The sequence below is a fragment of the Salvelinus namaycush genome, chromosome 26 (assembly GCF_016432855.1).
Source record: "Salvelinus namaycush isolate Seneca chromosome 26, SaNama_1.0, whole genome shotgun sequence".
NCBI lineage: Eukaryota > Metazoa > Chordata > Actinopteri > Salmoniformes > Salmonidae > Salvelinus > Salvelinus namaycush.
The window spans coordinates 11661966-11722913 of record NC_052332.1 but is presented as its reverse complement, the minus strand read 5'-3'; the positions used below and the strand labels follow the sequence as shown (position 1 = coordinate 11722913).

The 60948-nt window shown below is 45.4% G+C and overlaps 1 protein-coding gene and 1 pseudogene across 1 annotated transcript; one reads left to right on the top strand and one right to left on the bottom strand.

The window, feature by feature from the left end:
• Positions 1 to 407: 407 nt before the first annotated feature.
• Positions 408 to 40758, bottom strand: LOC120021876 (annotated as a pseudogene).
• A 2954-nt stretch (positions 40759 to 43712) lies between these two features.
• Positions 43713 to 48973, top strand: LOC120021263 (betaine--homocysteine S-methyltransferase 1). The gene is made up of 8 exons (XM_038964936.1): positions 43713 to 43809; positions 44303 to 44435; positions 44637 to 44749; positions 45273 to 45464; positions 45643 to 45790; positions 47307 to 47489; positions 47632 to 47860; positions 48123 to 48973. Exons 1-8 carry the CDS (start codon positions 43780 to 43782, stop codon positions 48301 to 48303), a joined length of 1209 nt encoding a protein of 402 aa, XP_038820864.1. The 5' UTR covers positions 43713 to 43779; the 3' UTR covers positions 48304 to 48973.
• Positions 48974 to 60948: the final 11975 nt, after the last annotated feature.

Below are 60948 nucleotides of genomic sequence, written 5' to 3'. Positions count from 1 at the left end.
ATCAGGTAGCCTAGCGGTTAGAGGGCTGGGCCAGTAACCAAAAAGTTGCTGGTTCGGATATCCGAGCCGACAAGGTGAAAATCTGTCGATGTGCTCTTGAGGAAGGCACTTAACCTTAACTTGCTCTATGGGCACCGTACTACTATGGCTGACCATGTAAAACAGCACATTTCACTGCACCTATCCAATGTTTTATTTGATAATTTTTTTAACAAAGAGACACACCCCTCCCCCACTCGCCGTCCGATCTTAACAATGCATAGATAAAACCAGCGAGTTGTTTATCCATGTCCTTGTTCAGCCATGACTCCGATAAACATAGGATGTTACAGTTTTTCAGGTTCCGTTGATAGGATAGTCTCAGACAGAGCTCATCTGACTGCACATTTGCCAACAAAACAGGCGGTCTACTTGCTCGCCGAGGTTGTCTCGTCATGACGCCGCCTCGCTTTCCTCTTTCGCCGCCGCTTCCTCTGCCGAGTCCCAGGGATCAGGGCCTGGTCCGGCGTAAGCAGAATGCTCAGAGCTGCCGACTCATTGAAGTAGAAATGTTCATCCAAATGGAGATTAGTGATCGCTGCTCTGATGTCCAGAAGCTGTTTTCGATCATAGGAAATTATGGCGGAAACATTGTGTACAAAAACATTAAGATTGGCGTAAAAAAAAAAATACACTAAATAGGAGAATTGGTCTGGAGCCCTTAAGACGGCAGCTATCCACTGCAGCGCCCTCATTTTTAAACTCGTTCCACCAGAGGTATGGCTACCTCTTGGGCACTGTTCTAAGGCATCTCCTTACAGGAGATTTGCGTTATGGCATGTTAGGCCACCCCTAATACGCTTAAAAGGTATTTACCGGTTGGTGCATACTTCCTCAGTCTCTGCGCCTCTGAGGAGTGATGTTACTGGGACTACCCTGGCAAGGAGAGCATGTCTGCAATACAGGTGTTGGCCATATCCTAATGTGAGACATTGAAACAAGCATTTGAAATAGAACTCAGGGTTACACCTCGTTTACCTGCTCGCAAGAGAGCCATGCTTGAGAATGACCAGTGGGCCAGTCGCTGTGGGATTGGTTCTTCAAGCCCAGTGATCTGCCAAGCGAATCCCAATGTGAGACGTCTCACTCATATTATCATAGAACCAGGGTTACACAAGTAACTCTAAGTTATGTTATAGTGGAGAGACACTTGTAATACTCAGCCAAGTTAATGTAACCAATGTGCTTGATGTTGCTCCATACAGCGAGAGGGATGAATTATAGTGTTTGAAATATGCAGAATCATTATAAAACACATGACAGCACAGGACCAAGCTTACCATTGGCTTTAATTAACCAAAGTTAAAATGTACAGACAATTTGACAAAATAATGTAAACACATTTATCACAATTTATTTTACATAGTGTTCTTAAAATACTGTTCCTTTTGGTTATCACTGTCCGTTAGTAGTTAGCTTGTCCTACCTTGTGCTAAGGTTATTACGTCTGCCGTCTGCCATATGCATATGTCTCTTCTATATAATGTACAAAACGACTACAGTAGACAGCATTTATTTGGCCGGTTCTTGTTGTGATAGGACAGCTGCAATAACACTTCTACTAAGTCTCTGCTTTTCAACCCCATAACCATTAATACCTGTAATTTAAAAAAACATTTAATACCTTCATATAAAAACACATAACACCGCAATACTGAGAGATTAAAATGCCACCTATCGGTAATGATTGTCTCTGTTGCTAAGCAGTTATGGGTTGGATGGTTTCAAGACTCCAACCAAACAATCTGTCCATGCTAGTATGGACATTGGAACCTAGAGTTGAGCTCTTATGCACATTCTGGGTTACTTTAGTTGTTCCTGCTTCTTCCTAACCAGGTGACCAAATAGGAAAGAGGAAGTTATTTTTTATTTTATTTTTACATCACTGTCAAAGTCTCCATCTCAAATTATACCATATTCCCTGTATAGTGTGCACTACTTTGGGCCACACAGGGTATAGGGTGTCATTTGAGTATTGTTCATCACATGTCAGTCGTTTTCATCATAAGTCACCATAATCATAACAGTAACACTGTCAACCAGCATAGTTCACATCACAGTGTGAGTGGTTGGTGTCAGTTCTTCTGTTTGGAGATTCTAAACGGACCTGGGTCGCAATTAGCACCAGAAGGTAGCTAAATAAAGCACACCCTTCTGTAAATACTTGAAAGAAAACAGGATCCAGGATCCTATTTGGATCCAGGTCTGGTACTCTGGTTCTAAGCTGGGTTCTCCGTCTGTCCCCAGTGTGTAGGCCTTGCTCTAGCCTTCTGCTGCAGCCGGTTCCTGGTGGGTTAAGTGAGGACCAGTGGCTCCTAGACTACCATGGCAGGGTATTTCCTCCCCAACATCTCCACCCTCTGCCCCACAGAACACAGCTCCACTGGCAGATAGGCAAATGCCAGGCTCCTCTGGGTGGTGTAGCTGTAGGCCCCTGATGTAGTGTTGCCAACCACCTAGGAAAGAGAAGAGAGCAATAAGCTATATGCTTTTCTATAGGATGGTTGCAGGTACTGTAGGAAAATGCTGGGTGGTGTAGAGTTTAGAAACAATTATTAAAGTGTCACTCCACAATGATACAATTATTGACAATACATATTACGCATAAAAAACCCACATTGTGGCACATCTATAATGCATTACATCATCTACATTGTTGGTAACACTGTTGGTGTAAGTGTATGCCTCTTGTGTTGCCTCTTTATCACCGCGCGCACACACACAGCTCACCTTGCCGTTGAGATGGTCCCGTCGACAGCTTCCTCTTCAGACCTTTAGCTTTGATCTCCTGCAGTGCTGTCTTACCGATGAAGTCTGCAGGCTGGGGACAGGGAGAGAGATGTTTGTGTGTGTGTGTGTACTGTATTTAAACATAGCATTTATTAAAGAATACAGGTGTGTAGGAGACTTGGGATACTGGCTACATGGCCACAATTTCTTAACATCTAAACATAACCCACCTGGTTTGAATATGAACACCTCTACTTGAACACACAGACAGTGGCTGACTGGTGAGAGAGCAGTAGCTAGTAACAATGTCTACCTTGTTGAGATTGATGAAGTAGTCCAGACCAGCTTCCAGAGGGTTGGTGTCAAAGTTCATCTGATAAAAAAAAAAAGTCCATCTATACCGCATGAGAGTGCGTGTGTGTGTGTGTACCTCTGCGCCCCAGCCTCTGAACCCTTCTCCAGTCATAGTGATGACATGGCGTAGGTACCAAAGTTGTCGATGCCCTCATCCTGTCCTGCTTCCATGATAGCCTGGTACACCGCTGCCATGTCCTTCTAAGGTAGATACAGCTCCCAGCCCAACTCACCTGAAACACACGCAGTCAGTTACACTGTACATGCTTCACATGTACTCTTAAACAGTTGTAAGCTTACACACACACACACCTGTGTAGGAGATCCTGATAGCTCTGAGGTTGATGCCAGCCAGTTGAAGAGGTTTGCAGTGGAGTAACTTGAGGCCTGCATCGCTCATCAAAAATAAAATAGCAACATTTAATTTGACCTTTTATTTAACTAAGCAAGTCAGTTCAGAACAAATTCTTATTTACAATGACGGCCTACCCCGGCCAAAACAGGACGACTCTGGGCCAATTGTGCGCTGCCCTATGGGACTCCCAATCACGGCTGGATGTGATACAGCCTAGATTTGAACCAGGGACTGTAGTGACGCCTCTTGCACTGAGTTGCAGTGCCTTAAACCACTGCGCCACTCGGGAGCCGCTCATGTCCTCCTGAGGGACTTTCTGTAGAACGTCTCTCGTCTTTGGTCCAGCCACAGCCAACACCCCAATGTCCTCTGTCACGTTAGAGATGTCTACGTTATCCCTCCTTCTGTCTCATATCCACCTGGGGTTAGAGAGGGATCCATAGGGTTATATGGTTATACTTACAACTTCAAGGAATAGAAACGCCTGCACAATGTCGATTCAATTAATCCACCAATCAAAGTCTTCATTAAGGAATTGATCAGTTGAATCCGGTGTTCTACTGCAGGGCTGGAGCAAAACCCTGGACCCACATGGCCCTTGGTGGAGAAGATTGGCCACTTCTGCCTGCCCTGCCGTAAGGCTGCAGTGCAGATTTCCTGACTGTCAGTGTTCTCCTGATACCACTAGGGGGCGATATACAATACTAAGCTGTCTCGGGGGTGTGAGAGCTGAATGAATAGGACATTAATTTGTTTTTAATGTGCTGTTCCCTATTGGAGCAGAGAGAGGGGGTGTTACAGTAACAGCTGCTGTGAGGAGTTGGAGTACAGAGTTATACTACCAGTGTTTTCTATGTGGGTTAGAATAATGTTATATAATGGAATATTGAATAATGTTATATGGGATGGTTTGACTCTACACCTGGCCTGAGCTACTTAGAGTATGAGGTTTTCAAATCTGTCTGTGTCTGTGTCTGTCTGTGTGTGTGTGTGTGTGTGTGTGTGTTACCTGAGGTCGTGCAGTTCTGATCCGGTCCTGTGATGAGGAGGAACTCTCCAGGTGCGAGCTGGGTAATGGTGACCTCAGTGTAGACTCTCCGAGTGGGGGTCGACATATGGCTGATGTTAATTAGGCCCACCTGACAGGGGAGAGAGAGGAACATAAATATACTTCCTAAGCCCAACAACCTCAAACATACCAGCATGTTCAAACTCAACACTGCCACCTGTTGGCAATAGCGAGATTCATAGGGACTGGGAGTCATGCAGTGAGTTGTCTATGAGAGTGAATGAGTTTAGCCTGGTGTGTTGCAGTGGCACATTCAGTTTCTCTCACCTTGGGCATAGTGTTGGTGAGATACAGTAAGATGTGATATAAGAGCACAGTGAGTACTAATACAGTGAGTTGTATATAGTGTTTTCCTTACCTTGTGCATAGTGTTTTCCTTACCTTGGGCATAGTGTTTTCCTTACCTTGGGCATAGTGTTTTCCTTACCTTGGGCATAGTGTTTTCCTTACCTTGGGCATAGTGTTTTCCTTACCTTGGGCATAGTGTTTTCCTTACCTTGGGCAAAGTGTTTTCCTTACCTTGGGCATAGTGTTTTCCTTACCTTGGGCATAGTGTTTTCCTTACCTTGGGCATAGTGTTTTCCTTACCTTGGGCAAAGTGTTTTCCTTACCTTGGGCAAAGTGTTTTCCTTACCTTGGGCATAGTGTTTTCCTTACCTTGGGCATAGTGTTTTCCTTACCTTGGGCATAGTGTTTTCCTTACCTTGGGCATAGTGTTTTCCTTACCTTGGGCATAGTGTTTTCCTTACCTTGGGCATAGTGTTTTCCTTACCTTGGGCATAGTGTTTTCCTTACCTTGGGCAAAGTGTTTTCCTTACCTTGGACATAGTGTTTTCCTTACCTTGGGCATAGTGTTTTCCTTACCTTGGGCATAGTGTTTTCCTTACCTTGGGCATAGTGTTTTCCTTACCTTGGGCAAAGTGTTTTCCTTACCTTGGGCATAGTGTTTTCCTTACCTTGGGCATAGTGTTTTCCTTACCTTGGGCATAGTGTTTTCCTTACCTTGGGCATAGTGTTTTCCTTACCTTGGGCATAGTGTTTTCCTTACCTTGGGCATAGTGTTTTCCTTACCTTGGGCATAGTGTTTTCCTTACCTTGGGCATAGTGTTTTCCTTACCTTGGGCATAGTGTTTTCCTTACCTTGGGCATAGTGTTTTCCTTACCTTGGGCATAGTGTTTTCCTTACCTTGGGCAAAGTGTTTTCCTTACCTTGGGCAAAGTGTTTTCCTTACCTTGGGCATAGTGTTTTCCTTACCTTGGGCATAGTGTTTTCCTTACCTTGGGCATAGTGTTTTCCTTACCTTGGGCATAGTGTTTTCCTTACCTTGGGCAAAGTGTTTTCCTTACCTTGGGCAAAGTGTTTTCCTTACCTTGGGCATAGTGTTTTCCTTACCTTGGGCAAAGTGTTTTCCTTACCTTGGGCATAGTGTTTTCCTTACCTTGGGCATAGTGTTTTCCTTACCTTGGGCATAGTGTTTTCCTTACCTTGGGCAAAGTGTTTTCCTTACCTTGGGCATAGTGTTTTCCTTACCTTGGGCATAGTGTTTTACTTACCTTGGGCATAGTGTTTTCCTTACCTTGGGCATAGTGTTTTCCTTACCTTGGGCATAGTGTTAGCGAACAGTCTGTCCAGTTGTTTCTGGGAGTCCTTCCCTTTAACCATGAACTTGCTTTAGGGTGTAAGGTCCACGACCTCAACCTTCTCCATCACCAGGTTAGACTCCCTCCCCACTGGACCGAACCAGTTGGTACACCTGAAACTCGGCCTGGGGAGAACAGACAGACACTTGGGGGTTAGTTACTTGGTTTATTTCAAATGTAATGACTGAAAGTATTAACTGAGACAGCGCTTAGTTACTTCATATATTTAACAATTTATATTTGAATAAGTAAGTTGACTGAAAGTGAAAACACATTCACAGTAATGACTTGAGAGGAGGTGCAGGGGAGAGGAGATGCTTACGGACTAGCGTTTCTTGATAAACTTAACGTCGTGTTATAATAAAACAGTCATACAAAGATGGCTCTAGAAAGGAGACTATTCACTGCAAGTACGTACATAATGTTACGTCACTGGGCCCTTATACGGTAGGTTTCATAGTTTTACATATGGAAAAACTGTATTTTAATATACCATGGGCATCATTTCAGAAAGAAATCCCACAGATGGTGCTAAATTCTCAGAGGCAATTAAAAGCTTAGTCAGCCACCGGTAGATGGCCAACTGAAAGCTAACCGTGAGTTGGATTGGAAAACTAGATCCTAACCCGGAGTTTGAACATGTCAATTGGAACCTAACACTGAGTTTGATCTCTCAATCACCTCCAGCTCTTAATTAAAACAAGAGTGGTTTCAGACCAACACATGATGATGACGTGGGACTGATATTATCAGACTATATAGAGTATTGAACAGTAAGTACAGAGCAGTTATTTCCCCAGGCATTACATGTGAATAAAAACAGGAAGATGTCCAGCCTTTCCCCACCCTCCATCCCAAAAAGAAAGAACACAAAGTCCTCAAACAGTCTAACATACACACAGGAACACACAGCTGCACTGGGACAAAACACACACATACAACTTTGCTACAATGTGTGTGCGTGTAGTGTCTTCACACTCAAGGATGCAGAGAGTTCCAGGCACAACGGAGATAGTGATGTGCCAGACAGACAGCTTTGGAATGGAACATTCCTAAAGCCACACTATGCTTTCCATATGTGTACACGCCATAAAACACCTCACGGCCAACTTCCTTCACTACTGTCCACTGGCATGATGGTCCAGGAGTAGTAGTAGCAGTAGTAGTGTAACATGATGGTCCAGTAGTACTAGTAGTAGTGTAACATGATGGTCCAGTAGTAGCAGTAGTAGTGTAACATGATGGTCCAGTAGTAGCAGTAGTAGTGTAACATGATGGTCCAGCAGCAGTAGTAGTAGTGTAACATGATGGTCCAGTAGTAGTAGTAGTGTAACATGATGGTCCAGTAGTAGTGTAACATGATGGTCCAGCAGCAGTAGTAGTAGTGTAACATGATGGTCCAGTAGTAGTAGTAGTGTAACATGATGGTCCAGTAGTAGTGTAACATGATGGTCCAGCAGCAGTAGTAGTAGTGTAACATGATGGTCCAGTAGTAGTGTAACATGATGGTCCAGTAGTAGTAGTAGTGTAACATGATGGTCCAGTAGTAGTGTAACATGATGGTCCAGCAGTAGTGTAACATGATGGTCCAGTAGTAGTGTAACATGATGGTCCAGCAGTAGTAGTAGTGTAACATGATGGTCCTGTAGTAGTGTAACATGAGGGCCCAGTAGTAGTGTAACATGGTGGTCCAGCAGCAATAGTAGTAGTGTAACATGATGGTCCAGTAGTAGTAGTAGTAGTGTACCATGGTGGTCCAGCAGCAGTAGTAGTAGTGTAACATGGTGGTCCAGTAGTAGTGTAACATGATGGTCCAGTAGCAGTAGTAGTGTAACATGATGGTCCAGTAGTAGTAGTAGTGTAACATGATGGTCCAGTAGTAGTAGTAGTAGTGTAACATAGTGGTCCAGCAGCAGTAGTAGTAGTGTAACATGATGGTCCAGTAGTAGTGTAACATGATGGTCCAGTAGTAGTGTAACATGATGGTCCAGCAGTAGTAGTAGCATAACATGATGGTCCAGTAGTAGTGTAACATGATGGTCCAGTAGTAGTGTAACATGATGGTCCAGCAGCAACAGTAGTAGTGTAACATGATGGTCCAGTAGTAGTAGTAGTAGTGTAACATGGTGGTCCAGCAGTAGTAGTAGTAGCGTAACATGATGGTCCAGTAGTAGTGTAACATGATGGTCCAGCAGCAGTAGTAGTAGTGTAACATGATGGTCCAGTAGTAGTGTAACATGATGGTCCAGTAGTAGTGTAACATGATGGTCCAGTAGTAGTGTAACATGATGGTCCAGTAGTAGCAGTAGTAGTGTAACATGATGGTCCAGTAGTAGTGTAACATGATGGTCCAGTAGTAGTAGTAGTGTAACATGATGGTCCAGTAGTAGTGTAACATGATGTAGCAGTAGTAGTGTAACATGATGGTCCAGCAGTAGTAGTAGTAGTAGTGTAACATGATGGTCCAGTAGTAGTGTAACATGATGGTCCTGTAGTAGTAGTAGTAGTGTAACATGATGGTCCAGTAGTAGTAGTAGTAGTGTAACATGATGGTCCAGTAGTAGTGTAACATGATGGTCCAGTAGTAGTAGTAGTAGTGTAACATGATGATCCAGTAGTAGTGTAACATGATGGTCCAGTAGTAGTGTAACATGATGGTCCAGCAGCAATAGTAGTAGTGTAACATGATGGTCCAGTAGTAGTAGTAGTGTAACATGATGGTCCAGTAGTAGCAGTAGTGTAACATGATGGTCCAGTAGTAGTGTAACATGATGGTCCAGTAGTAGTAGTAGTAGTGTAACATGATGGTCCAGTAGTAGTGTAACATGATGGTCCAGTAGTAGTGTAACATGATGGTCCAGCAGTAGTAGTAGTGTAACATGATGGTCCAGTAGTAGTGTAACATGAGGGCCCAGTAGTAGTGTAACATGGTGGTCCAGCAGCAATAGTAGTAGTGTAACATGATGGTCCAGTAGTAGTAGTAGTAGTAGTGTAACATGGTGGTCCAGCAGCAGTAGTAGTAGCGTAACATGATGGTCCAGTAGTAGTGTAACATGATGGTCCAGCAGCAGTAGTAGTAGTGTAACATGATGGTCCAGTAGTAGCAGTAGTAGTGTAACATGATGGTCCAGTAGCAATAGTAGTAGTGTAACATGATGGTCCAGTAGCAGTAGTAGTAGTGTAACATGATGGTCCAGCAGCAGTAGTAGTAGTGTAACATGATGGTCCAGTAGTAGTGTAACATGATGGTCCAGTAGTAGTAGTGTAACATGATGGTCCAGTAGTAGTGTAACATGATGGTCCAGTAGTAGTAGTAGTGTAACATGATGGTCCAGCAGCAGTAGTAGTGTAACATGATGTAGCAGTAGTAGTGTAACATGATGGTCCAGCAGTAGTAGTAGTAGTAGTGTAACATGATGGTCCAGTAGTAGTGTAACATGATGGTCCAGCAGTAGTAGTAGTGTAACATGATGGTCCAGTAGTAGTGTAACATGATGGTCCAGCAGCAGTAGTAGTGTAACACGATGTAGCAGTAGTAGTGTAACATGATGGTCCAGCAGTAGTAGTAGTAGTGTAACATGATGGTCCAGTAGTAGTGTAACATGATGGTCCAGCAGCAATAGTAGTAGTGTAACATGATGGTCCAGTAGTAGCAGTAGTAGTGTAACATGATGGTCCAGCAGCAGCAGTAGTAGTGTAACATGATGGTCCAATAGTAGCGTAACATGATGGTCCAGTAGTAGCAGTAGTAGTAGTGTAACATGATGTAGCAGTAGTAGTAGTGTAACATGATGGTCCAGTGATAGTGTAACATGATGGTCCTGTAGTAGTGTAACATGATGGTCCAGTAGTAGTATAACATGATGGTCCAGTAGTAGTGTAACATGATGGTCCAGTAGTAGTAGTAGCGTAACATGATGGTCCAGTAGTAGTGTAACCTGGTGTAGTAATATAACATGATGGTCCAGTAGTAGTAGTAGTAGTGTAACATGATGGTCCAGCAGCAGTAGTAGTAGTGTAACATGATGGTCCAGTAGTAGAGTAACATGATGGTCCAGTAGTAGCAGTAGTAGTGTAACATGATGGTCCAGTAGTAGTAGTAGTGTAACATGATGGTCCAGTAGTAGTGTAACATGATGGTCCAGTAGTAGCAGTAGTAGTGTAACATGATGGTCCAGTAGTAGTGTAACATGGTGGTCCAGCAGCAGTAGTAGTAGCGTAACATGATGGTCCAGTAGTAGTGTAACATGATGGTCCAGCAGCAGTAGTAGTAGCGTAACATGATGGTCCAGTAGTAGTGTAACATGGTGGTCCAGCAGCAGTAGTAGTAGTGTAACATAATGGTCCAGTAGTAGTGTAACATGGTGGTCCAGCAGCAGTAGTAGTAGTGTAACATGATGGTCCAGTAGTAGTGTAACATGGTGGTCCAGCAGCAGTAGTAGTAGCGTAACATGATGGTCCAGTAGTAGTGTAACATGGTGGTCCAGCAGCAGTAGTAGTAGTGTAACATGATGGTCCAGTAGTAGTGTAACATGGTGGTCCAGCAGCAGTAGTAGTAGTGTAACATGATGGTCCAGTAGTAGTAGTGTAACATGATGGTCCAGTAGTAGTGTAACATGATGGTCCAGTAGTAGTGTAACATGATGGTCCAGTAGTAGTGTAACATGATGGTCCAGTAGTAGTAGTAGTAGCGTAACATGATGGTCCAGTAGTAGTGTAACATGATGGTCCAGCAGTAGTAGTAGCGTAACATGATGGTCCAGTAGTAGTGTAACATGGTGGTCCAGCAGCAGTAGTAGTAGTGTAACATGATGGTCCAGTAGTAGTAGTGTAACATGATGGTCCAGTAGTAGTGTAACATGATGGTCCAGTAGTAGTAGTAGTGTAACATGATGGTCCAGTAGTAGTGTAACATGATGGTCCAGCAGCAGTAGTAGCGTAACATGATTGTCCAGTAGTAGCAGTAGTAGTGTAACATGATGGTCCAGCAGCAGTAGTAGTGTAACATGATGGTCCAGTAGTAGTGTAACATGATGGTCCAGTAGTAGCAGTAGTAGTGTAACATGATGGTCCAGTAGAAGTGTAACATGATGGTCCAGCAGTAGTAGTAGTGTAACATGATGGTCCAGTAGTAGTGTAACATGATGGTCCAGTAGTAGCAGTAGTAGTGTAACATGATGGTCCAGTAGTAGTGTAACATGATGGTCCAGTAGTAGTGTAACATGATGGTCCAGTAGTAGCAGTAGTAGTAGTGTAACATGATGTAGTAATATAACATGATGGTCCAGTAGTAGTAGTAGTAGTGTAACATGATGGTCCAGTAGTAGTGTAACATGATGGTCCAGCAGCAGCAGTAGTAGTGTAACATGATGGTCCAGTAGTAGCAGTAGTGTAACATGATGGTCCAGTAGCAGCAGTAGTGTAACATGATGGTCCAGCAGTAGCAGTAGTGTAACATGATGGTCCAGTAGTAGTGTAACATGATGGTCCAGTAGCAGTAGTAGTGTAACATGATGGTCCAGTAGCAGTAGTAGTAGTGTAACATGATGGTCCAGTAGCAGTAGTAGTGTAACATGATGGTCCAGTAGCAGTAGTAGTAGTGTAACATGATGGTCCAGTAGTAGCAGTAGTAGTGTAACATGAGGGCCCAGTAGTAGTGTAACATGATGGTCCAGCAGCAGTAGTAGTAGTGTAACATGATGGTCCAGTAGCAGTAGTAGTGTAACATGATGGTCCAGTAGCAGTAGTAGTAGTGTAACATGATGGTCCAGTAGTAGCAGTAGTAGTGTAACATGAGGGCCCAGTAGTAGTGTAACATGATGGTCCAGCAGCAGTAGTAGTAGTGTAACATGATGGTCCAGTAGCAGTAGTAGTGTAACATGATGGTCCAGTAGCAGTAGTAGTAGTGTAACATGATGGTCCAGTAGTAGCAGTAGTAGTGTAACATGAGGGCCCAGTAGTAGTGAAACATGATGGTCCAGTAGTAGTAGTTGTGTAACATGATGGTTGAAATTAGGTAAACTAATTAGGCCACTAGAAGCGCTGCCTCTGGATGAGCGTTTTCCTGTTTGCTTATGACCATATACAGCTCATTGAGTGCCAGCATCGGTTTGTGGTGGTAATTAGACAGCTATGAAAAATATAGATAAACTCTCTTGGTAAATAGTGTGGTCTACAGCTTATCATGAGATACTGTACCTCAGGCGAGGTTTATGATTTTGGGGTGGAGTGAAAGGAGTCCGCAACCTGCACTAATAAATTGGGAAACGATGCTTAACACTCAGTGGTAGTGTCATACTTGTATTGATTGACTGATTGACCGGGTATCTTACTTGTATCCTGCAATGTATCCAGGCTTATAGAACCAGTGTGGTCTTTCCCAGCCAGCATGGAAGCCCATGGAAGCCTTCCCCTTTAGTAGCTCATACACACCACTGATCCTGTGGGTCGGACGGCCCTCAAAACGCTCCTCTTTAGAGTAGCCCGCTGAGGGAGGGAGATAGAAATTAAAACTTTAATTTTCAACATTCTTGAGTAAACATGCCTTTACTTCAACCAGTAAAGATATCCCATTCATTGAAAACCCACTCACCCATTGTACAAAATCCTTCTCTACTATAGGCCAGCCAGGGTAGTGAGTACTCACCTACGTTGTTGAATCCATAGGACTCTCTGGCCTTGGCACACATATAGGGTACCGTGGTCCATTTGCCGTAGCGGTTGGGGTCATCCCCTGTCACGATCCAATCACTGAGGAACTTCCCGATGCCACCGGCGTGGATCACCCCATACCTGGGACATCACACACAGTCCGACCATGCGGTAATGCCTTTGACCTTCAACCTCCCACTCCCAGTCAGCCAAACGTAACAAGGCTTACCTAGTTTTTACAGCAGGGAAGATAGTAAGACCTTCAGCATGAAGAACTTTCACACTACACCATCCAGTCACATCGATTTACTTCAGCATCCACCCCTGACCCCAACCCATTGCTCAGAGCTCCCCCCAAATAAACACTCGCACACAATCCCACTCCTATGTTTACCCGACGCCGATGGCGGTCCAGTGGTTGCGTGCGCCCTGGTGCTGTCCGACCATGGGCAGGAGGTCAGGGGTGGAGGTCATTGGTCCAGACACAATGTTGATGATGTCAGCATTCTTTTTTTCTTAAAAAAAAAAAAAAAAAAATTGACCCCCTTTTCTCCCCAATTTTCGTGGTATCCAATCGCTAGTAATTACTATCTTGTCTCATCGCTACAACTCCCGTACGGGCTCGGGAGAGACGAAGGTCGAAAGCCATGCGTCCTCCGAAGCACAACCCAACCAAGCCGCACTGCTTCTTAACACAGCGCGCCTCCAACCCGGAAGCCAGCCGCACCAATGTGTCGGAGGAAACACTGTGCACCCGGCCCCCTTGGTTAGCGCGCACTGCGCCCAGCCCGCCACAGGAGTCGCTGGAGCGCGATGAGACAAGGATATCCCTACCGGCCAAACCCTCCCTAACCCGGACGACGCTAGGCCAATTGTGCGTCGCCCCACGGACCTCCCGGTCGTGGCCGGCTGCGACAGAGCCTGGGCGCGAACCCAGAGACTCTGGTGGCACAGCTAGCGCTGCGATGCAGTGCCCTAGACCACTGCGCCACCCGGGAGGCCCGATGTCAGCATTCTTCAGCACAGCTACCATCTCCATGGCCATCTCAACATGGTCCATGATACGGTCCTGGTCTGACTCAAACAGCTCCTTACCAAAACATGTACCCCACACACACACAGGAGTACAACTGAGGTTAGGCATACAGAGAGGGAGAGTCTGTGGGACAGAGAGAGATCGAGAGCAAGATCAACAGACAGACAGACCTGGTGGTACTCCATTTGTAACCCAGGAGTCCTGCAGCACCATCTTCTCCTCTCTCTCGTAGGGTCCAAACAGCAGTCGGTCTCTCTCTCCTGTCTGAGGTAGTAGGAGCCCTCCAGGTCCCTGATCACTGGCAGCTCTGTCTTCAGGGCCTTCACCTAGGCACAACAAAACTCATCAAAATGTATTAAACATCTAATCAAACTTTAATAAACATCACAACACATGTTACTTTAAAATAGACACACATTCAACAATTGAATTAAATGAGTACCTCAGGCACTGTTGCTGGGACAGCACACTGGTGATGGACAGGGATAGTGGGGTGCTCAATGCCAATTAGCTGGCCAACTTCCCGGGCCCAGATTCCTGTAGACCAATCAAAGAACAGTAATTATTTCATCGTCTGAAAAGGTGCACCTTCAGTGGGGTCAATAGAAACCAGAAACATCCAGGTTTTTTTCAGGGGAAAGGAAGAGAGCCTGTGACGCGACTTCCGCTTTTGGACGTGGACCTTTCTGTTTACAGTCCCCACCCCAGTGAAACATATCAGATACCTAAAAATAGCGCCCGTCTTTCTTCGAGATGAAGACACTACATACCAATTTTGTTGTTGTCATTATTGCTAGATAAAGCTAGCTAGTATTTGGCTAGCAGCTAGCTACGGCACGTGTTTGCTTGCTCTCTGAAGTTGTTTCCATGCGGAATATAAACAAGGCAACATTCCATCTTAACTCCTCCTCCTTTCCCCCCCTCGTCATGACCAGAATGTGGGGTGTCCTGCTCAGGTGTTTATTTTACACCTTCTAGGTTAGGTTAGCATAGATGTTTTGAGGAGACCAGGAAGCAGACACCGGAGTAGGGAGAAAGACGCCAGTAGGGTGTAAACAGCCATCCCTGAACTGCCCCAGTCTCCACAACAAGGAAAGCAAAACATGTTTAAGAACAGAGCCTCACACACCGACTCTCTCTGCCTTCTACTAACCCAGCCTTCACATCCTCAGATCAAAATAGTGCAAAGCCAGCTCGGTCCCACAGATTGTGCAATGATAATGACAGAAATGGAGCAGAAAATGGCCGTGAAATTGTAGAGTAGTAGAATCTCAGATGCAGAGTATGAAAGCCGGTAGATAGGTAGAGTAAAAACATGACTGTTATTACAGCACTATGGTGTACTCTGACACTTAGACATGGTTGTGTCTGAAATGATACCATATTCCCTAGATAGTGCACTACTTTTGGCAAAAACCATGGGGCTCTGGCCAAAAGTAGTGCCCTATATAGAGAAGAGGATACCATTTCAGACTGTGGCATGGTGTTAAGGGCCCGTCACATTAACACTAACACAATTATCTGTCTGTCTGTGGCTCTAACACTATGACTCCACATCTTAAGACAAAGATAGGAGACCCCCTGTTCTACCAGCTGATTCACTTTAGAGTGAACGTCGAGTCCCACTGCATAGAAGGTTATTCTTGTTTTAAACTTCATCAAAGGCTTCATCTACAAAGGATTTCATTTTCTAGGAGCTATTTCAGGTGGTCAGCTGAGATTCCAACCCTGGCTGTTGGTGATCTGATCTGATCTGATGTTTGGTATAACGTCAGACGACTGGGTTTTATAACAGCTCTTTCTAAGGCCTTCTTCTTTTGGGGTTTAATGGCAAACCAACTTTTTTCGTTGCGTTGCTGCTTTTCTTGGGAGTATTTAACCGTCTCCCTGCTTGTTAGCTTCCCCACCAAAAGACTGGCACAAACACGAATGTTCCTACTCCGTAACATTCTGAAAGAGAAGGAAACAGACCAGCCAGAGCCACTAGATCCACAGGGACATGGATACACCCCTAAAACGGAACATTTACTCACTACAGTACCTGTGTAAGTCACAGAACTATTGCTTGACCATGACAAGCGCAAACCCAGTCAACACATAGTACTACATAAAATGTATATACTGTACATTTATTCATATACTATAACACAAAGATTTAAAAATAGACGCCTACACAATTTTACAAATGAAATAAAAGATTCAGTAAAATAATGTATGGCATAGCCTCTGTGTACAGTAGACTGAACCACTAACCAGTATAGGAAGCCTGTTGCTACGAGCCTCTTGCCAGATCAATATTCTGATTTCCGGGGAAAAAGTCAGCTGCCCTACCCTCTACACACAGACAAACACACACACACCATTACCCCTGCTGACACTACAGCTGTTTGTCCCTACAGAGCACAGACTGGTAACGGCCTGCAGGAACCAGTTGTCGTGACAGCTGAAAAAAAATGTCACATAACCCCACTTGTTGACTTCTGCCGCTTTCTGCGGAGTTGCAACTGTTCCACACCAGACCCTGCGTCAAGTACATAAATACATGACATAAATAATTGAGGTACAAGTAGGACAAAGAGTAACGGTAGAGTATGCAAGTCTGATATAATCACTCATTTTAGATACTGCTTTACAGTATATCTCTCAAATTGAACAGAGTTTTGCGGCATTATAACTTCAGCTTTGTTAAAAAATGTTTAGCTCAGAGGGATACATACTCTCTCCACCTTTTTAAAAAGTATGCCTTTCCCTACTTCTGTAGGCTATGGCCAGTTAGGGCCAGAGCAGAGCTGCTGGGGGAGTCCAAGTAGATAACACACATGTTTACCAGCACACTGTAGCAGGATACACACAAGGTCATTCACAAACACCTCCCAGGAATAACCTCCAATGAATTGACTCTGTGATCCATTTCCAATGGGGCTTTACATCTGGGCTTACCCATATCCACAGTGCACCCTCCGCACCTTTAACTAACCAAATCAAATGTTTATTTGTCGCATGCACCGAATACAACACGTGTAGACCTTACAGTGAAATGCTCACTTACAAGCCCTTAACCGACAATGCAGTTTAATGAAAAATAAGTTAAGTAAAAAAATAAAAGTAACAAATAATTAAAGAGCAGCAGTAAAATAACAGTAACTCACTCACTCCCTTTCCTCCTTATTTATGAGCACCAGTGATAGCGTGATAAGCTAAATAATTTCTAAAGGCCAGAGACTCCGATAAAAACTGTTTCTCTCTCTCTCTGTGAAACAGTACTGTCCAGTTTCTGTTCACAGTACATATAGCTCCCACTTAGGAATGAAAGGTAAACGGAATAACTGGTTTCACCCGTGGTTTGAGGAGGTCCTGTGTGAAGACCTTTCACTGGTTGTCTCAGTGGCCCGTTCTCCTTTTGGTTCCATTAGTAGGTCACGGCCCACATGGTGAAACCGATCCTTCAGGGGGAGACACATTCCTAGAACCGCAACCCCTGACCTTACTCTGGGGATTCTCATTGGTCAAGGTGCCAAACGGTGGTTTCAGGAAGAGGGAGTGTCATGTTTTGAAGGTGGGGGAGGAGAAGATAAAAAGACGGGATACAGGAATTTACTCCAGCCCTGGAACAGCTGCTCCTGGGGACATTGATTTGTTCAATCCACTGTGTTCGAGCAGGGTTGGGGCATAAGCAACAGCCTGTACACCCAGTAGCTCTCCGTGAGCAGGCTTGGTCACCAGCGACCAAGAAGAAAGAGAGAAGAGATGGGCAGCAAAAGAGGAAACGTTTGGGATGACGAGGCCTGGCAAGTGGGGTTGGGAGAGAAGATGAGAGTAAATGAGAGGGAAGAACAATTGAAGGGTTTAGAAAAAAGGGTATGAGAGAGAGAGAGGAGGGCAAGCAGGGAGTTTGAAGTTGGAGGAAAGAAGAGTTGATAGAGAGGGAGGGAAGGAACCGAGGAGAGAGTAAAGGGAAGGAGCCGAGGAGAGCGTAAATGGAGGGATTAGTGTATGTGGGGGAGGTAAAGATGGGGAGGTAGAGGTGGTTGGGAGTCAAACAAGGGAATGGGGCGAGTGTGAGAGTGGAAGGAGAGAGAGATGGAATGGGGTGAGAGTAAAGAGAGGGAGCGTTGGAGAGAATGGAGTCTGTGAGGAATGCTGCAGCAGCACTTTAGGATCTGCTTCACATGGAGTTATTTCTGCAGACCACAGCTCCAGCAAATGTAAATCACATACCCTTCCCTAACCTGCATGTCAAGGGGTAAACCCCCAAATCCCACCACACTTAGGGCTCCCAAGTGGCGCAGCGGTCTAAGGCACAGCGGTCTCAGTGCTTGAGACACCCACTACAGACACCCTGGTTCAAATCCAGGCTGTATCACAACCTGCTGTGATTGGGAGTCCCATAGGGCGGCGCACAATTGGCCCAGCGTCATCTGGGTTTGGCCGGTGTAGGCCGTCATTTGTAAATAAGAATTTGTTCTTAACTGACTTGCCTAGTTAAATAAAGGTTAAATAAAAAATAAATAAAGTAACAACTTTACACAACTCACCCACCCACGACAGGAGAGATGAGGTTGGCCTGAGGGTTAGAGAGAGATTTGTATTGTAATGAAAGATATGAACTCCCCAAGGTTATGTATAGAGAGGGAGGCTTTGCTGGAAACAACAGAAAACCTGACAGTGAGCGCTATGACATTCCCATCATAATTATCATACCAGCATTATTCCCACATATCCAAACAATGCTCTCAGAATGTAAAAAACTCAACCGCAAACCAGTGGGCCCATTTCACAGTTAAAAGATTTAACTCCTGGTGGAGTAATTTTAAAAGGGGTGTAGTAGCTACTGTTTATGAGCACAACCAATGCTGTTCTGAGAGAAAGAGGCCCACAAAACCAAAACTGAACACCCAGATAGACTCTCAGATGGCAGGGTGTGTGTGTGTGTGTCTGCTAGTGCAAACAAACACAGCAACTTACACAGTCACCACACAAACCTCCACTCCTGGACCTGTATGTACTTTACTGGACCATATGGAGACGGTAGTCATTACTGCATTGGTCAAACACTACAAATCTACAGTGTCTGGTGGGGTTTCAAGTTACATTTTTTAGCTCCACTATGGGATGTTTCCATTGTACCCCTAACAAAGTGGACTTAATTTCCCCCCAGCAGCTATACGTGTAGCTAGCTATATGTTTCTCTCTCCATATTGATTGTACGCCAAGTACAATGTATAGGACATAGACTGTAATGCTCTCACCCGCTGTGACTTACACAAGTTACATTTGTGAAGGACAGTGAGAGAGAGAAAGAGAAAGGGGAAGATGGAGAGAGATTTTGAGGTGAATTCTTGGACTTGGATAAACAGCAGTGGAAGGAAAGGAAAAAAGGAGCCATATTTGCCAACTGAATCGTCCCAGAACTGGTATGATCCAGTTCAAACCACGTGACCCCATTTCCCCTGAACCCAGGTACCTAATAAGCCTGCCAGGCAGATTTAACTCCTTGGAATTCAGACACGAGAAAGAGAAACTAAGACCAAATAGGCTCAGTACTGGTCCAAACCAAACAAGAACTACAGCTGAACTCAACCTTAAAGCATTTGACTAATCAACTGCTTTTGTCTTCAGAACTGGGGGTACAAAGACCTCAACTGTGCTCCTTAGTCTGTTCTACTCTTTCCACTATAGGCTTTGATAGGCTTTGTTGGCATTGACCAAAACAGCTGAACTGAAAATAAGTTCATGACAAGAGACTGGTTTGATTGACTTGAGAGACATGGGGTTCTGCTATCCAATCCAAACTGTGGGATACGTCTCCAACAACCTGGGAGAGGCTACATGGGATGGGTATCAACTTGTTCAGATATCAGCTTACTCAAACTTTAGAGACATTACGACTAGAAAAATGTTAATCACCTGAAGTGTGTATTTTTTTTATTATTTTTTTTTTATTTATTTTTTTTTTTTAGGGGTGGATCAGCTTAATATTGCGGAAAGAATGTTGCTTCCAATGTAATCGTCTGCATCATTTCCAATCCCCCATATTTTTTTGGGTAAATATATATATCCATACACGTATGCATACATATACACATATATACATACACATACCTATATAGACATACATACTTTTTTAAAGAATATAACTTTATTATTATTCCCCGCAAACCCTACCACCGATCCCCCAATTGGAGTAAACTGATAAACATTTCTGTTTTTCCCTTCAATTTATACATCTTATACACATTTTACAGACACAGTCTACTTTATAATAGTTCTCTCTTGTTTGTTCTTAGTCCTTCCTCTATTTCTGTTGTCCATCCAGTTTGATTTCCACTTGTAACTGTGCTATTTCACAAAAGCTCCGCCCCTATACACATTTCAGAAGTGTGTTTGTTTGTTCAAACCTTTCAATCACGTTTTCCAGTGAGAATTCAATGTGACCCCAGACCTGTGTATAACAGGACTGTGTTTTTGAATGGCCAAACTACTTGAGTACGATCCAAACATCACGACAACCTCTTCTATAGCCCTAAAAAACCACTATAACACAACTAATATATCTACAAGATACTATAGTGCTTAATGCAATGTATTGATATTCAATTGATGTAAAAATCAATAATCAATGCATGTTCTGTTGCTGAGTGGTATGGTTCGTACAATGTTTGTTTGAACATACTGACTTGTGCGAGGAGCGATCAATCATGGTTTGCAGCGCAAACACTCTCTGCACAATAACCCAGTCCCTGGTTGCTCAACTTCCAACTACACCAACCCCCCTCTGGCTCTCTTTCAAAACACATTCTAGCACGAAGCTCACCCTCCCAGTCTGCCAAAGGCTCTTGTTTCTATTTTCCACGTTTGCAACAAGAGGTACATGTTGTGCGTATATGCTTGTAAGCTTGTCTTTGTGCATGTATTTGTGTCACTTTTAATCAGAGGACGGACTGGAATGGAATGAATGGAACCCATTCCAGCCATTACAATGAGCCTGTCCACCGATTTCTCCCTCCACCAGCCTCCATTGGCGTTTACATAGAGACAGATATTTTGCCTCTGACAGATATTGGACCTGTGGCGTTGACTATGCGGTTAGATCTGATGGTCCCGTGTGGGGTCTGGACGTCTCACTTCCCATCGCTGGTGGGTGTGAGACCAGAGACCGGAGCTGGTTTGTAGATCTGGGCTCCGTACATACGGGGCCCCAGCAGCCAGTGCCATGGTCAGTGAGTAGGGGTCAATATGGCCATCTCCTGGGTTATACAGACCCATTAGCACCTGGGGGAGGTGGCGATAAAATGTTACTGTTACTCTCATGTCTATGTTCTGCACTGGTTCAAACCTGGTCTATAATCATGTTTCTATCCACAGTTTATATGAGAGTAAAGTCATACAGCAAAAAAAAAAAAAAAATCACGACAGCTGTAATGGAAACAGGAAGTTTCAGTAGAATTTTATAAATGGAGACAGATCATTTGTTTGTTCGACATGGTGGGATCTTTTTGTGTCGGTAAAATTCATTATGCGAGAAATGGTGGTGGAAACGCCTTGATGCGCAAATATTGATATAATAACCATCATATCGAAGTAAACTTGGAATCACATGATGATATGGTGTGTGGTCCTCTCACTACGACTCGGGAAACCATGCAGTTTATTCGGCTACAGATTAAATAAATTATGATGAACTTCACAGGGTGGTGAAAGTGCACGGTGATCTTGACGCTCCTTTCCAATAAATATCAAAAGGTCTTATTCTGGGGACATTATGATTGATGCTTGACTGCCGTTTGACAAATAAAAATATTCTCGCTCATATCGATAATAATGTCATCATGTAGACTAGACAACCTGCACAGCTACCTGCACTGTATCTGCGAGCTGTTGGCTAGAGGGCAGGTGTAGGCACCTTTGGGCAGGTGGGCAGGTGTTGGCTAGAGGGCAGGTGTAAGCACCTTTGGGCAGGTGGGCAGGTGTTGGCTAGAGGACAGGTGTAGGCACCTTTGGGCAGGTGGGCAGGTGTTGGCTAGAGGGCAGGTGTAGGCACCTTTGGGCAGGTGGGCAGGTGTTGGCTAGAGGGCAGGGGTAGGCACCTTTGGGCAGGTGGGCAGGTGTTGGCTAGAGGGCAGGGGTAGGCACCTTTGGGCAGGTGGGCAGGTGTTGGCTAGAGGGCAGGGGTAGGCAGCTTTGGGCAGGTGGGCAGGTGTTGGCTAGAGGACAGGTGTAGGCACCTTTGGGCAGGTGGGCAGGTGTTGGCTAGAGGGCAGGTGTAGGCACCTTTGGGCAGGTGGGCAGGTGTTGGCTAGAGGGCAGGGGTAGGCACCTTTGGGCAGGTGGGCAGGTGTTGGCTAGAGGGCAGGGGTAGGCACCTTTGGGCAGGTGGGCAGGTGTTGGCTAGAGGGCAGGGGTAGGCACCTTTGGGCAGGTGGGCAGGTGTTGGCTAGAGGGCAGGTGTAGGCACCTTTGGGCAGGTGTTGGCTAGAGGGCAGGTGTAGGCACCTTTGGGCAGGTGTTGGCTAGAGGGCAGGTGTAGGCACCTTTGGGCAGGTGTTGGCTAGAGGGCAGGTGTAGGCACCTTTGGGCAGGTGTTGGCTAGAGGGCAGGGGTAGGCACCTTTGGGCAGGTGTTGGCTAGAGGGCAGGTGTATGCACCTTTGGGCAGGTGGGCAGGTGTTGGCTAGAGGGCAGGTGTTGGCACACAAGACCAGAGTAGCACATTTGCTATTTGACGCAACAGTTTGTGACAAAACTATCAGTAGAGTTTAAAATGTGATGGAAACACAATGAACTTGAGATTTTTATTCGGTACATGAAAACGAAAGCAAAAAAAGTCAATTTTGTGTGCAGTACGTCATCATAAGGATTTTTATCCGCAACAAGTCCGTTTGGTGGAAACACACCACTGGTGGGAAAATGCGCATATTTTCTTTATGTAGATTGTAGAATATTCAAAAGAGAATATTTCGGCAATTGGATGGAAACCTAGCTACAGACACCAGTGGAACAGAGTCAAACATGTTGTATCCATATGTTTGATGTGTTTGATACCATTCCAGACATTACAGTGAGCCCGTCCTCCTATAGCTCTTCCCACCAGCCTCCTCTAACCTTTTGGCTCCGGAGCACCTCCAGAGGCCAATGTTCTGTATAGCCTCTTTAAGTCATTACAGAATCTCCATTAGGCTCGTAAATCATGCTATAAAACTGAAATCATGATGATCTTGATCATATTAACCTGGTCCAAGATATGTTTGTACTGTCTTGTCACACCACTGACATTTAGGAGTTGGCCAGACAACACAAACCTATCTGGGACCCAGGCTACATGTCTATGAAGGATGTGACTGTATTTCCCCTCAGGTCCAGACATTGTCCAATTTGAGCAGGGGGAAGAACGCCTTGATCTTCTCAGGTGTGATGAGCCACTGGGGCGTGGGGTGTCGGCGGGTCCTGGACATCTGGTACTTCAGCTCATCCTCTCTGACTGGGTTGGAGGCAACACGGATGCTGCCTGGCTGGTGGGAACCCACCGCCTAGAGACACACAGAGAAAAGGAAGGTGTGAACATACAGATACAGACTCACATTATCATCCATTGTGCCGTTCTGTGGTTAATGTGTAGTGTACGAGACTCTCATACAGATTGATGCTGTGGTAGTGGACCTTCTTCAGGTTGATACCAGGGTGGTAGTATGTGGTCAGACCAGCAAAGAACAGACAATAAACATGGATACTTAGAGGAGGAGGCATGGAAGTGTACATATGATCGCTGACTACACTTAATGGACTGTATGGACCCTGCAAGTTTGCAAAGCAATGTTTTGAAAGTGTATATTTTTTATATATACAGTTGAAGTCAGAGGTTTACATAAACCTTAGCCAAATATATTTAAACTCAGTTTTTCACAATTCCTGACATGTAATTCTTGTAAAAATTCCCTGTCTTAGGTCAGTTAGGATCACCACTTTATTATAAGAATGTGAAATGTCAGAATAATAGTAGCGAATGATTTATTTCAGCTTTTATTTCTTTCATCACATTCCCAGTGGGTCAGAAGTTTACATACACTCAATTAGTATTTGGTAGCATTGCCTTTAAATTGTTTAACTTGGGTCAAACGTTTTAGGTAGCCTTCCACAAGCTTCCCACAATAAATTGGGTACATTTTGGCCCATTACTCCTGACAGAGCTGGTGTAACTGAGTCAGGTTTGTAGGCCTCCTTGCTCGCACACGCTTTTTCAGTTCTGCCCACACATTTTCTATGGGATTGAGTTCAGGGCTTTGTAATGGCCACTCCAACACCTTGACTTTGTTGTCCTTAAACCATTTTGCCACAACTTTGGAAGTATGCTTGGGGTCATTGTCCATTTGGAAGACCAATTTGCGATCAAGCTTTAACTTCCTGACTGATGTCTTGAGATGTTGCATCAATATATCCACATAATTTTCCTCCCTCATGATGCCATCTATTTTGTGAAGTGCACCAGACCCTCCTGCAGCAAAGCACCCCCAAAACATGATGCTGCCACCACCGTGCTTCACGGTTGGGATGGTGTTCTTTGGCTTGCAAGCCTCCCCCTTTTTCCTCCAAACATAACGATGGTCATTATGGCCAAACAGTTCTATTTTTGTTTCATCAAACCAGAGGACATTTCTCCAAAAAGTACGATCTTTGTCCCCGTGTGCAGTTGTAAAGCGTAGTCTGGCTTTTTTATGGCGGTTTTGGAGCAGTGGCTTCTTCCTTGCTGAGCGGCCTTTCAGGTTATGTCGATATAGGACTCGTTTTGCTGTGGATATAGATACTTTTGTACCTGTTTCCTCTAGCATCTTCACAAGGTCCTTTGCTGTTGTTCTGGGATTCATTTGCACTTCTTGCACCAAAGTACATTCATCTCTAGGAGACAGATCGCGTCTCCTTCCTCAGCAGTATGACGACTGCGTGGTCCCATGGTGTTTATACTTGTGTACAATTGTTTGTATAGATGAACGTGGTACCTTCAGGCGTTTGGAAATTGTTCCCAAGAATGAACCAGAATTGTGGAGGCCTACAATTTTGTTTCTGAGGTCTTGGCTGATTTCTTTTGATTTTCCCATGATGTCAAGCAAAGAGGCACTGAGTTTGAAGGTAGGCCTTGAAATACATCCACAGGTACACCTCCAATTGACTCAAATTATGTCAATTAGCCTATCAGAGGCTTCTAAAGCCATGACATCATTTTCTGGAATTTATCAAGCTGTTTAAAAGCACAGTCAACTTAGTGTATGTAAACTTCTGACCCACTGGAATTGTGATACAGTGAATTATAAGTGAAATAATCTGTCTGTAAACAATTGTTGGAAAAGTTACTTGTGTCATGCACAAAGTAGATGTCCTAACCGACTTGCCAATACTATAGTTTGTTAACAAGAAATTTGTGGAGTGGTTGGAAAACGAGTTTTAATGACCGCAACCTAAGTGCATGTAAACTTCCGACTTCAACTGTATAAACACCACCGTTCAAAGTTTGAGGTCACTTAGAAATGTCCTTGTTGTTGAAAGAAAAGGTACATTTTTTTGTCCATTAAAATATCATCAAATTGATCAGAAATACAGTGTTGACATTGTTAATGTTGTAAATGACAATTGTAGCTGGAAACGGCTGATTTTTCATGGAATATCTACATAGGCGTACAGAGGCCCATTATCAGCAACCATCACTCCTGTGTTCCAATGGCTCGTTGTGTTTATCTAATCCAAGTTCATCATTTTAAAAGGCTAATTGATCATTAGAAAACCCTTTTGAAATTATGTTAGCACAGCTGAAAACTGTTGTTCTAATTAAAGTAGCAATAGAACTGGCCTTCTTTAGACAAGTTGAGTATCTGGAGCATCAGCATTTGTGTGTTTGATTATAGGTTCAATTATTGTCTAGTTTGAGAAACCGACACCTCACAAGTCCTCAACTGGCAGCTTCATTAAATAGTACCTGCAAAACACCAGTCTCAACGTCAACAGTGAAGAGGCGATGCCGGGATGCTGGCCAAATTTGATGACCAATTTATGCAGAAAGCCAGGTAATTCCAAGGGTTCACATACTTTTTCTTGTCACTGTATATATATATATACACTGCTCAAAAAAATAAAGGGAACACTTAAACAACACAATGTAACTCCAAGTCAATCACACTTCTGTGAAATCAAACTGTCCACTTAGGAAGCAACACTGATTGACAATAGATTTCACATGCTGTTGTGCAAATGGAATAGACAACAGGTGGAAATTATAGGCAATTAGCAAGACACCCCCAATAAAGGAGTGGTTCTGCAGGTGGTGACCACAGACCACTTCTCAGTTCCTATGCTTCCTGGCTGATGTTTTGGTCACTTTTGAATGCTGGCGGTGCTTTCACTCTAGTGGTAGCATGAGACGGAGTCTACAACCTACACAAGTGGCTCAGGTAGTGCAGCTCATCCAGGATGGCACATCAATGCGAGCTGTGGCAAGAAGGTTTGCTGTGTCTGTCAGCGTAGTGTCCAGAGCATGGAGGCGCTACCAGGAGACAGGCCAGTACATCAGGAGACGTGTAGGAGGGCAACAACCCAGCAGCAGGACCGCTACCTCCGCCTTTGTGCAAGAAGGAGCACTGCCAGAGCCCTGCAAAATGACCTCCAGCAGGCCACAAATGTGCATGTGTCTGCTCAAACAGTCAGAAACAGACTCCATGAGGGTGGTATGAGGGCCCGACGTCCACAGGTGGGGGTTGTGCTTACAGCCCAACACCGTGCAGGACGTTTTGCATTTGCCAGAGAACACCAAGATTGGCAAATTCGCCACTGGCGCCCTGTACTCTTCACAGATGAAAGCAGGTTCACACTGAGCACGTGACAGACGTGACAGAGTCTGGAGACGCCGTGGAGAACCTTCTGCTGCCTGCAACATCCTCCAGCATGACCGGTTTGGCGGTGGGTCAGTCATGGTGTGGGGTGGCATTTCTTTGGGGGGCCGCACAGCCCTCCATGTGCTCGCCAGAGGTAGCCTGACTGCCATTAGGTACCGAGATGAGATCCTCAGACCCCTTGTGAGACCATATGCTGGTGCGGTTGGCCCTGGGTTCCTCCTAATGCAAGACAATGCTAGACCTCATGTGGCTGGAGTGTGTCAGCAGTTCCTGCAAGAGGAAGGCATTGATGCTATGGACTGGCCCGCCCGTTCCCCAGACCTGAATCCAATTGAGCACATCTGGGACATCATGTCTCGCTTCATCCACCAACGCCACGTTGCACCACAGACTGTCCAGGAGTTGGCGGATGCTTTAGTCCAGGTCTGGGAGGAGATCCCTCAGGAGACCATCCGCCACCTCATCAGGAGCATGCCCAGGCATTGTAGGGAGGTCATACAGGCACGTGGAGGCCACACACACTACTGAGCCTCATTTTGACTTGTTTTAAGGACATTACATCAAAGTTGGATCAGCCTGTAGTGTGGTTTTCCACTTTAATTTTGAGTGTGACTCCAAATCCAGACCTCCATGGGTTGATAAATTTGATTTCCATTGATAATTTTTGTGTGATTTTGTTGTCAGCACATTAAACTATGTAAAGAAAAAAGTATTTATTAAGAATATTTCATTCATTCAGATCTAGGATGTGTTATTTTAGTGTTCCTTTTATTTTTTTGAGCAGTGTATATTATTATTATTGTTTATTTTTTATTTTTTTTCAACAATACAGACAACGACATACAGACACACACAAACATCCACAACATCACCCCTGCCCAGACTCGCCTGCTCACACCCCCATCTCCAGCAGCAGCATCACTCTCTGCCACATGGCCTCAAACTTCATCATTTGTTTCTCTCCCTCACCCACGCACTTTCAACAATGAGATATTAAAGGATTTGCCCTTTCCGTTGTGTTAATGATTTAGGATTGGTTGATTTCCAGTTTTTAAATATACGTTTTTTTCAACATGAGAAAGGTATCGTCCAATGTATTGGTTATCTCACTTATGTCTTGAGATATGAATCTTCTTTATGTTATAAAATAATCGTAATAATACACATTTCAACACCATTATCTCCATTGACGTTAACTACACTGCACAACCAAGTCATTCAGTTCACATGTTCCTAACATAGATACCGTTCCTTCAGTAAATATTCACACCCCTGGACTTTTTCCACATTTTGTTGTTGTCACGATCGTCAAAGGGAGAGAGAGAGGACCAAGGCGCAGCGCGTGAAAAATACATCTTCTCTTTATTTTAAGAAGAAAAATGAAACAAAACAACAAACAGACGAACGTGAAGCTATCAAAAGACTAAGTGCAAACATGCAACATAGATACAGACAATTACCCACAAAAACCTAGTGCCTATGGCTGCCTTAAATATGGCTCCCAATCAGAGACAATTAATGACATCTGTCTCTGATTGAGAACCCTTCAGGCAACCATAGACACAGCTAGACTTCTATACTAAACATAAACCCAACTACTCTAATAAACCCCCTAACCTTACAACCACCCTAGACACTACAAAAACACATACATTCACCATGTCACACCCTGACCTAACTAAAATAATAAATGAAAACAAAGATAACTAAGGCCAGGGTGTGACATAACCCCCCCCTTAAGGTGCGAACTCCGGGCGCACCAGCATAAAGTCTAGGGGAGGGTCTGGGTGGGCGTCTGTCCACGGTGGCGGCTCTGGTACTGGTCTTGGTCCCCACCCCACCATAGTCACTACCCGCTTTCGTAGCCTCCTCCAACTGACCACCCGCCAACTTAACCCCACTGGATTAAGGGGCAGCACCGGACTAAGGGGCAGCACCGGACTAAGGGGCAGCACCGGACTAAGGGGCAGCACCGGACTAAGGGGCAGCACCGGACTAAGGGGCAGCACCGGACTAAGGGGCAGCACCAGGATAAGGGGCAGCACCGGACTAAGGGGCAGCACCAGGATAAGGGACAGCACCAGGATAAGGGACAGCACCAGGATAAGGGGCAGCTCCGGACTGAGGGACGGCAGCTCCGGACTGAGGAACGGATCCTGGCTGGATGACGGCTCTGGCGGATCCTGGCTGGACGGCTCTGGCGGATCCTGGCTGTACGGCTCATGGCTGGCTGACGGATCTGGCTGCTCATGGCTGGCTGACGGATCTGGCTGCTCATGGCTGGCTGACGGATCTGGCTGCTCATGGCTGGCTGACGGATCTGGCTGCTCATGGCTGGCTGACGGATCTGGCTGCTCATGGCTGGCTGACGGATCTGGCTGCTCATGGCTGGTTGACGGATCTGGCTGCTCATGGCTGGCTAACGGCTCTGGCAGATCCTGTCTGGTTGGCGGCTCTGGCAGATCCTGTCTGGTTGGCGGCTCTGGCAGATCCTGTCTGGTTGGCGGCTCTGGCAGATCCTGACTGACGAATGGCTCTAGCGGCTCCTGACTGACTAACGGCTCTGACGGCTCGGGACAGACGGGCGGCTCTAATGGCTCGGGGCAGACGGATGGCTCAGACGGCGCTGGGGAGACGGATGGCTCAGATGGCGCTGGGGAGACGGATGGCTCAGATGGCACTGGGCAGACGGATGGCTCTGGCCGGATGAGGCGCACTGTAGGCCTGGTGCGTGGTGCCGGAACTGGAGGCACCGGGCTAAGGACACGCACCTTCAGGCTAGTGCGGGGAGAAGGAACAGGGCATACTGGACCCTGGGGACGCACATTAGGCCTAGTGCGTGGTGCCGGAACTGGTGGTACCGGGCTGGGGACACGCATCTCAGGGCTAGTGCGGGGAGCAGCAACAGGATGCACAGGACTCTGGAGACGCACAGGAGGCTTAGTGCGTGGTGCCGGAATTGGTGGTACCGGGCTGGAGACACGCACCATAGGACGAGTGCGTGGAGGAGGAACAGGGCTCTGGAGACACACTGGAAGCCTGTTACGTGGTGTAGGCACTGGTGGAACTGGACTGGGGCGGGGAGGTGGCGCCGGAAATACTGGACCGTGCAGGCGTACAGGTTCCCTTGAACACCGAGCCTGCCCAACCTTACCTGGTTGAATGCTCCCCGTCGCCCGACCAGTGCGGGGAGGTGGAATAACCCGCACCGGGCTATGTAGGCGAACCGGGGACACCATGCGTAAGGCTGGTGCCATGTATGCCGGCCCGAGGAGACGCACTGGAGACCAGACGCGTTGAGCCGGCATCATGGCACCTGGCTCAATGCCCAATCTAGCCCTACCAGTGCGGGGAGGTGGAATAACCCGCACCGGGCTATGAACACGTACAGGAGACACCGTGCGCTCTACTGCGTAACACGGTGTTCGCCCGTACTCCCGCTCTCCACGGTTAGCCTGTGAAGTGGGCGCAGGTCTCCTACCTGCCCTCGGCCCACTACCTCTAAGCCCCCCCCCAAGAAATTTTTTGGGCTGACTCACAGGCTTCCTACCGCGTCGTCGTGCTGCCTCCATTCGCCGGTATCCCTCCTCGCACTGAGCCAGAGAATCCCATGCGGGCTCCGGCACTCGCCCTGGGTCGATCGCCCACCTGTCGATCTCCTCCCACGTTGTGTAGTCCAGATTACGCTCCCATTGCCATTCCTCCTTGCGCTGCTCCTGTTGCCGCTTATCATGCTGCTTGATCCTGGATTGGTGGGTAATTCTGTCACGATCGTCAAAGGGAGAGAGAGAGAGGACCAAGGCGCAGCGCGTGAAAAATACATCTTCTCTTTATTTTAAGAAGAAAAATGAAACAAAACAACAAACAGACGAACGTGAAGCTATCAAAAGACTAAGTGCAAACATGCAACATAGATACAGACAATTACCCACAAAAACCTAGTGCCTATGGCTGCCTTAAATATGGCTCCCAATCAGAGACAATTAATGACATCTGTCTCTGATTGAGAACCCTTCAGGCAACCATAGACACAGCTAGACTTCTACACTAAACATAAACCCAACTACTCTAATAAACCCCCTAACCTTACAACCACCCTAGACACTACAAAAACACATACATTCACCATGTCACACCCTGACCTAACTAAAATAATAAATGAAAACAAAGATAACTAAGGCCAGGGTGTGACAGTTGTGTTACAGCCTGAATTGAAAATGGATTAAAGTGAGATTTGTCACTGGCCTAGACACAATACCCCATAATGTCAAAGTGGAATTATGTTTTTCCAAATTTTCACAAATGTATTAAAAATGAAAAGCTGAAATGTCTAGTGTCAATAAGTATTCAACCCCTTTGTTATGGCAAGCCTAAATAAGTTCAGGAGTACAGATTTGGTTAACAAGTCATAATAAGTTGCATGGACTCACTCTGTGTACAATTATAGTATTTTTAATGTGATTTTTGAAGGACTACCTCATCTCTGTGTCTTACACATACAATTATCTGTAAGATCCCTCAGTCGTGCAGTGAAATTCAAACACAGATTCAACTTTAAAGACCAGGGAGGTTTCCCAATGCCTCACAAAGAAGGGCACCTATTGGTAGATGGGTAAAAATAAAAAAGGCATACATTAAATATCCCTTTGAGCATGGTGAAGTTATTAATTACACTTTGGATGGTGTACCAATACACCCAGTGACTACAAAGACACAGGTGTCTTTCCTAATTCAGTTGCCGGAGAGGAAGGAACCCGCTCAGTGATTTCACCATGAGGCTAATGGTGACTTTTTAAAACAAGTTATAGAGTTTAATGGCTGTGAAAGGAGAAAACTGAGGATGGATCAACAACATTGTAGTTACTCCACAATACTAACCTAATTGACAAGGTGAAAAGAAGGAAGCCTGTACAGAATAAAAATATTCCAAAACATGCATCCTGTTTTCAACAAGGCACTAGAGTAATACTGCAAAAGATGTGGCAAAGCAATTGACTTTTTGTCCTGAATATAAAGTGTTATGTTTGGGGCAAATCCAATACAACATATTACTGAGTATAACTCTCCATATTTTCAAGAATAGCGGTGGCTGCATCATGTTATGGTCATGCTTGTAATCGTTAAGGACTGGGGAGTTTTTCAGGATGAAAAAAACCCGTAATGGAGCTAAGCACAGACAAAATTCTAGAGGAAAACCTGGTTCAGTCTGCTTTCCACCAGACACTGAGAGACTAATTCACATTTCAGCAGGACAATAACCTAAAACACAAGGCCAAAACTTCACTGGAGTTGCTTACCAGGAAGACAGTGAATGTTCCTGAGTGGCCGAGTTACAGTTTTGACTTCAATCTACTTGAAAATCTATGGTAAGTACTGAAAATGGTTGTCTAGCAATGATCAACAACCACTTTGAATAATTTTTGAAAAAAATTATGGGCAAATTTTGCACAAACCAGGTGTGGAAAGCTCTTAGAAACTTACCCAGAAAGCCTCAAAGCTGTAATCACTGCCAAAGGTGCCTCTACAAAATATTGACTCAGGAATGGGAATAGTTATGTAAATGAGATATTTCTGTATTTCATTGTCAACAAATTTAGTTAAAAATTAAAACGTGTGTAGACGGTTGATTAAAAAAAATCTGTAATCCATTTTGAATTCAGGCTGTAACACAACAAAATGTGGAATAAGTCAAGGGGTATGAATACTTTCTGAAGGCACTGGACATAGAAAGAGAAGTTAGATAAGACTACTAAGGAAGTTGGACCCCTGACATTTGAGCAGCATATTTACTATGGCATGTAGACTAACCTCTACAGCAGGGATCATCAGCTAGATTCAGCCACCGACTGATTTGTTTCTTGAGTCAGGGGTCCGGAACCTAATTACAAATAATTTGTAGACTGCAGATTGACAGCAAGAAGCCCAAACAGATACAATATTTGACTCTATTATAATTATTTCAAACCTTGCTTACATTTGTATACGATCACATAGTTTATCCCTATTATGGGTGGGAATACTGTGGAACAGATGTCCAAATTTACAATCACTTGGAGCCGATTTGCTGGTGTTTTTAAGTCTTTTATGTCCACCAAATTCGCCAGTTGGAGAACCCTGCTATACAGGATGGAGTTGTTTGAGGATTATAAAGAGGCAGAACTAGGCCATCAGATCCTCGGCAGAACCACCTAGGCCTGGTTCTTTTGACAGCAGCTGTCTTTGACAGCTACCATAACTCAGATCTTCTTACATGCCTCCATCTACTTCTTGGAAATCTCAACCGCTCCTTCTGCCGAGTGGACTATCTGATATGTCTGTAGTATCTTAGGTTCTTCCTGGTAGCTGTAAGTTGCTCTGGATAAGAGCGTCTGCTCAGTGGCTCAAATTAAAATGTAAATATCTTGAGTGTGGTCTCTCACTGCGGTCTCGCCATGTTGAATATCTCCGACATACATTACCTTTCCCTCTAATAGTGTGTGTAATAACACTCATGAACTTAATTCTAATGAGGAGAAATGTGAAAACTCCATTGCCATGCTAACTGCTGTAGTAGTGGAAGAACGTCTCAGGTCGAAACGGGGCTGCAGTGGAAATGCGCCATGTGTTTTGAATCCTTTCCAAATGTTACGCAAAAGGTAAAGGTGTTGTTGGGGTTTTGCTGTGGCTGTTGTGCCATCTGCTAGGTGTCAGACCATCAATCAATATGTTTAACACCAGACTCGATCCATAAAACCCTCTGAAGCCATTTGTTGTTCCAAGGTCCGTTCTGTCTTTTCCCCATCATATGAGAAGATTAGGTTTTGAGACAGGCAAGTTGTTGTTGACCTACAGCGTGCTAGGTGGATCCAGCGGTAAGTTCAGACTTCTCCAGCAGAGCCACGTCCTTCTGTCCAGGTGATAAGTTATACTGACTCCCACACAGCCCCCTCCGATGATCACAGTCTCAGCCGTGTCCTTCCACATCTTCCCCAGGACCGTGTGACTGTCCCTGGGAGGAGGGAGATTTTAATCCATTTTAATCCATTTCAATACAGCTAAAGATGTGTGGAGTAGTTATGTGACTTCTAAGAAGTCGAAAATATTGTGAAGACAATTAACCCTGTTGTGCGCAATTCTGACATGACATGACCCAGGAGGGAAATGCAACACTCCATTGGGAACAAACTGGTTGAATCAACGTTGTTTCAACAACATTTTTCTACGTATTGTGACGTGGACTCTAAGTGGAAAAGTGAAGCTTTATTATATCAAGCTTTATTTATACAGCACATTTCACACATGGAAAGCAACACAATGTGTTTCACAGGAAAGTACAAAAAAAAAAAAAATGAAATATTTACAACACAAAACATAAGAGGATAAAAACTAAAGATTGACAAAAACTGAACGACTAAAAAGCAGCCTAAGGAAAAATCAAAGCTAAAAAGTTGTGTTTTAAGATCTTGTAAATATGTCCACAGTTTTGGCCCCCCTCAGATTCTCTGTCAGTGTAACATAGACGCTGGGAGTCGAGGAGCAGGTGCAGCTGGTGAGTTTAATAATGCAATGAACATGGAACGGTACAAAAACAAGAGTAGCGTCTGGACATGAAACACATAACCAATATTGCCCGGGGAATGAAAGCAAGGGAGTGACAGATATAGGGGAGGTAATCAGTGAAGTGTTGGAGTCCAGGTGTGTCTCATGATGAGGCGGTGGTGCACGTAATGATAGTTGTCAGAGTCAGTGATTAGTAAACCAGCGACGTTGAGCACCGGAGAGGGGGAGTAGACGTGACAGGCAGGCTATTCCAGAGGCTGGGGGCATAGTAACTAAAAGCTGCCTCTCAGTTCTAGGCTTTGGGATAGTTAAAAGGCCATAGGACCTGAGGGAACTATTGAGTACATAACTTAAAGGATGTCAAGTCAAATCAAATCATTATTTAGTGGTCACATACACGTGTTTAGCAGATGTTTTTGTGGGTGTAGTGAAATGCTTGTGCTTCTAGCTCCTACAGTGCAGTAATATCTAACAGTTACACAACATATACCCAATACAGACAAATCTAGTAAAGGAATGGAATTAAGAAAATAAAAATATATGGAGGAGCAATGTCAGAGCGGCATAGAATAAGATACAGTAGAATAGTATAGGATACAGTACATACACATATGAGATGGGTATTGCAAAATATGTAAACATTATTAAAGTGACTAGTGTTCCATTTATTGTGGCCTTGGATTTCAAGTCTATGTATATACAGTCGTGGCCAAAAGTTTTGAGAATGACACAAATATACATTTTCACAAAGTCTGCTGCCTCAGTTTGTATGATGGCAGTTTGCATATACCCCAGAATGTTATGAAGAGTGATCAGATGAATTGCAATTAATTGCAAATTCCCTCTTTGCCATGCAAATGAACTGAATCACAAAAAAAACATTTCCACTGCATTTTAGCTCTGCCACAAAAGGATCAAAATGACATCATGTCAGTGATTCTCTCGTTAACACAGGTGTGAGTGTTGACGAGGACAAGGCTGGAGATCACTCTGTCATGTTGACTGAGTTCGAATAACAGACTGGAAGCTTCAAAGGGAGGGTGGTGCTTGGAATCATTGTTCTTCCTCTGTCAATCATGGTTACCTGCAAGGAAACACGTGCCGTCATCATTGCTTTGCACAAAAGGGCTTCACAGGCAAGGATATTGCTGCCAGTAAGATTGCACCTAAATCAACAATTTATCGGATCATCAAGAACTTCAAGGAGAGCGGTTCAATTGTTGTGAAGAAAGTCCAGCAAGCGCCAGGACCGTCTCCTAAAGTTGATTCAGCTGCGGGATCGGGGCACCACCATTACAGAGCTTGCTCAGGAATGGCAGCAGGCATGTGCGAGTGCATCTGCACGCACAGTGAGGCGAAGACTTTTGGAGAATGGCCTGGTATCAAGAAGGGCAGCAAAGAAGCCACTTCTCTCCAGGAAAAACATCAGGGACAGACTGATATTCTGTAAAAGGTACAGGGATTGGACTGCTGAGGACTGGAGTAAAGTCATTTTCTCTGATGAATCCCCTTTCCGATTGTTTGGGGCATCTGGAAAAAAGCTTGTCCGTAGAAGACAAGGTGAGTGCTACCATCAGTCCTGTGTCATGCCAACAGTAAAGCATCCTGAGACCATTCATGCGTGGGGTTGCTTCTCAGCCAAGGGAGTGGGCTCACAGAATTGTGCCTAAGAACACAGCCATGAATAAAGAATGGTACCAACACATCCTCAGAGAGCAACTTCTCCCAACCATCCAGGAACAGTTTGGTGACGAACAATGCCTTTTCCAGCATGATGGAGCACCTTGCCATAAGGAAAAAGTGATAACTAAGTGGCTCGGGGAACAAAACATCAATATTTTGGGTCCATGGCCAGGAAACTCCCCAGACCTTAATCCCATTGAGAACTTGTGGTCAATCCTCAAGAGGCGGGTGGACAAACAAAAACTCCAAGCATTGATTATGCAAGAATGGGCTGCCATCAGTCAGGATGTGGCCCAGAAGTTAATTGACAGCATGCCAGGGTGGATTGCAGAGGTCTTGAAAAAGAAGGGTCAACACTGCAAATATTGACTCTTTGCATCAACTTCATGTAATTGTCGATAAAAGCATTTGACAATGCTTGTAATTATACTTCAGTATTCCATAGTAACATCTGACAAAAATATCTAAAGACACTGAGGCAGCAGACTTTGTGAATATTAATATTTGTGTCATTTTCAAAACGTATGGCAACGACTGTAGGCAGCAGCCTATGTGCTAGTGATGGCTATTTAACAGTCTGATGGCCTTGAGATAGAAGCTGTTTTCAGTCTCTTGTCCCAGCTTTGATGCACCTGTACTGACCTCGCCTTCTGGATGATAGCAGGGTGAACAGGCAGTTTCTCGGGTGGTTGTTGTCCTTGATGATCTTTTTGGTCTTCCTGTGACATCGGGTGCAGTAGGTGTCCTGAAGGACAGGTAGTTTGCCCCCGGTGATGCGTTGGGCAGACCGCGCCACCCTCTGGGAGAGCCCTGCGATGGCGGGCGGTGCAGTTGCCGTACCAAGGGGTGATACAGCCCGACAGGATGCTCTCGATTGTGCATCTGTAAATGTTTGAGGGTTTTAGGTGACAAGCCAAATTTCTTCAACCTCCTTCACCAGACTGTCTGTGTGAGTGGACCATTTCAGTTTGTCAGTGATGTGTATGCCAAGGAACTTGAAGCTTTCCACCTTCTCCACTGTGGTCCGTCTGTGGATAGGGGAGTGCTCCCTCTGCTGTTTCCTGAAGTCCATGATCATCTTTGTTTTGTTGACATTGAGTGAGAGGTTATTTTCCTGGCACCACACTCCCAGAGCCCTCACCTCCTCCCTGTAGGCTGTCTCGTAATTGTTGGTAATCAAGCTTACTACTGTTGTGTCATCTGCAAACTTGATGATTGAGTTGGAGGTGTGCTTGGCCATGCAGTCATGGGTGAACAGGGAGTACAGGAGGGGATTGAGCATTCACCCTTGTGGGGCCCCAGTGTTGAGGATCAGTGGAGTGGAGGTGATGTTTCCTACCTTCCCCACCTGGGGGCGGCCTGTCAGGAAGTCCAGGACCCAGTTGCACAGGGCGGGGTTCAGTCCCAGGGCCTCGAGGTTAATGATGAGCTTGGAGGGTACTATGGTGTTGAATGCTGAGCTATAGTCACGAGTCACAAACCCGGATCCGGGATCCCCCCATCAAAAAAGCTGACTAGCATAGCCTAGCCTAACGCGACAGGGATATCATATAATATAATTTTCATGAAATCACAAGTCCAAGACACCAAATGAAAGGTAAACATCTTGTGAATCCAGCCATCATTTCCGATTTTTTAAATGTTTTACAGCGAAAACACAATATGTATTTCTATTAGCTAACCACGATAGCAAAAGACTCAACCACATATTTTCAAAAAAAAATTACCGCATAGGTAGCTATCACAAATTCGACCAAATAAAGATATAAATAGTCACTAACCAAGAAACAACTTCATCAGATGACAGTCTTATAACAGATTTATTGTATAGCATATGTTTTGTTCGAAAAATGTGCATATTTCAGGTATAAATCATAGTTTTACATTGCAGCCACCATCACAAATCTCACCAAAGCAGCTAGAATAACTACAGAGACCAACGTGAAATACCTAAATACTCATCATAAAACATTTATGAAAAATACATGGTGTACAGCAAATGAAAGACAAACATCTTGTGAATCCAGCCAATATTTCAGATTTTTTAAGTGTTTTACAGCGAAAACACAATATAGCATTATATTAGCTTACTACAATAGCCAACCACACAACCGCATTCATTCAACGCAAAGGTAGCGATAGCGAAAAAACCAGCAAAAGATATAAATTTATTCACTAACCTTCACAATCTTCATCAGATGATAGTCCTATAACATCATATTACACAATACATATATGGTTTGTTCGAAAATGTGCATATTTAGCGGTACAAATCGTGGTTTTACAATGTGAATACGTAGTCAAAATGCAAAAAAATTGTCCGGAGAAATCTTGGAGAGGCACCTAATCTAATCGATAACTAATCATAAACTTTACTAAAAAATACATGTTGGACAGCAAATGAAAGATACACTAGTTCTTAATGTAACCGCTGTGTTAGATTTTTAAAAATAACTTTAGTACGACATACAGCTTACGTTATAGCGAGACAGCGCCCAAAATCAGGGCGGAAAATACGACTACACATTTTCGACAGAAATACGAAATAACATCATAAATGGTTCCTACTTTTGATGAGCTTCCATCAGAATGTTGTACAAGTTGTCCTTTGTCCAGAATAATCGTTGTTTGGTTGTAGAATGTCCTCTTCACCTGTCGAATTAGCAACCAAAGCTAGCCATGTGGCGCAGGAGTGTCCAACTTCACCATAACGCAAAGAAAAGAAAATGCCGAAAATCGCAATAAACTGATATAACTCGGTTTAAAATAACTACTTCATGATGTTTTTAACACATATATCAAATAAAATCAGAGCCGGAGATATCTAACGTCTTTACCGAAAGCTTTTCAGAACGCAATCCAGGGGTCCTTCAGCCTTGCTGAACAAAGGAAACTTGGGGTCATGTCATTCCAAGAGCTCTCATTTGACCTCAGATCAAGCCATTCCACCTCTCACTGCCTCGTGACATCTAGTGGAAGGCGTATGAAGTGCATGTAGATCCATAGATTTCAGGCAAATTAATAGGATGGCCCTGGAACAGAGCCTCGATTTCAGATTTTTCACTTCCTGACAGGAAGTTTGATGCAAAAAAAGTTCTGTTTTACTCACAGATATAATTCAAACGGTTTTAGAAACTAGAGAGTGTTTTCTATCCAATAGTAATAATAATATGCATATTGTACGAGCAAGAATTGAGTACGAGGCAGTTTAATTTGGGAACGATTTTTTACAAAGTGAAAATAGCGCCCCCCTATTGACAAAAGGTTTTAACAGCATTCTTACATATGTATTGCTCTTGTCTAGATGGGATAGGGCAGTGTGATGGTAATTGCATTGTCTGTAGATCTATTGGGGCGGTAAGCAAATTGAAGTGGGTCTAGGATGACAGGTAAGGTGGAGGTGATATTATCCTTTACTAGTCTCTCAAAGCTTTCTTGGGTACAGGAACAATGGTGGCCATCTTGAAGCATGTGGGGACAGCAGACTGGTGTAGGGAGAGATTGAATATGTCCGTAAACACACCAGCCATCTGGTCTGCGCATGCTCTGAGGACATGGCTAGGGATGCCGTCTGGGCCAGCAGCCTGCCCGTTAGACTGAGGCCAATACCCGGATGTGAGGTTAACCGTGACTCTGAGCTTCTTTAAGAATGCCCTCCATACTCGGGATGTGAATTGGGGGCCACGATCCGAGACGAGGTCCTCTGGAAGGCGTTAATGCCAGAAGACCTGCTGGAAGAGTGCCTCAGTGACCTGGAGCGCAGTGGGGAGACCAGGAAGACGGATTAAACGACATGACTTGGAAAATCTATCCACTACCACCAGAATGGTGGTGAAACCATCAGAAGGGGGAAGATCAGTAACAAAGTCAATGGGTAGATGGGACCGAGGTCGCTGAGGCACGGGATGCGGCTTGAGCTTCCCTGCTGGAGCATTCCGAGGGGACTTGGTTTGAGCACACACAGAACAGGAGTTGACATACCGCTTAACATCCTACACCAAGGTGGGCCACCAGTATTTCTCAGTGAGGGAATGGATGGTGCGAGAAATACCTGGATGTCCAGCGACGACAGCTGTGTGTGCCCAGGTCAGCAGCCAATCCCTGTGTGAACGTAGATGCACGCGGGAGGACAATTCCGGGGTGCGGGCTCCCTCTCTAGAGCCTGGCGAATGTCCACATCTACGTCCCAGACCACTGGACCCACGACCCACGGGAGGATGGGATTATGGATGCCCTCTGGACAGGACCCTCTCCCAAATTGTAGATATGGAACAGGGCATCGGCCTTGATGTTCTTAGAAACTGGGTGATAGGTCAGCGTGAAGTCGAACCTGGTGAAGAAGAGGGCCCACCTTGCTTGGTGCAGATTCAGTCTCCTCGCTGTCCATATGTACAAGGTTCCGATGGTCGGTGAGGATGACGAATGGTTCCTTGGCACCTTCCAGCCAGTGTCTCCACGCTTCTAATGCCAACTTCACCGCCAAGAGCTCCTGATCGCCGATGTCTTAATTCCTCCCTGTGGGGGACAGTTTCTTGGAGAAAGCACAAGGATACACTTTGTGACAGAACTGCCCCCACACCTACCTCCGATGCGTCTACCTCAACCACAAATGTAGCGTGGGATCTGGGTGTTTCAGCAAGGGGGCGGTGGTGAAACACCCCTTGAGGAGACGAAAGACCTCGTCGGCTGCTGGAGGCCAACCCAACCTATGAGGCCCACCCTTGAGGAGGGAGATGAGAGGGGCAGCGACGGCGCTCGCAGTGACCAGACATCGTGCTGAGCGCCATCTTCCACTCATCCCCCTCCCGGATGCGAATGAGATTGTAGGCACTCCCAGGTCCAGTTTGGTGAAGAACCGGGCCCCATGGAGCTGCTCGATGGCTGATGGCACCAGCAGGAGAGGATACCGATACTTCGTGGTGATGTCATTGAGTCCACGTTAATCGATACAAGGACGTAATCCTCACTCCTTCTTGGCCACGAAGAAGAAACCAGCCGATGCAGGGGACGTGGACCTGTGGATGAAACCCTGTAGGAGTGCCTCTTGAATGTAGTCCTCCATGGTCTGGGTCTCAGCCACCAACAGATGGTAGATGCATCTGCGCAGAGGTGTAGCACTGAAAAAAAGGGGAATGACACAGTCCCAGGGGCGATGAGGAGGGAGACAGGTAGCGCGGGTCTTGGAGAATACCTCCCTTAGATACTGATATTCCTTTGGGATGTTGGGCTGGAGGGCAACCACAGGACTCTCAACCTATGTGGAACCACAGGGGACAGGGAAGCAGGTCTTCCGGCATTCAGGTGACCAGTCGGTGATTCTCATCCTCGACTATGAGATGGTAGGGTTATGGCGCTGAAGCCAAGGTAGGCAGAGGATGATCTTGTGAACTGGTGATGAAGAAGGGGATGTTTTCCTGGTGATTGGGCTCCACGGTGAGGGTGAGTGGTTGGGTGATGTGTGTGTGATGGTTCCTGATCCTAGAGGCCGACAGTCGAGACCTTGAACCGGAAAAGGAGAGGAGTGCGGGTAGGTAGTAATATTGAGAGAGGAGGCAAGGGTCTGATCCATAAAGTTCCCCGCACCGCCGGAATCCACTAAAGCTGTAGACACAGGGCATGAGGGACGGTCAGCCAGAGTGATGGGTACTAAAAATAGTCTAACAGGAAGAGCAGTAGATGGAATACTCACTCATGGTCCAGGGTATGTAACATCACGTGACCGTCCCTCTGCTCTAGTGGTTCCCGGATACTGAAGTAATGGACACCGCTGGCACTTGTGCCTTCCCTGGCTACAGTACAGACAGAGCCCCAGCTGTATCCGTCTGAGTCGTTCCGCCACAGGAAGGTGTGTGACCCTTACCTCCATAGGTTCCGGCTCTGATCCCGAACACTCTCCGAAGGAGGGAGAGAAGCGATGAAGATGCCGACGTTCCCAGGGGAGGTTATCCAGACAGATGGCCATCACAATGAGTGCGTCCAGGGTGATATTGTCATCTCGGCAGGCCAGTTCCGTCTGGGCCTCCTTGCGCAGACCTCTTCTAAATAACGTACTCAGCGCCGGCTCATTCCATCCACTGGAAGCTGCTACTGTCCGGAAGGTAAGCGTATACTCAGTAGGCGTCTGATTCCCCTGCTGGAGCTGAAGCAGATGCTCACCTCCCTCTCTGCCCTCAGCGGGATGATCGAAAATACATTTAAACAGAGCCATGAACCCCTCATAAGACTCAAGCTCCTCCTCTCCTCTCTCCCAGATGGCCGTAGCCCATTCCAATGCCTGCCCAGTCAGCAGAGAAATAACCATGGTAACCTTAGACCTCTCGGTGGTGGGGGCTCCCATCTGATTTGCGAAATAGAGGGAGCACTGAAGGAGGAAGCCACGGCATTTGGATGGTGTCCCGTCATATTTCTCCAGGAGGGATAGACGGGCATCGCTGACCTGAGCGGGTTGCTGAACGGGCTGGTGTGCTGACTCGTTGGGTAGACTGGCTCTAGAATATCCTCCGCTGTTGAGACGTTGTAGATTGCGGAGAACATCTTCCATGGCCGTCCCCAGTTGAGCCAGCTGATCATGGTGTTGACGAAGAAGGTAACCTTGTTCATCGATCATCTGGGAGATGTCCGGTTGTCCTGCTGCTTCCATATTTTGAGTTGGCATTCTGTAATGACGGGGCAGTGAGTCAGAAGCAGGTGCAGGTGAAACGGTTTAATAAAACAACAAAACAAAGAATACAACACTAACATAAGGCAGATCTCCACTGATCCTGATATTGTGTAATTTTGGAGCCATTTTTATTGTAAATAAGATTCCAATATGTTTCTGAACACTTCTACATTCATGTGGATGCTCTCATGTTTACGGATAATCATGAATGAATCGAGAATAATGAGTGAGAAAGTTACAGATGCACAAAGATCATGCCCGAAAAACATGCTAACCTCTTCACTCTCACCATTACGAAAAAAAGGGAGGTTAGCATTTTAGGGGGTAATGATATGCATGCCTCTGACTTTCTCACTCATCATTATCCACGATTCATTCATGATTATTCGTAATCATAGTAGCATCCAAGAAATATTGCACGTAGTATTGATTTACAAAACCATTGGCAAATGTACAGAGACACTGAGTTTAGATGGATTAGATGGATAATCCATTTTAGAAGGATTACAATTAGTATGGTAACAACATTTGTATTGTAACAAAATGTGGAAAAAGGAAAGGGGTCTGAATACTTTCCGAATGCACTGTATACACATTTCTGCCGAGACACGATTTTAAGATCAGAGTGACACCAATGACTGTATATATGAATGGACAAAGCCATCGATCACGTCACACAATTCATTCCTATGTAATGGCTCAATAGCGCATTGAAGCCAAATGAAGTCGGTTAAGATGGCCTCTCATGGAGACATAACATGCTCAGTTGGAGCTACTCCAGTAAGTGAATTTGCAGGCTTGCCCAGTGCTCCCCCTCTCAATGAGGAATTTGGTTCTTGTTTGTTGTTCATGTAGTGAAAGGGCTTTATGTCAGAAATAAGGTATTTCTGTCTTTTTATAGTTTTTTCCATTTTAGAATAAGGCTGTAAAAAAGTGATGGGGTCTGCATGCTTTTCGAATGCACTGTAGATGCAGAGAAAAATTGATTATTTAACAAGCAGGAGAAGGCGGATCTGTGTGACTGGAAGTGACATCAGTGCACACCACACCCCTCCTTCAGCTTATAAAGGCAAACGGATCACGGTATCAAACCCTCTCCAAATCTAGAGGAAGAGAAGGAGTGTCTTAAGTACAAGTGCAATCACCAATGATCATGGCACCAGCTGGAGCTAAGAGGGTAAGTCGAGACTTAATATGACCATCATTATGGCTGTAAAGGCATGCATGGCTATTGCGTAATGCACTTAGCCTTTTGCAGAACTATTGCAGACGTGCTAATGTATGTATTGCTTTGGTGTTAAGAGTTAAGAGTATGTTATTATAGGGATCAAAATGCTTATTTTAGTTCTAACTTCATCTGAACCCCTTGGTCTTGTTTGGCGCAATATATTCAAAAAAATCCATAGTGCATGCTTCATTGACTTTGGTTAACATAAGCTGACTTCTACTACAACTCTATTATATAACCTTAGATCAGCGTTTCCTAAACTCGGTCCTCGGGACCCCATGGGGTGCGATGTTCACCCATTGGTGTCCCCAGGACCCAGTTTGGGAAACAATGCAATCGTTTACCTGTTGCGTATTTCATTCTGGGAGCTTTTTACGCATTTATTGCGGGTACATATTTCATACTTGTAGAATGGAGAGCTAATTATGCAATGTTTGTGCAGAACATTCTGGAGCGCCTGGATGCAGGCGAGATTGTTATTGGGGACGGAGGTTTCGTCTTCGCCCTGGAGAAGAGGGGCTATGTGAAGGCGGGTCCCTGGACTCCTGAGGCTGCCGCCGAGCACCCCGAGGCTGGTAAACGATATCTAATCTTTGACTCCCTGGACCCTGCACACCAGTCATAGGCTAGCCTACATAACATTTAGCGAAGCCTCTCCAACTTGTCCATCAGACGCACATCTTTCAACCAGATGAAGTTGAGAGAGCGTGAAGTTGTAAATAAATACTTAGCAAAAAGCCATATGAGTGAGTGACACTTACTCTTCTCGTTTCCAGTGAGACAGCTGCACCGCGAATTCCTGCGGGCGGGGTCAAATGTCATGCAGACTTTCACCTTCTACGCCAGCGACGATAAGCTGGAGAACAGGGGTAACGCTCAGCGCTTCACCGTGAGTATCCGTCTGCAGCTGTTGGGGAAACTCACCAAGAGGAATGAATGAGAATGCCAGACCCATTCTGCTGTTACAGTTTGGCCATGCATTTCTAAGCAAGATTGTTCAATGACTGAATGGGATAAAAGTTTATATAAATAATTATTCCATCTATCTGTAAATCAGGTTTCCTATACATCTCTCGAAGCCTGAATGAAGCCTGTTCTTCTGTTCAGCACTGATTTATTTCCCAACCTGGGGTAGAACCTACTTGGCAGGTTTCACAATGGTGATATAGAAGACATTGGGTGTGTTCCTCTGCCCAGGTGTTGCTGATGCCTGCCAGATCTTACAACGCCTGGTTAGGTATTTTTTGTATCAGCTAATCACATCGTATGTTATAGCAATCTGTCAGTCAATCACGTGACACTGAAACATTGGTTGACGCATGCAACGTCTGAGCAGGGGAACGCAACCATTGTAGGCTACCTCAAACTACATCAATAGGGTTGTACACTAATCAATATTTGATTTACACCAGGGCACACAAATCAACGAGGCCGCCTGTGACCTGGCCAGGGAGGTGGCCAATGAGGGCGACGCGATGGTGGCGGGCGGGGTCTCCCAGACCCCCTCTTACTTGAGCTGCAAGTGCGAGGACGAGGTCAAGGGCATCTTCAAGAGGCAGCTTGATGTCTTCGTCAAGAAGAACGTCGATTTCATGATTGCAGAGGTAGGAACAGCATGTTGTACGCTCATATAGTAGATCCACTTCTTGCCCACATGGCATACTGATACCGTAAATCTGATTCTGACCTGACCGATTCTATGTGCAAAGGATCTTCACTTGGACAATCCTGATTTCTGTATTGCTTGGGTTGTCACTTTTTTTACACTGTGTGTTTGTGCAGTACTTTGAGCACGTGGAGGAGGCAGAGTGGGCCGTGCAGGTACTGAAGACCTCGGGCAAGCCAGTGTGTGCCTCTCTGTGTATCGGCCCTGACGGAGACCTCAACGGAGTCAGCCCTGGAGACTGTGCCGTCCGGCTGGTCAAAGCTGGTATGGGACTTCATTTAGCTATAGATAGAGATATATCTCTCTCAGCAAAAAAGAAATGTCCCTTTTTCAGGACACTGTCTTTCAAAGATCATTCATAAAAATCCAAATAACTTCACAGATCTTAATTTTAAAGGGTTTAAACACTGTTTCCCATGCTTGTTCAAAGAACCATAAACAATTAATGAACATGCACCTGTGGAACGGTCGTTAAGACACTAACAGCTTACAGATGGCAGGCAATTAAGGTCACAGTTATGGCAACTTAGGACACTAAAGAGGCCTTTCTACTGAATCAGAAAAACACCAAAAGAAAGATGCCCAGGGTCCCTGCTCATCTGCGTGAACGTGCCTTAGGCATGCTGCAAGGAGGCATGAGGACTGCAGATGTGGCCAGGGCAATAAATTGCAATTTTCGTTCTGTGAGACGCCTAAGACAGCGCAATAGGGCGGACAGCTGATCGTCCTTGCAGTGGCAGACCACGTGTAACAACACCTGCACAGGATCGGTACATCCGACCATCACACCTGTGGGACAGGTACAGGATGGCAACAACTGCCCGAGTTACACCAGGAACGCACAATCCCTCCATCAGTGCTCAGACTGTTCACAATAGGCTGAGAGAGGCTGGACTGAGGGCTTGTAGGCCTGTTGTAAGGCAGGTCCTCACCATACATCACCGGCAACAATGTCACCTATGGGCACAAACCCACCGTCGCTGGACCAGACAGGACTGGCATAAAGTGCTTTTCACTGACGAGTTGGGGTTTTGTCTCACCAGGGGTGATGGACGGATTCACGTTTATCGTCGAAGGAATGAGCGTTACACCGAGGCCTGTACTCTGGAGCGGGATCGATTTGGAGGTGGAGGGTCCGTCATGGTCTTGGGCGGCGTGTCACAGCATCATCGGACTGAGCTTGTTGTCATTGCAGGCAATCTCAACGCTGTGCGTTACAGGGATGTGGTACCCTTCCTGCAGGCTCATCCTGACATGACCCTCCAGCATGACAATGCACCAGCCATACTGCTCGTTCTGTGCGTGATTTCCTGCAAGACAGGAATGTCAGTGTTCTGCCATGGTCAGCGATGAACCCGGATCTCAATCCCATTGAGCACGTCTGGGACCTGTTGGATCGGAGGGTGAGGGCCATTTCTCCCAGAAATGTCTGACAACTTGCAGATGCTTTGGTGGAAGAGTGGGGTAACATCTCACAGCAAGAACTGGCAAAGCTGGTGCAGTCCATGAGGAGGAGATGCACTGCAGTACTTAATGCAGCTGGTGGCCACACCAGATACTGACTTGTGACCCCCCCCTTTGTTCGGGGACACATTATTCCATTTCTATTAGTCACATGTCTGTGGAACTTGTTAAGTTTATGTCTCAGTTATTGAATCTTATGTTCATTCAAATATTTACACATGTTAAGTTTGCTGAACATAAACGCAGTTGACAGTGAGAGGAAGTTTCTTTTTTTGCTGAGTTTATATGCACACACTCTCTCTCTCTCTGCCAACAGGAGCCAATATTGTGGGCATCAACTGTCACTTTGACCCCATGACCTGTGTGAAGACGGTGAAAATGATGAAGGAGGGTGTGGAGAGGGCGGGGCTGAAGGCCCACTACATGGTCCAGCCTCTGGCCTTCCACACCCCTGACTGCAACTGCCAGGGATTCATCGACCTGCCAGAGTTCCCCTTCGGTACGTACACAGATCTCCATCGCCATCTCTCTCCTGCCCACTAGGTCGTCTTTTTCTGTTTCTCTTTCCTCCTTCCTTTCTCCTAATTTCTCTTCTCTTTTCCAACTCCCTCTCTCTGACTGCATGTCTGTCTCTCCCGCAGGTCTGGAGCCCAGGATTCTGACCAGGTGGGACATGCACAAGTACGCTAGGGAAGCATTCAACGTTGGCATCCGTTTCATCGGCGGCTGCTGCGGCTTCGAGCCCTACCACATCAGGGCTGTGGCTGAGGAGCTGGCCACAGAGAGAGGCTGCCTGCCCGCTGCCTCAGAGAAGCACGGTAACTGGGGTGCTGGTCTGGAGATGCACACCAAGCCATGGGTCCGTGCCAGGTAAGGAGACCGTATACACCACACGGGTACAAATTAGTTAGATACCAGGAACCACAAAGGAGTGTCCTTATATGACTCCAGTCCAAAATTGCAAAAGTTCAGTTATTTAACTTAAATGGTTACTGTAAGACACATGAGGTTAGACATAGTACTGTACCATTTTATTACCAGCTTATTACTCCCATGTCCGGAGTATACATTTGACCTTTTACATTTTCAATCCCCCACCTCTCCCTTCCCCCTCTGTTCCTCTCTCCCCCAGGGCTCGCCGTGACTACTGGGAGAAGTTGATGCCAGCATCCGGCCGTCCCAAGTGTCCCTCCATGTCCACCCCTGACAGCTGGGGTGTCACCAAGGGCCATGCCGACCTGATGCAGCACAAAGAGGCCACCAGCCAGGAAGAGCTCAAACCCCTGTTTGAGAAGGCCAAGGCCAGCCACTGAGCACTCTTTCTTGGTTAGGAGAGGGAGGTGGAGCCCCCTGGAGGAAAACCGAAGGAGTGGCGTGCACTCTGAAGGAGTGGTGTGTTGTGGTTTGATAAAGGCAGAGGGGAGAACTCCCACACATTCCCTTTTTAAAGAAGTTTACATAACAAAAATAATTAGATGGAAGTCTTATTGTTCTGATTTGATTTCTAGGACCATCTTGTGAAACAAAAGTTATTCTTATGATTTCATTCAGATTTGCAGCATCTCTAGATGGTATAGCTCCATTGTATTCTCTTCTGTAATAATTCTAAAGTGATTATGGTATAGATGCATCTAATTTCTAAATAACTGAATTTCAAACTTGATATGTGCCTTACTCAGACAGAATGTTACAGCAATCATCAAGCCATTGATACGTACTGTGAGTTAAACAAACCAAAACGTTGCCCCCGGTGGTGCGTCCTCCAGAGTGTGCTGCTGATCTTGTGACTATTGAAACGCATAAGATTAGAAATAAAAGTGAAAGCGTGTTACCGAACCTACTGTGACCACAATGTTAAATAGCTGGTAAAGAATGTAGCATAGCCTAGTTCTGAATACATCTCGTGCCAAATAATGTCTATACCAAATGAAAGTTTTGACTTCATAACTGTAGTTTGATTCAATAAACTTCCACTTGACCTTGTATGTGATGACATTTCTTCATTGTGTGGGGTATCCTATCAACATGTTGGTGTTTTGAAACCTCAAGCTACCAAAATACTCTTAGATAAAACTATTGAAAAAAGACAATCGCAGCAAAATCTGAATTGATTTATTTCCAAAACATTATTGTAAATGTTTCTGAAATGACAAATAACCAAATAGCTTCAAAGTACAATCCAAATGAGTACGAAAAAGCTATTTCACTGTCATTCTACCCTTACAAAAAGTCCTGCAAGACTATTCAATAATTCTGCAGGTTCTGCTGGATTCCTGCAAGAATTTACCTGACCCTGCAGGAATTACTTTGGCTGCATTTACACAGGCAGCCCAATTCTGATCTTTTGTCCACTAATTGGACCAATCACATCAGTCAGATCTTTTCACTTCAGATCTTTTTAGAGCTGATCTGATTAGTCAAAAGACCAATGAGTGAAAAAAAAATATCAGCTTCACATCTGCTCCTGTCACGCCCTCTACTTCTCATTCTGTGTCTCCCTAACCTGCCACCACTCCCCCAGTGCTCTCTCCCTGTGTGTATGTGATTGTGTGTGGAGACAGGTGTGCTAGAGGCGGCGCAGATCCCCACCAGCTGCAACCTGTTCCATAATCAAGGCCTCTACAAATACTCAGCCCTGCCACTTCCACACTGTCAGTTTGTAGTCTCTGCTCAGTCAGTCTGCGTTGCTAGCCGCTTGTTCCTGCATAGATCTAGTTATCCTGTTGTGCCTGTTTTTCCCCTAGCCTGGCGTTGCTTTTCTCTCCACTACAGTTCCGGCTGATCTGACTCTGTTCCCTGTCTCCAGTCCCTGCTTCCCTGCCCTGGACCCACGCTCTACTACTTCCTTGAATTCCGCTCCAGACCTGCTTACCCTGCCCTTACTTACCCTGCCCTTATTTGCCTCAGCCTCAGTTCCTGGTTCCCTGCTACCTGGCCTGCATCACTACTCTGGACGGTTTTGACTCACTGGTTACCCCTAAAGCCAATTCATCCTTTGGCCACCTTTCCTTCCAGTTCTCTGCTGCCAATGACTTAAACGAATTGCAAAAATCACTGAAGCTGGAGACTCATATCTCCCTCCCTAATTTTAAGCATCAGCTGTCAGAGCATCTTACAGATCATTGCACCTGTACATAGCCCACCTGTAAATAGCCCATCCAACTACCTCATCCCCATATTATTATTTTTTTGATCCTTTGCACCCCAGTATCTCTACTTGCACATTCATCTTCTGCACATCTATCACCCCAGTGTTAAATTGCTAAATTGTAATTACTTCACCACTACGGCCTATTTATTGCCTGACCTCCCTAATGTTACCTCATTTGCACACACTGTATATAGACTTTTCTATTGTATTCTTGACTGTACGTTTTTTTATTCCATGTGTAACTCTGTGTTGTTGTTTGTGTTGCTTTGCTTTATCTTGGCCAGGTCTCAGTTGTAAATGACAACTTGTTCTCAACTGGCCTACCTGGTGAAATAAAAAATAAAAATATATAAACAAAGCAGTGAGGATCATTTAGTTGCTAATGGCATCCAGCAGTACCCCGGGTTGGCCGTCAATGAGAGGGGGCAGCACTGATCTAGCCTGCAACGTCACTTCCTAGGGTAGCTAAAAGGGAGCATTTATGTCCAGCGAGGAAGAGGCCTAGCGAAAGGTTTTACTCCGCCCAAAATCTGTCCACCAAAAGAAGTTTTTGTATGGAGGTCAATGAGTGTCTAATTTGGTTAACAAAAAATGTAATGGTTTATTTGCTTGGTGTGGCTTATTTTATCTAAGGTTTCGTAATGTTTAGGTTGTTACGGGTGTATTGATATACACCACCGTTCAAAAGTTTGGGGACACTTAGAAATGTCCTTGAAAGAAAAGCACATTTTCTGTCCATTAAAATAACATCAAATTGATCAGAAATACAGTCTAGACATTGTTAATGTTGTAAATGACTATTGTAGCTGGAAACGGCTGATTTTTTAATGGAATATTTGCATAGGCGTACAGAGGCCCATTATCAACAACCATCACTCCTGTGTTCCAATGGCACGTTGTGTTAGCTAATTCAAGTTTATCATTTGAAAAAGCTAATTGATCACGAGAAAACCCTTTTGCAATTATGTTAGCACAGCTGAAAACTGTTGTCCTGATTAAAGAAGCAATAAAACTAGCCTTCTTTAGACTAGTTGAGTATCTGGAGCATCAGCATTTGTGTGTTCAATTACAGGCTCAAAATGTCCAGAAACAAAGTACTTTCTTCTGAAACATGTCAGTCTATTCTTGTTCTGAGAAATGAAGGCTATTCCATGCAAAAAATTGCCAAAAAAACTGAAGAGCTGGTACAACGCTGTGTACTACTCCCTTCACAGAACAGCGCAAACTGGCTCTAACCAGAATAGAGTGGGAGGCCCCGGTGCACAATGGAGCAAGAAGACAAGTACATTAGGGTGTCTAGTGGAGCCGGGGTCTGGTGGCGATCTGCTTTTCGTCAATACCTGGAGGTAGTCTTGAGGAGGGCCGACCGGGCTCTCCTGCAGGTACGACAGCGGCAGACAAACATCTGGGCAGAAGGTATGCTGACCTCTTCTTCCTGCTCAGGGAAGAGCAGGGGCTGATATCCCAGGGAACACTCAAAATGTGATAGGGCCGCGGCAGAGCAGGGAAGGGTGTTGCAAGCGTATTCGACCCACACAAGCTGCTGGCTCCAGGTGGTGGGGTTGGCAGAGACCAGGCAGCGCAGAGTATTCTCAAGGTCCTGTGGAGACATCAGGAACCATGGTAGACCACCAAAGCATTGTCGCACAAAAGCCAGGGTCCGACGGGAGCTCAGGTGGCAGGCAAGCCTGGAGGAGTGGGCCCACTTCAGGACCGTGAAGCGGACCACGTCAGGCACGAACATCCAGTTATCTGGACCCCCCCGGGGTTTGGCTGGAAACGCTGCGCCTCCTGATCCTGCTTCCCTATTCCCCATCTGAGTGCCGTCGCCAGGCATGAGGTGGGAAGGATGGTCTCAGGTTCCGGGGTGGTAATCGTGGGACTATAGCAGCGTGAGAGCGCATCCGGCTTGACATTCTTGGATCCCGGCCAGTAGGAGAGGGAGAAGTTAAACCGGGTGAACAGTAGGGCCCACCTAGCCTGCAATTGAGGCGCAGAGATTTATTCCAGGTTATGGTGGTCGGTCCACAAAATTAATGGATGTTCCATCCCCTCCAGCCAGTGCCTCCACTCCTCCACCGTGAGAAGCTCATGATTCCCAACATCGTAGTTCCTCTCCGTGGCATTGAGGTGGTGGGAGAAGAATGGATGTAACTTGAGGCCCAGTGCAGACCGCTCGGGCAGGACACCCCGACATCCCACTCCGACATCTGAAGCATCGGCCTCCACTACAAACTGGCGGGACGGGTCAGGATGAACCAAGATGGGAGCTGTGCTGAAGCAGTGTTTGAGATCCTGGAACGCCCGGTCAGCAGCTGGGGACCACGTGAACGGAATCTTGGGAGAGGTGAGTTCAGACAGGGGGTAGCCAGGGTGCTGTAGCCCAGAAGAAAGCGACAATGAAAGTTGGCGAAACCAAGGAACCGCTGCAGCTGTACTCTGGACGTAGGCTGGGGCCAATCCACCACCGCTCTCACCTTCCCAGGATCCATCTGTATGCTCCCTGCAGCGATGATGTAACCCAGAAAGGGGATGGTGAAGAGATGGATTTCACACTTCTCTGCTCTTACAAAAAGCTGGTTATCCAGGAGGCATTGGAGAACCTGTCGGATGTGGAGCATGTTTTCTTGGGTGGAGCGGGAGAAGACAAGGATGTCATCGAGTTAGACGAACCGGTTCAACATGTCGCGGAGAACATCATTAACCAGATCCTGGAACACAGCAGGGGCGTTGGTAAGGCCAAAGGGCATGACTAGGTACTTGTAGTGGCCGCTGGCCATGTTGAAGGCAGTCTTCCATTCTTCCCCGTCCCGTATCCGCACCAGATGGTAGGCGTTCCGTAGGTCCAACTTGGAGAACACGGTGGCCCCCTGGAACGGCTATAAGGCCAAGGAGATGAGAGGTAGCGGGTAGCGGTTCTTCACCGTGATGTTGTTGAGACCTCAGTAGTCGATGCCTGGCGTGCGGGAGAGGGAGCCTTGCAGAAGCTGGAGTAACTTCTGGGCAACCTCTCTCCCGGACAATGGAGCATCGAAAACCTTCTTTACCTCTGCCACAAATTCCTCCCGACTGGAGCATACCAACGGTTGTTCCCATACTGCCGTAGCCCAGGCGAGAGCCCTCCCGGACGGAGGAGGACTGCAGCTTGATGATGAGGGAACACTGAGGGAACACTGAGCTAGAAACGCCCGACAGGTGCCCAATTCTCCATCGAAGCGCTCCGAGGGAGGTAAGCAGGGTTCCCGGGAAACCGGGGTGACAGCGCTGCTAACAGCCGGATTACTGTGGGGCTGGGAGGTTACCGTCGTGGTAGGCTGCATAGTAGACAACCCACGGAATTGCTCCAGCAATGTGTTCAATGCTTGGTCGTGGCATTCGGCCAAGGTCTGGAACCCTTCCATAAGATCACGAAGCAACTCCTCATGCCTTTCAATGGTGGCTCCTTGGGAGGAGAGGGCGTTGCGGAGCTGGTCCGAGTCTGCTGGGTCAGTCAGGGCCAGTGTCGAAGAAACAAAAGTTTATTTCTAATACATGGGCAGGCAAGCGACAGGCAGGGGTCAATAATGCAGTGGTCAATAATCCAGAGAGGGTGCAAAGGGTCCAGAATGGCAGGCAGTCTCAGGGTCAGGGCAGGCAGGGGTCAATAATCCAGTTAGGTGGGGCAAGGTCCAGAACGGCAGGCAGGTTCAGGGCAAGCAGAACGGTCAAAATCAGGTAGAACTAGAAAACAGGAGTAAGAAACAGGCAGGAGCAGAGGAACAAACGCTGGTAGGGCCATGAATAAAACAAACTGGCAACAGAGAGAGAACATAGGTATAAATACACAGGGGATAATGGGGAAGACGGGTGACACCTGGAGGGGGGTGGAGACAAGCACAAGGACAGGAAAAACAGATCAGGGTGCGACAAATATAATGGATCATCTGTGGCGCTAATGAGTCTTCACATAGCAATGAATGGTGTCAAGTGATCAATGGCTTTGTCCATTCACATACAGCACATGTCAAACACATTCCATGGAGTGCAGAGTGTCTGCGGATTTTCGCTCCTGCCTTATACTTAATTTATGAATTAAGGTCAATAATTAGTAAGGAATGCCCCTCACCTGGTTGACTAGGTCTTAATTGAAAGGAAAAAACAAAAACCGTCCCTCTGTGGAATGAGTTTGACACCCCTTGGTTTACACAGGCAACTAAATTCTGATCTTTTTTTTACTCATTTGTATTTTGACTAATCAGATCAGCTATGAAAAAGATCTGATGTCAAAAGATCTGATGTGATTGGTCAAAAGGTAAAGGAGTGTAAACACATAGTGTGACTGCTTGGTTTAAACTTAAACAGTTTGGCTGCATACATTTTACAAGCAAAGTATGCCATCAAGTGGACAAAATGTAAATCACCTTGTAATACACTACTTTGTAATAAACTACAATCTGTAGGTGTCAGTGTTGTGCCATCTGATCTGGCCCACTTTCATCCCCAGTAGGCTACTGTTGTATCATCATAACTAATACTGACTGTATCAAACAAAGGCAAAAACAGCAAGTACAAAATAATTAATTCATGACTTACTAAATGTATTGTAGTATTTTCACCATTTATTAGGATCCCTAGGCCTCCTGGGGTCCAGACAGGAATACATCAATTACATCAAAACAACAGCCTACATCATAAATTAAACAATACATCATTCAATACATTATTACATTATTATTCAAAAAAATGTACAATATAACATTTACAATAGTACAATATTACAATGTGTGTGTGTGTGTGTGTGTGTGTGTGTAGAAGTGTCTGTTTTAGAGTGTGTGTGTATATGTGTGTCTCTTCCACAGTAGGTTGGCGGCACCTTAATTGGGGAGAACTGGCTCGTGGTATTGGCTGGAGAGGAATTAGTGGAATCGTATCAAATTCCATTTGCTCCGTTCCGGCCATTATTATGAGCCGTTCTCCCCTCAGCAGCCTCCTGTGGTCTCTTCACAGTTCGCGTTGTGCCGTGAGATGTTGTTTTATCTGTTTCAACCTGATTTTACTGATAGCTTGATATACTTACTTGATGTGGAAGAGAGTTCCATGTAGTCATGGCTCTATATAGTACTGTGCAATTCCCAGAGTTGGTTCTGGACTTGGGGAATGTGAAGAGATGTGTCTCGTGGGGTATGTATGGGTGTCTGAGCCGTGTATTAGCTGTTTGAACAGACAGTTCGATGCTTTCACCAAGTCAATACCTCTCACCAAGACAAGTAGTGATGCAGTCAATCTCTCCTCTACTTTCAGCCAGGAGAGATTGACATGCATGTTATTATTAGCCCTCAGTGTAAATTTAATGGCCAGCCGTGCTGTTCTGTTCTGGCACTTGACCGTATACAGTCGTGGCCAAAAGTATTGGCAGCCTTGCACTTTTTTTAAATAATGCACAATTTCTTCCAGAAAACTGTTGAAATTAAAACATATTTTGGTATCCACATGTACAGTTGAAGTCGGAGGTTTATATACACCTTAGCCAAATACATTTAAACTCAGTTTTTCACAATTCCTGACATTTAACCCTAGTAAAAATTCCTTCTCTTAGGTCAGTTAGGATCACCACTTTATTTTAAGAATGTGAATTGTCAGAATAATAGTAAAGAGAATGATTTATTTCAGCTTTTATTTCTTTCATTATATTCCTAGTTGGTCAGAAGTTTACATACACTCAATTAGTATTTGGTCGCATTGCCTTTAAATTGTTTAACTTGGGTCAAACATTTCGGGTAGCGTTCCACAAGATTCCCACAATAAATTGAGTGAATTTTGGCCCATTCCTCCTCACAGAGTTGGTGTAACTGAGTCAGGTTTGTAGGCCTCCTAGCAAGCACACGCTTTTTCAGTTCTGCCCACAAATGTTCTATGGGATTGAGGTCAGGGCTTTGTGATGGCCACTCCAATACCTTGACTTTGTTGTCCTTAAGCCATTTTGCCACAACTTTGGAAGTATGCTTGGGGTCATTGTCCATTTGGAAGACCCATTTGCGACCAAGCTTTAACTTCTCTAGGGTATGGGGCAGCATTCGGAGTTTTGGATGAAATGCATGCCCAAATTAAACTGCCTGCTTCTCGGGCCCAGAAGATATGATATGCATATAACTGGTAGATTTGGATAGAAAACACGCTAAAGTTTCCAAAACTGTTAAAATAGTGTCTGTGAGTATAACAGAACTGATTTGTCAGGCAAAAACCTGAGAAAAGTCCAATCAGGAAGTAGTTTTTTTGTGGTTTTGTAGTTTTCTATTCAATGCCATTACAGTATCCATTGACTTAGGACTCAAATTGCAGTTTCTATGCCTTCCACTAGATGTCAACAGTCTTTAGAAATTGTTTCAGGCTTGTATTCTGAAAAATAAGGAAGTAAGAGCAGTCTGAATGAGTGGACCCTAAAGTGTCACAGAGCTTTTTCATGCGCGAGACCGAGAGAGTGCCTTTCTTGTTTACCTTTTAAATTGACGACGTTATTGTCAGGTTGAAATATTATCGATTATTTAGGCTAAAAACAACCTGAGGATTGAATATAAACATCGTTTGACATGTTTCTATGAACTTTACGGATACAATTTTGATTTTTTTGTCTTCCTGTTTTGACTGCGTTTGAGCCTGTGGATTAGTGAAGAAAACGCGCAAACAAAAAGGTTTTTGGATATAAAGAGACTTTATCGAACAAAAGGAACATTTATTGAGTAAATGAATGTCTGCTGAGTGCAACCATATGAAGATCATCAAAGGTAAGGAATTCATTTTATCTCTATTTCTGACATGTGTAACTGTTCTACTTGGCTGCCTACTGTTTGTAATGATTTGTCTTGTGGGCTATGTTCTCAAATAATCGTAAGGTATGCTTTCGCCGTAAAGCATTTTTTAAATCTGACACCGTGGTTGGATTCACAAGAAGTTAATCTTTAAACCTATGTAAAATATGTTTTGTTTTCTGAATTTTTATAATGAATATTTCTGCATTTGAATTTGGCGCTCAGCAGTTTCACTGGCTGTTGAAGAGGTGGGACGCTACCGTCTCACGTGCCCAAGAGAGGTTAACTTCCTGACTGATGTCTTGAGATGTTGCTTCAATATATCCACACAATTTTCTTCCTCATGATGCCATCTATTTTGTGAAGTGCACCAGACCCTCCTACAGCAAAGCATGCCCACAACATGAGGCTGTCAACCCCGTGGTTCACGGTTGATATGGTGTTCTTTGGTTTGCAAGCCTCCCCCTTTTTCCTCCAAACATAATGATGGTCATTATGGCCAAACAGTTATATTTTTGTTTCATCAGACCAGAGGACATTTCTCCAAAAAGTACGATCTTTGTCCCCATGTGCAGTTGCAAAACGTAGTCTGGCTTTTTTATGGAGGTTTTGGAGCAGTGGATTCTTCCTTGCTGAGTGGCCTTTCAGGTTATGTCGATATAGGACTTGTTTTACTGTGGATATAGATACTTTTGTACCTGTTTCCTCCAGCATCTTCACAAGGTCCTTTGCTGTTGTTCTGGGATTGATTTGCACTTTTAGCACCAAAGTGCATTCATCTCTAGGAGACAGAACGAGTCTCCTTCCTGAGCGGTATGACAGCTGCGTGGTCCCATGGTGTTTATACTTGCATACTATTGTTTGTACAGATGAACGTGGTACCTTCAGGCGTATGGAAATTGTTCCCAAAGATGAACCATACTTGTGGAGGTCTACAATTTTGTTTCTGAGGTCTTGGCTGATTTCTTTTGATTTTCCCATGATGTCAAGCAAAGAGGCACTGAGTTTGAAGGTAGGCCTTGAAATACATCCACAGGTACACCTCCAATTGACTCAAATGATGTCAATTGGCCTATCAGAAGCTTCTAAAGCCATGACATAATTTTCTGGAATATTCCAAGCTGTTTAAAGGCACAGTCAACTTAGTGTATGTAAACTTCTGACCCACTGGAATTGTGATACAGTGAATTATAAGTGAAATAATCCATCTGTAAACAATTGTTGAAAAAATTACTTGTGTCATGCACAAAGTAGATGTCCTAACCGACTTGCCAAAACTATAGTTTGTTAACAAGAAATTTGTGGAGTGGTTGAAAAACGAGTTTTAACGACTCCAACCTAAGTGTATGTAAACTTCCAACTTCAACTGTATGTCTTTGCTTTGCAGTTGAACAAAACAAAAACCTCTGAATAATTTAATAAATGTTAGCTTATTCCAAAAAGAAATCCTAAATTGGCCCAGACAATATTATTGGCACCTTCTAGAAGTAGTTAGAAATAATTAGATTTCAAGCAGGGGTTCACCTTTACTTTGGAATTGAATTCACCTGTGGTGAGTTGCAGGTGCCTGCAATATAAAAACCACTCATTCAACCAGTTTAAATAGAGAAAAGGACTAATTATCCTGTTTTGTGTCACTGTGTGTACCACAATGAGCATGGAGAAATGAAAGAAAACCAGAGATTTATCTCAGGAGGTCAAACATAAGATTGTAGCCAAGCATGGACAATCTCAAGGCTACAAGTCCATCGCCAGAGACCTTGATGTTCCTGTTTCCACCATACGTAATGTTATCAAGAAGTTTAAGGCCCATGCCACTGTAGCCAACCTCCCTGGATGTGGCCACAAGAGAACTTGATGGAAGATTGCAGCAAAGGATTGTTTCAATACTGGAGAAAGCACCTTGATCATCTGCCACACAGATTGAAGCTGACCTTCAGACACAAGGTATGGCAGCTTCAACTCGCACCCACCGTCGCCAACTCAATGAAAGAGGGTTATATGGTAGGAGTCCCAGGAGAACCTCACTGCTTAGAGAGAGACATAATAAAGCCTGACTTGTCAAGGATCCCCCCGGTACTGCTGCTCATTCTGTTCACCAGCTCCGGAGTTCTACGTCACCCATTACCACCAACCCTGGACTGTCTTGTCTCATTACGCACACCTGGTTTCCATTCCCCCTGATTAGTATATGTATATATGTGCCCTCTGTTCCCCATTGTCCTTTTTGGGCTACCTCATATCCACGGACGGAGTGGAGATGGAGTAGCAACGCGTCAGCGCAGTCAGGTCATGGCCCATCCCCAACTCCGTGAAAGCAGTCCAGCGATTCCTGGGGTTCGCCAACTATTTCCAGAGGTTCATCCGGGGCTTCAGTACAGTGGTCGCGCCTCTTACCTCCCTGCTGAGAGGAGGTCCCCAGCTGCTTCGTTGGATGGCGGAGGCAGAAAGGTCGTTGGAGACACTAAAGGCACGCTTCACCACTGCTCCCATGCTGGCACATTCCGACCCCTCGCTCCCCTTCATCGTCGAGGTTTTACTGCCAGGACCTGCCGGGGGAGTAGGAGAATTTTCTACCTTGGGCTGGGTACGGGCAGAATTCCCTCTGCCACTCCTCCACCAACCTCATTCCTTTCCAGTGCGTGTAGGGGGTATCAGCCGGCCCTTGCACCTTGGCATTCGAGCCAGACCGAGGCCCCTGCCATGGACGAGTGATTTCGGGGCACTAAGGAGACCTGGAACGCTGCTTACATTCGTCTCCAGTGGGCCGTGCGTCGGCACAAGGAACAGGCTGACCGCCACGGCAGTGAGGCGCCTGTTTTCTCTCCAGGCGACCGTGTCTGGCTTTCCACCCGGAACCTGCCCTTCCGCCTGCCCTGCCGGAAGCTGAGCCCATGGTTTGTGGGGCCGTTTAAAGTCCTGAGGAGGGTTAATGAGGTAACCGTTTGCAACTCCCTGCTGATTACCGCATTAAACCGACTTTTCTTGTGTCTCTCCTCAGGCCAGTGGTGCCTGGTCCCATCGCTAAGGTTGGACCCAGTGACGCCCTGCCTCCTCCTCTGGACATCGAAGGAGGTCCATCGTACTCGGTCCATAAAGTCCTGGATTCGTGGCATCGGGCGGGGCGTCTCCAGTACCTCATCGACTGGGAGGGGTATGGCCCAGAGGAGCGGTGCTGAGTTCCTGCAGTGGACACCCTGGACACTTCGTCAGCGTTGGCACCCTGACCGACACGCACCGCATCCCTGTGATCGTCCCCGAGGGGGGGGGGGGGGGGGGGGTACTGTGACAGATCCCCCCGGTACTGCTGCTCATTCTGTTCACCAGCTCTGGAGGTCTACGTCACCTGCCTGCTAGGCGCCACTGAACTGGATCATTACCACCAACCCCGGACTGTCTTGTCTCATTACGCACGCCTGGTTCCCATTCCCCCTGATTAGTATGTGTATATAGGTGTCCTCTGTTCCCCATTGTCCTTGTCGATTATTGTCCCATATCCATTGGTCTTTTGAGTACCTGTGCTCTGTTGTATCAGCTTTTGTGCTACGTGTTATTGTGCACTTGTTATTACGGGTCTCGTCCCGTGTATTAGTTAGTGGTTTACACTTCGCTCTTTTGTTTCGGTTACATCCCTGTGTTATATATATATATATATATATATGTTTGTTTTGGGCTTAGTCGCTGTCGTTTTCATGACATACTTTATTTTGGGTGGAGAAATAAAACCCCCTATTACGTATTCCTGCGCCTGTCTCCTATCATTATACAGCGTGACATGACTACAGTTTGTCAAAACACACCTGAACATGCCAAAATCCTTCTGAGAGAATGTCCTGTGGACAGATGAGACCAAATCAGAGCTTTTTAGTAAAGCACACACTCTCTATGTCTGTCAGGTTTTGGCCAGGACTGTTAAGGTTTTGGTCACTAGATGTCCCCATTGCACCTTTTTTGAACCTTTTGTTTTTTCCTTGCTCTAATTATTGTTTGCACCTGTGTGTCGTTCCCTTGTTGGTATTTAA

Excerpts from the sequence above, each read along its gene's own strand:
- LOC120021263 (XM_038964936.1), top strand. The coding sequence starts at position 43,780 with ATGATCATGGCACCAGCTGGAGCTAAGAGG. Across the intron at positions 44,436-44,636 it reads CGCCGAGCACCCCGAGGCTG|TGAGACAGCTGCACCGCGAA; the intron begins GTAAACGATATC and ends TCTCGTTTCCAG. Across the intron at positions 45,791-47,306 it reads CGTCCGGCTGGTCAAAGCTG|GAGCCAATATTGTGGGCATC; the intron begins GTATGGGACTTC and ends CTCTGCCAACAG.